The following is a 72,089-nucleotide window of genomic DNA, read 5'->3' as shown; positions in this document are numbered from 1 at the left end:
AATCGATCATGTTTCTCTCTTGTCGAATTCACAAAGTCCGGGAACAAGAAAATATTGTGATTCTTCCAAGAAAGTTTTCTTTTGCTCCTCGCCTGGTGCAACATGAGATCTTTTTCAGATGATCTCAGACATTTGGCCAGAATTGATCAGGGTCTGTCTACCTCAGCAGATCTGCGAGCCAGGACTCTCTGAGCTCGCTCGATTTCCATCTTATGGCCTGTTATGCCTAGCAGACTCAGGAAGAGCTCGTCCAGGAATTTCACCATATCTCTGCCTTCATGCTCAGGAATTCCAACAATCTATATATTGTTCTTTTGGCTCCTATTTTCCAAATCTTCCAGTTTTTCCAAAATTCTTTCCAAGTCTGTTTTGGTCGCGGGTGGATTAGCAGTTAATTCCCTTTCTGATGACTGTAGATAATCGATCCATTTCTCAACATCTGCCTCTCTTGTAACAGCTCGGAGAATTGTTGTTTCCATTGCCATAATCGATCGATTAGTCAGCAACAACCTTCGTCAGCATCACAAACATGTTGGACAGTTGATGCCGATTTTCCCACTCTGACCCTGGTCTGCAGGCCCGTCAGAGATTTAATCTTGAGCATGTCAGTGTCTTTTAATGTCTCCAGAGCCTGAAGATTTTGACTTCTTTTCCATGTTTACTTCAGAGCAAATATGTAAACGGGTGTATCGAATCTCACTGGATTATAACATGAAAATAATAAAAGAATTAGCAAAGTGCGCAGAGCTCGTCTTTACATGTCTGCTCCTCACATGGCATCACATAGGTCTCCCTTCTTCATTGCCTTTAGTTTTAAAAGTGTAATTTCTGTGAATTTTCTGTGAAAAATGTCTAGAATTTTTTAATATAAATGTTCTTTTTAAATAGTTTTTTCAAACACCGCCTCCACCATTTGGTCACTATTGGTCTCTATTGTGCCCATTGTTGTCTTTGCATAACCGATTCCATGCTCTTCCATGTTTTTTTTGTATTTTTGCAGAGACACACAGCTCAGCTCAGAGAGGAACTGCTGAAACTTCCCTGTCCTGAAGGCCTGGAGCCGGACGGGGAGGAGTTTTCCGAAAAGAGCAACTCGCTCATGGTCAAAGAGCTGCCCAGTCAGGACATAGAGAAGCAGACTGAGAGCCAAGACGCCCACTGCAGCGACGGCCAGCTATGATCGTTCCCTCCTGAAGCCCCGCCCACCACCTTAGACTATCCATTGATATTGAAAAGACTGGATGGCTCTCATGATTAAGCCATCTTTTTGTCAATATTTGTATGTAAGAATCTAATTATGTTATAGCATAAAATGAGAGGACAGAAAAAACAAAGAAAATACAAGGAAATGAAACTGCTTACAAACACCCATCAACACAAGATGAACCGCTGAACTTTGCTGCGCCCTAAAGAATACAAAGGTGCTGATAAAGATCTTTTTATTTACCTGTAAAAGAGTATAAACTTTTTTTGTGCTTTTTTCTTTATTTTTCCAAATTGTTAAATAACCACTGATTGATGTTATTAAACTTGTTTATGTAAGCAAGATGAAAGCCGAAATCACAGTATATTTAAGGGAACTGCCTTTAGTGGAGAATGTTTACCAAATGTTAATTTCTCTTTCCTTTTTTTTTTCTTTTATTTGACTGTTAGTGCAAGGACAGTTGTAAGTAAGAATATACTGGTAATTCTTTAAGCAAGCTATTTAAAAGAAAACCTTAACGAACACACCAATATACCCACTTTTGAGTTCCCTCAATCCTCTGGTGACCGCTGACAGTGCTTTGGTTTCTACAAACTTGTGTGTACTTCAGTAATAAAGCCTGACATGGACTTTCAGAAGTGCTCTTATGACTGGATGCTCTTGTTCAGGCTAATCAATAGCACATTTTATTTTTGCCCTCTCTCTGCTTTTAAGTGCAAGTTTAATAAATGCAGCCTGTTTTACTTTTTTGGGAAATATATATTAATATTGGTCTGTGGACAAGATGTGGTGAAGTGTGTGTGTGTGTGTGTGTGTGTCGTGCAGATATACATTTTATCCTCTTATTTTTTTGTGTCTCCATCTTGAGTTAGTCATAATTACAATGTACTCTAGATGACAAGATTAAGTTAAACATTTTAAATGTTTTTTGTTTGTTTTTTTTTACACTTGAAAAACACATTTTAAGTATGTACTGTACCAATATAGTATACCAATATAAGGTCTTTCATTTAGTGTTCTTCAGTGTTGGGTGAACTGCTCTAAAAAAAGGAATCCATTACAGATTACTAATTACTTCTCTCAAAATGTAATCACAAATTACTTTTTTTAGTTTAAAAAAAAAAAAACATTTTAAATTGAAAAGTAAATTTTTCCACTACACAAATTCAAATTAATGTCTACATGCCCTTCCGCTCTCACAGAAATGCAAGTTTTAAATATATCCTACATATTATTTAGAAATATGTAACCCAAGTAGTTTACTTATTGAAAGTCTGTAATCTGATTACAAGAATGTAAAATGTAATATTACCCTACTTTTTGATTATGATTACAGTAACTAATTACTGTAATCCGATTAAACCCAACGCTGGTTCCATGAGTCTGTAAGGGTGATACTCCAATGAATATCTAGGGTGTTTCACCCCCCAAATTAAAAAGGTAGATATTGCATTAAAAAAATATAGATTATTGTGAATTAAGCACATCTACCCACCAAATTTGCATTAATGTAAAGTGAAAATTCTCGATTTAAATTTTTTTAAATCATCCTTTTTGGGGTGAAATTTGACCCTGACATTTCTTGAAAATTTTCAGGACATTTTCAGAAGGACTGCAGAAAAATTACAAGTTAGATCCATTTGAATTTAGTTCTCAACTGTAAATGAGTGTAGAAATACGAGTAGGAATTTCAATGTTAAAAAGGATTCACTTTCCAAACTGAAGCAATTTCAGTTTGGGGTCATTTTAATTTTTTTAAATAAGTGCTGTGGTTTTGATCTCTAAAGACTTTGTGAGACAAAAAAGAATTGAGTAAACAGAGATACATGCTTCTTTGTTCAATCATCTCCACATCTAACTGTTTCTCATCTTGAGAGTGGCTGTTTTAGGAATCTCACTGACAAACATGAAGAAGTATGAATGAAGGTGTGCATACTACCTCTACATTATTGGTCTAGTTTATTTGGGGAATGCAATTGCAATCCTGAGAGCTGAGCATTAATGGCCTGACAAATTTTATTCCCAAACATGTACTGTATGCGCTCAGTGCTTGGATGGATTCTCCCAAGTTGGCTATGATCGCCAAGGTCATGATGTTTTTCTCCAAGCTGTATGTGAGCAGAGGGGGCTGTTTCTGTCCTCTCTATTCGAATTAATCATAAGAATGGTGGACGTATAGCCTTGTTCCAGGATTTTATTGTATCCTGCATTGAAGATCTATAAGTTCGGTTGTCAAATACGTAGATACAACAGAGGAGTTTTTCTCTGGACTCCATGGGTAATATAACAACTCTGACACAGCTTGAACCCTCAATGTTTTCACATAATTTGTGTTTTTGTGTTTTTCAAGTGTATTAGCCATAGTGGTTATGAAGAAATCATAATGGTTTGCAGCATGTTGATGAGTCCAGGCTTAGGGTTAAGCCCTGATGGATGGATTCAGTTACTCAGACAGAACCACAAGTCAAAGAAAGGTTTTATCCATCTTCCTGTTGTTACTCTTCCTCTCTCTCTGTTCTTGACGAAAATGTACCTTTTGACTTATTTGGAGACCAAAGCAAATGTTATTTCTGTGATCCCTTTTGCTCCAATAGCAAAAGTAAAAATCTACTATTACATTTCTTTTACTTTCCAAAAGAGGAAATAAAATATAGCACGGTGGATTACAACAAAGAGAAAGATTGCGAGAAAGATGCCAAATTTAGTGTCAACTTGATTGTTGATACGTTTTACCATTGGCATTACATACACTACATTTACAAGTTGTGGTGGATTACTTAAAAATATTAATCCACTAAAAGTTACTAATCATTTCTCTTCCATTTTAATCAGATTACTTACTTCATTAAAAATAATCACACTACTAATTAAGTTACTTTCTAAAACACTCAGCACCTCACTTTTCTTCTTCACAATGACTCATAAAGGTGCCATTCATGTCTTCTACATAAATAATATATTAGAAATAAGCATAACCCTATAATGTACTTAAAAGTAATTACATTAATTGAAAGTCAGTAACTGTAATCTGATTACAAGAATTTAAAATGCAATGCATTAAACAATTTTTTTGACTTGAAAGTAATTAGGTAATAGTAACTAATAACCTTGTAATTGGATAACACCCAACAATGTTTACAAGCTTTTTGGGCACAATCAATTTGGCCGGTTGAAGCATTTAGCCATGTTTCCATTGATCATGGAAATAAATTAAAATGACATTTTTACTTGATATTTAGGTGTAGGGTTTGTGGTCATAAAATATGCATTCCTGTTGACTGTATGGCATGACTGACTTTACAACTCACTTTTGGCACCACTCGGTGGATTAGTTAAAATTTCTAACCCTAATTATGAACAACTGTAATTATGATGCTCGTGTAGCAAACACCATTTGAAAGAAGAGAATAAAGAAAAATAACAGCTTTAATAGAAGAAAATGCTAATGGACTATAACCCCATCCTACTTCCAGACTTCTATAAACATGGGGCACAGTCACAGATGGCAATCTGAGGGTATAGCAGATTCTTTTACCAACATGCATCTATTCTTCATCACATGGCAGAGACAGCGAGAGAGATAGAGAATAAAAGTGTTGCAGAAAGAACGAGTTTTGTATAATCTTCTATAAAGCATCAATTCTCAACCGCTGCTCTATTTCTTCTTAAGACTGCATGGATGTTCTCTTGATGTTTTTTTTCCTACTGAGCGATTTTCTCTCCACCTTTATCTGTTCATTGTAAGCTATTTCCTCTGCTGCGCTCTCCCTAGGGTGCTGTGTTTGTGTTGGAGTACAGCTCTCTGCACCCTGCTGGTGTTGCCTCTGCTGTGTCAGATTGCCGACACTTCCCTTTGTTCCCCAAACAAGCCACAACAGTCAAAGCTGCGCAACTGAAGACCTTGAAAAAGGCTTCAATCATATGAGAGCCGGTGTGCAGCTGACAGTTCGGTAAATGAGACTCCAGTGGCCAATGAGATAAATCTTTGCGAGTCCTTTGCATACTTTTTTTTATTACTCCAGCAGATACACAGAGTTCTGAGTCTATCGATTCCTAGAATAAATAATTTTTTCGATGTTTAAAGACTTTCTACTATCCCAGTTCAACAACTATAACAAAGCCATCCATAGTTAGATTATCTAAAAATGTGTAAACACTGTGGGGCTTTCAAAACATTGGCCTGTTTTTGTTTGAGCAGCCCAATCAATCCGCCATAGCAACACTGGCTCAACAAATAGCGTGAGTTTGGGCGGCCGGTACTATCATCCACTAGCAGATGGGGGGAGTATTTTGGACCCCATTTGAAAACGGACTATTTTTGCAGTATTTTTGGGCAGCTGGTGGCTCAGAAATGGGAGACTGATGATCTAGGTGTCGTAAAGAGAAAACTATACACTCTGTTCTCATAAAATAAAAGGCTCAGTGCCTTCATGAGGCTGCTGAATCATGAAATTGTGCTTTTCTTTTGTTTTTAATATGAGGCTTAGTCATTGACAGAGTCTACAGGAGCTTTAAACGGTATATAGAACTTTTGGGGAGTTAATATGAGTGAGTTGAGGGTACAAGGTCGTCATTGCTGCTGACCTTCATTATGAGTGATAGGGGACACTGCTAATATTGTTTCTGTTCATAATAGTTCTTCACATCACCAAAGTTTACCCTTAGATGAAGTAAATTAACATGTGTCACTTGAAGGAACATTCTTCATCTGCAGCAAGAAATGAGACCAGACCTTGACCTAATGATTAACATGATAAACCCATTATTTCCAATCCCATGACTCCTCCTTCTCCCAAACATTTCCTGACCGCTGGACTGTGTCGATCAATATATTAAAAAAACTGTGAAAATGAACCCCATTCTCTTTACATTTGTACTGTCTTTAGTCTTAAACTTGGGCTCAAATCACAGTTTAGGTGTGACTGGGTCTGAGGATAAATACTAATTTAGTACATAAAAACTATTGAATAAATAATCATTATTAATTATTTTCTCCTTAATGTGAATCACTTATGATGTATTCTTCTTCTTTTATAAGTCAAATAATTTAATATAAATGTAATTAAATACCTAATTAATTAAATACAAATAATTTATTATAACTAATAATAATAATACATTGAATAGTAGAATAAAAGGTAACACTTCATTTTACAGTGGCCATGTTACACATGTAGTGCGTTACTATTATCAATAGCCCTTACCCACGATAGTGCCATCTTTTTTAATGGATGCCATCTTTTTTTTCCATTTTTAATGGGAACGAAAAAGAGGCTGTTAGGGATAGACTTACCATTTATTCAATGGCACGCATGGTATAAAGCTCCTAGATAGCATCTGATTTTTCACAACTCATGCTTTCTGGAGTTTTTTTGTCTACTGATTGTTCTTGAAAGTTGTTTTTCAAACAGTACAAACCATTGAAGAGACTAGACTGCATATTCAGAAAGCTGTTTTGAAAACTACATTTATTTGAGCAATTTCGCTTGGTGGTGCAGAAATGACATACATCAGCTTTAAGACCAAAGTTTACTTCGGTTGTCTGTGTTGCTGATTGCTTCAGGCACAGTATGAATAATGCAAATTTTGTCATTAGCACAGTCTGCGGCCCAGATTTTATTGACCGTTGGACGCAGTACTCTGTGCACATTGTTGGCGCATGTGCTGGCTATTGACCGTACTAAAACAGTTTCACAAAGCATTTGTAGTGGGCATGCGTTGAACACATTCATATTCGTTTGCGGTCAGAAAAATATACTTTAAAACTAAAGGCAACATGGTTGGCTGGGCGCAATACGATCCAGAATGCAGAAAAACTAAGTATACCCGGGCCTTTATTCTTACCTTAACCATGGGTGTTAATGCTGCACCCTTTTGTAGTGGGCCCCACCCCCTTTTGGCGTAACCCCACCCCTTTCTAGATTTCCCCTGCCCATTTTTGGAGTATTCAGCCCCATTTGGACATTTTTGGGCCGCAGCAATACCTACTTGGAAATTTTTGGTGTTTGGGAACTTTTACAAGTAACATTACATTTGTTGTAATACATGTAACTAAATATTACAATGTTACTTTTTTATTTAAAGAAACGTTTTTGATTCTTTTACATTAAAAAGTGTTGGTACACTGTTTAAGAAAAATAGTAGCTCTGCGCATCATTTGAAGTGGATAACAGCCAACGGTCTGAGGAAGCTGTTAAAATGCAAGCACAAAATTATTTATATTCCACTTTTTACACAGGTTGCCCATTTATCATTAATGCCACATTAGAGTTGTAATATTTTAACTTTCAGTGTTTTTACAATGCTCCAGCTTCATATCTTTGTCATTAAATACCCTGTTTGTGCTCGGGTTGAGGTAATAAGCAGCAGGTAACTAACTTTGAGGTAAATTTAGACCATTCACCATGTTGGAACAGTTTTAGTTATATTAAATAGGCACATTCAACATAGGCAACTTCACTCTGATCACTATCATATTTTCCAAACTTTAACAGGATTTTGTTCAACTGCCGCTGGAGTGAGCCTGTGGAAGGTGCGGTGCCACATAAATGATTGAATCAAAAATATCTATCCTCACCAAAAAATATTGATTCTTACGTTTTTTAAACAAGGGATTCTTTTGTTACCATGAACCATACACTGCATGCCCAATTATTAGGCAAATTGTATTCCTCAGGATTAATTTAATTGTTGAACAAACACAATGCTCTCATTCAATTAAAAATGTTATTGAACCTCAAACCTGAATGTTTAATAAAGAAAAATTGAGTTTTGTCTTTCTCAGTGGTATATATTAGTGTGGACCATTATTAGGCAACTAAATTACAAAAATAATTTCTCCCAACTCAATTATTTATTCTCAATTTTTAGAGTAGCTACAACAAACATGTAACACAAAATAACAATTAAATAAATATTTTGGCCTTTCAAAAATATTCAGTGACCAATAAAGCAACCCTTCTTTTCAACAACTGCCATGAGCCGTCCATCCATGGAGTTTTTAGATCTGTTCACAATCAACTGAAGCAGCAACCACAGCCTCCCAAATGCTGTTCAAAGAGATGTATTGTCTTCCCTCACTGTAAATCTCACATTTGAGAAGGTCCCACAATTTCTCAGTAGGATTTGAGTCAGGTGAGGAAGGGGGGCCAAGTTATTATTTGGGCATCTTTGAGGCCCTTGCTGGCTAGCCAATTAGTGGAGTACTTGGATGCATGTGATGGAGCATCGTCCTGCATAAAGATCACGGCCTTCTTGAATGCTGAGGACTTATTCTTGAGCCACTGCTTGAATAAAGTACTTTCCAGAAACTGACAGTAGGTTTGAGAGTTGAGTTTCAGTCCATCTTCAACTCAAAAAGGTCCAACTACCTCATCCTTAAATGATAACAGCCCATACCAGTCAGTATCCCTCCTCCACCTTGCTGGCACCTGACTGGAAGTGGTGCCCTGTGTCCATTAGTGGTCCAGCCACAGGCCCATCCATCTGGTCCATCAAGAATCACTCTCATTTCATCAGTCCATAAAACATTTGAAAAAATCTGATTCATGTATTTCTTTGCCCAATCTTGACACTTCAACTTGTGATTATATTCAATGGTGGTTGTGTTTCAGCCTTCTTGACCTTGGCCATGTCTCTGAGCACTTGACACCTTGTACTTCTGGACACTCCAGGTAGGTTGTATGGTAGCATTGGAGGATAATGGGTTCCTTGTAGCTTCACGTTTAATTCTTCTCAAGTCTTTTGCAGTTAATTTGCGTCTTTTTTCTCCATGAGTTTTTTTACACCCCAGTTGACTATTCGCAACAAAACATTTAATTGTTAGGTGGTCACACCTCAATAGTTTAGCTATTTCAATAGTGTTGCATCCGTCTGAAAGGCATTTTACAATATTTGACTTGTCAGTGTCAGTTAAATCTCTTTTTTGGCATTTTTTACCTGAGTTTATGATGATGCCTAATAATTATGCACACCTTGATATAAAGTGTTCGTCACTTTCACCACACCCTCACACATTAAACAATACATACCACCTGAAAACTATTGAATCCAATAAGCATTCAAGTTTATATGGTTTTGAGTTGGAAAATGTGCATGGAAATAATAAGATCAGAATACTGACTTGCCTAATAATTGGGCACGCCGTGTAATCATGAGCTTCAAAGTTAAATAAAAATAATTAGGCTATATTAGCAAATAGCAGGATGGGAAATATTTCTTCTTCCGCTCATCTTATCATGCATAAATGCATGTTATGCAGAAGTGCTTATACCATCACAAGACTTGTTCAAACAAGAGGCTGCACCTTGCTGAGGTAATGAGAGAACAACAGGGAAACTGCTTCTTCACTAAACTCACACAATAATATATATAAAGGTCACATTTATTATACATAGTTTGTGTGACATTTAATACAAATTTATTTAAATTAAATGTTATTAGAACTCCCTGTGATGGACTGGCGACCTGTCCAGGGTGTCCCCCGCCTTTCGCCCAATGTTAGCTGGGATAGGCTCCAGCCCCCCGCGACCCTGTACACAGGATAAGCGGTTGACGATGGATGGATGGATGGATGGTTATTAGAACTTTGATAATGTTATGTAATTGTTGTTAATACATAATGATAAATACAAACTCAAAGTAACCATGGTTTTACAAAAGTAATATTGTAGTAGTAACCATGGTTAATTTTGTGGTAACTATGGTTTAACTAAATACCATTCTTAAACTATGGTTACTGTAGTAAACATGGTTAATTTTTGTAAGGGTAAACACAGCAGATGTCTAATCATTTTTTGTTAATGCTCATAAATGTAAAAATAAATAATATCAACTACTTATAACTGAAGTAATATTTAAAATGACCCATTTCAACAAAAAAAGTCAAGAAAAAAAAAATTGGTATCGGTATCGACGATATTAGACTTGATATTATTGGTATCAGATGGAAAAGTAATTAAGCGGTATCACCCAACCCTACTGGTAGTAAAACAGCCATCTTTGGAGTCACCAACCCCAACATTGCTTTAGAAAATATATTACATTTATTTTAGCAGTCAATGGTTTTCGTCAAGAAATATGGTCAATTTACATAAGAGGTAATGAATAGTATATTGACAGTTTTTCATTTTAAAGCAGTTGTTTTAAACTCTGTTAGATTTGGCTTATGTTTTTTTATTTCAGTTTTGCTTTTATTTCAATTGTATTTTGCGTTAACCTGCGCGTCTGGTCAGATCCTGACGCTCCCTGTGCTGCATCATTAAGTTACCCATAATACAGCGGTCTTCTGTCATGGCCGCTTACTGATGAATCTTACAGCACATGGACAAAAGTCTAACCCATAACTACAAACAGTGAACGGCAGCCGGTATAACAGCGGAGCACACGAGCTCTTCACATTTCACATTCACAACTGGAGCCGCTCTTGAGCGACGTGATGCGTGTTTTTCTTCTTTACTGAGTGTTGATGATGATGATGCTCGAGCTGGAGGCGGCGTTTCTGAGCGGACTGAGTCCGGACTGGAAACAGAGCAGCTTCAGCACCACAGTAAGAGACGAGAAACACTGGCGCCGACACACGGCAATGTCTTTGGGCTGAGGCGTGCGTTAGAGCTCTTTGGTTGGAAATTTGAGCTGCAATGCTTTTAAAATACTGAAGGTTTAAGATGGTTATGATAATATTAGCTGATATTAACGACTGTTAATGATCTGTCGTGAGCTGTATTTACTCGGCTCGGTTGCTAGTCTGAAAATATTGCTCGTTGGATCTTGGTCAGTGTTTGCTGAATACCTCTGATCGCAACAGTTGCACAGTACGCCGCACCGACACACTGAACAATCAAACAACGTCCAGGTGGACGTTAATACCCGTTGATTGAAACGAGCGGCTTTTGACAGCGTTCTGACATCATGACTACATGAGGCCGATGTGGTCCGCTTTAACGCATCGGAGAACAGCGGCAGCTCACGAGACGCGTTTGCGTCTGTTGATATACAGGTGAGCGCGTGTGTGTGTGATGAAGCGTTGTTAGGGGCCGTTCTGATCGAACTTTTTACTGCGCTAAAATGCTAGACGAATAGAGCAGAAGGCTCTCAAAACGCGTTTTTGACAGCTGAAGTTGTTTTGAACTTGAAACGGCGTCTAAAAACGCGCCACTCCTGCACGAAACGCTGGAAAAACGGCGAGAGGCAGCGTCAAAGACGTCCGTTTAGCAAATGTTTACATAGGAAACGAACGAAAAGCAGCGCAGACGCCTGAAAAATAACGCATTCTGAATGAACGGCTCCTTGCACATGTCCACTCTGCGTTCATACATTATTGGGTGTTTTAGGACGGGACGTGTTCTTGCGCCCTGTCTGCGCAATTCTTATTGTGGTCATTGTACACATTGTACCTTTTTTTTTTGCTGTTGTGTTTTTAAAGACTGTGTGTCAAGTTCAGAGAAGTTCAACTACTTGAGATTCCTGCGTTCTGTTACATTTCGAGCGCTCCGTCTACTGTTTTTCAACGCAAGAATTGTGGACGCTACGGTTCGTTGGACGATCATAGCTGCAGGACAAACTGTTAAACATTAAAGCAAAGAGAATTAAGCAAGCAAAGTGCAACGGCTTACTTGTTTTTAAAATGCTATATTGCATGCCTCTTATTTAATGCATTATTCATGTCACTGTAATGTGCTGTTAGTGGCATGACAAACAGTTGTACATTTGTATATTGTAATTGTGCATTTATATACATACTATATTGCATATTGCAATCCTCCCCCTTGCATCCTCAGATCTGTCTTGCTGTCTCTCTACAGCTACCCCTTGCTCTGAACATTAAGCTCAGATGTGATTCATGTGTAATTAACATGGTAGTTTCTGAGATGTGTCGATCTGATCTTAAGGAAAGCTATTTCTGTCCGTCCCCATTCAGTCACATTTCTTTACACCACTTTCTTCTTAGAAGAGATTGGCGTCTGAGTGCTTTCTGGAAACAAAGTGTTCTTCTAGAAATAGTGCATCTCTCTTCACTCGAATCAGAGGTGGCACTCTTTTGTATCTGCAAAGTGATGTAACTAATTCAAGATGTAATCTGAAATGCAATTTATTCTCTAAAATAAGAATCCCTTTAATTCAGTGTAGCTCTCCATGTGTACAATTTCCTCATGATTTCATTATTGTCAGGCATAGCAAGGCTAAATATGTATTTGCTTTTAACCCGTTGTTACATTTGTCATGTGTTTTAGGGTCAAGTAATGTACAGTTGAGGTCGACCGATAGTGGGTTTACGATAGGTGTGTGGTAAATGATAACTTTCTACTCTATGTAAAATATTGCTGAACATTATAACAAAATTAATCGTGCTCACGTTTTGTCTTTTGAAGTGATAAACTGAGCAAAAGCACAAACTCAGGCAGTATTTTCAAAAAAGTTGGTATTAAAATGAAATTATGATTTACTACTGATTATTAACTTATTTACCTACTTGGCAACAAAACCTCTTCGGAGCACTCATGATCTGACTGGAACAAATTGGACGCCAACCGCCCGTAAATAAACTCATGAGATATGCACAAAGTCATAAGAATTTGTTTTATTATTATTGAAAACGGCAAATTAACAGGAAAGATAAGCAGATTCAATCCTTCGCTTTGTAACATTGTTCTAATCATACAAAAAGCTAATGTTAGCATCCTCTCCATCTTGTCGGCAATGCAGTTCTCCAGTGCAGCAATTAGTTAAAAATGAATTATCGAATCACCTACTATTACATTTTGGTTGTCTTAAATTATGTATTATACCTTGACTATCTGTAATAATGTGTTCTATATACATACCATGGCTTTTCTCTGTCAATGATTTAAATCCACTTCTGAAGTGTCCGTCTCTCTGCATAGCCTAGTCACGTGACATAACAAACCTCTAAAGGGCGCAATTTTACTGTAAAATTTAGGAGATCCAGTCATAGAACCCTCCAACGACAACCACGGAGGAATTTTTAAAAGAAAAAAAAAGATACTATCGGCACCGATTCATCTGTAAAATAATATCGGTCGACCTCTAATGTGCAGTGGAGTGTTTTGGGAGACCTCAGCACAGACCCTTACAAAAATTTAAATAGATTTTTGGCAATATTCTGGCAAATATTGCTGCAAATTTGCTTCAAATAAAGAGATAATGTGATTTATAATAGTAATTTTGTTGTGTTCTTGGTGTTGGGGAAGCTAATTTGATACTGTAGTTTGGAAGGCTACACGCTACTTAACATTTAAAGTAATTAAACTACAGTTACATTGGCTTTTGAAGCTATTTAAGAGGGGGTGTCTCTTTAAATATAGAGCTATCCTTTGAAATAAGTTATAAGGCCACTTCTACGCTAATAGTTTTTGGTTGACAAGGCTTCAGTTTTGTTTTGTTTCCGGCTCTCATCCTCACTAGAACTGTGTTTTCCTGCATTAAGAACCAAAAATTTCGTTTTCAAACTAAAATGTATTAATGTGGATGTGGCTTAATTTGACACAAATCAAAGTTTTTTTTTGAATGAATGAATTCAATAATGAAAATAGCTTACAGCGGTTAAACTTAAACAAATGTAAACACAATACAACTAAAAACGAAATGCTGTGTTGTGCATGAATCATCCAAACGAACCTGCTCTGTCTTCAATTTTAAAATATCTGGGTATGGCACGAGACTCATCTTCTTGGTGGTAGCTCCTGAAAGGAACAGTGGCACGCTCCTTCCCTCCGTAGTGCTAGGGTCTTCTCCTTGGGCAAGAGAGAACAACCCTTGAGCAACCCCTCATGAGGGTTACAACATTCTTGTTTCCCTGTATTTCAGAGAGTAAATGTTTACTCATGCCAAATAGTGAAGAGTGGACATGGTTTATAATTCTCGAAGCGGTATCACCAGATTTGCCAATCACTAAACGTTCTCTATTTGCTATACACAAGGGTATCACAGCAATAGCAAGAACAGTGAATGAAGTGAAAAAGTTATGATCTCGACAAATTCTAGTGGAATGCTGTAAAAGGCCAATGCAGAGAATTTACTACGAACCACACACCTCGCTGGGGTTCAAATAAAGACATCACCTCATCCAACATTAAACTACAGCAAAGGAGTGATCCGCACCAAAGAATTGGATGATGTAGATGAAGATGAAATTACCTGTGAGCTCAAACCCCAAGGAGTAGTTCATGTGAAAAGAATAATAATCAAAAGAGAGGACAGAGTTATCAAAACTGGTATGTACATCCTCACTTTTAAAAAGCCTCTTCCCACAGAAAGAATTCAAATCGGATATCTGAGTGTCGCAGTGGATTTATTCATGCCCAATCCATTACAATGTTTTAAATGTCAAAAATATGGACATGGGTCAAACAGTTGCAAAAATAAAAACATCTGTTGCAAGTTGCAAAGCTGTCAAAAATGAACAAAATGCTGTAATTGTGCAGGAGACCATTCGGCTGCATCAAAAGATTGATCAAGGAGAAGGAAATGCAGAGAATCAGATGCACAAAGAAGATCAGCTACCCCGAGTAAAGGAAAATAGAAGATGCTGTCCCTTCTCAATCTCCACTGAGTAAAATACATGCTTCTGTTGTCAAGAAACTTGTGAAGACCATGGAATACCAAACAGGCTTCACCTGGATGCACAAAGATAAACCTCAACATGTAAACAGCAATAAATCTCTACCAAGGACCAAGAATACAGGAACCCAAAGTGAATCTATCTCAATCAATACTGTCTAATCAGAACTCAATAGAAAATCAAACTCATAGAAATACAAGAGGAGCGAGTTGTTCGCAAGCAAAAGAAGTCGAAATGAAAGTAAGGGATCGTCAGAGTAGAAGTCCATCCCCAAAAAGAAAAATTAGTGCAAATATTCCTATTTTTCCTACGTGAGAATGGAAAATATTTTTATCCAGTGGAACTTTGCAGAGTTGCAACGCCTAGCTACAATTCTCAACGCCCTACTAATAGACAGACCTCTGGTGGTACAGCCATTTTAATCAGAAACAATGTTATTCATAGTTGTATCAATGTGAACAGTCATTTACAGGTAACAGCAGTGTGTTTAACCCTGCTTAGAACCGTTAAAGTATGATCCATAAACATTCCACCAAATCTTACTGTAACACACAAGGACCTGGATGGCCTAGTAGCCCAACTCCCTTCTCCATATATACTCCTGGGAGACTTTAATAGTCACAACACTATGGGGAAATACACATTGTGACACCAAGGGTAAGAGGATGGAAGAATTCCTAGACAATCATGCCTTATGTCTCCTAAATGTTGGATCAAAATCAAGACATTGCAAAACCCATCAGGTCTGGTATCCATTACAATATGTAGATGACATTGTTATTTGCTACAGAAGCAAATCCATGAATAACATTGAACAGAAAATCCAGCTGACAATTAACAGAATGCAGTCCTGGTCAGTATACAATGTTTTTAAATTTTCAAAGATTAAAAGTGTTTGTATAAATTTTTGCCAGCTACGCTCTCTAAATCTTGACCCAGAGATATTCATGGATGGTGAACACATCAGAGTTGTTAAGGAAACCAAATTCCTTGGAGTAACTCTTGACAGTAAACTGAATTTTATCCCTCACATAAAGATTTTAAAAGCTAAATGTCTTAAAGCCTCAAACATTTTAATAGTTTTAGCTAAAACCAAATGGGTTTGAAGTGCAGAAAGTTCAGTTCTTTTAAATCTCTACAGAGCACTAATTCGATCATGCCTGGATTATGGAAGTATAGTGTATGGATCAGCTAAGAAATCATTTATCCGACTCTTGGACAGTACATCAAGGCAGACGTCTGGCATTAGGGGCCTTTAGCACATCACCAACTCAAAGTTTGTATGTAGAAGCAAATTAACTTTCTCTGGAGAACAGACACCTCAAACTAACCCTACAGTATACAACAAAGCTGAAAACAAACAAAGAAAACCCAGCCTACCATCCTGTTTTCTCACCCCTTCTTCAAGCCTGTGTGAACAAAAACCAATACATATCCATCCTTTTGGACTACGAATCAAACCACATTTACAAAATCTCAAAGCAGATCTGAGCATACTGGAACAGACACACTTCAGTAAAATTCCCCCCTGAAACTTTAAAAAACAAAAAATAATCTTAGATTTAACAAGAAACAAAACATCACCCAAATGACTTTCAACAACAACTCCTTTTCATAAGAGAAATGTTTCCATCACATATCCCTATATATACAGATGGATCAAAATCTGAAGACTATCTCATTTTTGATCAACCATAAAAAAAGGAATATCCATCCCCAGTCACAGCTCAATTTTTACAGCAGAGGCAAACGCTATCTTAGCACTGGACTTCATAAAGTCTATGCAACAGAGAAACTTTCTGATAATTTCAGATTCAAAATCATGTCTTCAAGCAGTGTCATCTTTAAAAAATGATCACCCAATGCTTGTAAATATTCTATGCAAACTGCTGGATTTGGAGGCCCAACATTTCAAAATCCGCTTCTGCTGGGAACCTGGACACTGTGGAATCCCAGGTAATGAGGAAGCAGACACTGCTGCAAAAGAGGCTTTATCAGCAGATTTAAAAAAAAATGTCCAATACCTCCCACTGACCTAAAACCTATAATAAATTAATATATTAACAACAAATGGCAAACTGAGTGGGATCAATAAACAATGAACAAACTCCATGAAATCAGCCCTATTTTTGGCAAAAGTAGTTCCTCTCTGTTTTCAAGATCATCTACACCCGCTGTCGAATAGGTCACTCCAGGATGACACACAAGTTTGTAATATTAGGAGAAGATTCACCAACATGTACCTTCGGCAGAAGAATCCATTATCCCTGAAACATGTTTTATTAGACTGTACTGGTCTTAACCCCATGAGAAACCTTTTTTTATTCAGTCAGCATTCTGAGATTTATAAAGTAAATCCAAATGGAATTTGAGAGTTTTTAGGACAAATATGTTTTAAAAGCCTTTTATAGAATTCCTTACACATTTCTCACCATGGAAATAGCCGTAGAAGCTGGTATGGCATTAAAAACAAACAACAAAATGTTAAAATATAAAAATTAGGTGAGAATTATGTTTGTCTGTTGAAGGCACTCGCACAGCATTTTTGCTAAAAAATGTGAACTTATGGGAACAAACATATTGTGTCCGAGTTTATGTTCAGCCAGTCTGATCTGTGTTTGTTCAGATGGAGGGGTGCTGTTGCAGTTGGTGTTTGAAGGAGATTTTGAGGCTGTGCAGCAGCTGTTGGGAGATGTTCTTGAAGAGGGTGACAGCATCGAGGCCTATTTGGAGAGCCTGGTGCTCTCTTACCTGAGCAGTGCCACAGAAGACCAAAGGAGTGATAGGTGAGGACTTTGATGGATTTTTCTTTGATCCCTCTTTGGATTGTACTTGTATACAGAATGTTTAGCTGTGATGTTCTGTACTATTATAGCTCATAAACCCAGCAAAATGTAACTACTATGAGAAATAATAAATAAGAAAAAATCTGTCTTTTATCTGCATTGGTGTTTTCACTGGAATTATTTGATGTTTATTAAGTATTTGCATGAATTCGTTTTTACATTTATTTAGCATTTATTAATGCTGCAGGCTAATTTTTGGGTGATTTAATTAAGAAAATTATTTAATCAATTTCATTGGAATATAAATGCAAGTGAAGACAAATTCAGTTTGGGACACTGAAGATTGTGTAAAAATCTGTATAATAACAGAACTCTGTATAATAACAGAACTAATAATATTTATGTGAGTTAAACTACTGCTTAAAGATGTCCTCAGTTATATTCAGTCATTGTGCCAATTACATCAGGGAGATTTGGTTTTATTGTAGTACATTTACTGTTAAATATCTTTTTAAATGACTTCTGTTGTGCAGACTGAAATGTCTTATTTATTGTGATTAATGGTTGTATTTGTCTCCTATAATCTGCTATGAATCAGCTGCTCTGTGTTTTATGGAAACCTGGCTGAGTGAAGCCATGCCGGATGGCACGTTTCATCTGCCAGGCTTCCAGCTGTTTAGAGCGGATCGTGTTGCGGAATCATTGGGGAAAATGAGAGGTGGCAGGATATGCTTTTACATCAATAAAAGTTGGTTTACAGATGTATCTGTGTTGAAGAAGATGTGCTGTCCTAATTTAGAAGCTCTCATCATCAACCTTAATCCTTTCTACTCACCGTGGGAGATTTCCTCATTCATTCTGGCGAGTGTTTATATCCCGCCACAAGTATGCGTGAACGCAGCGCTGCAACAGCTGGATGATTACGTCAGACATGCAGTAACAACACCCGAACTCACTTAGTATGGGTGGATTTTAACAAAGCAAACCTCACACATGAACTGCCCAAATACAAACAACACATCACATGTCCCACCAAAGAGAGAAATATACTGGACCACTGCTACACCAATTTAAAGGATGCATATCGATCTGTCCCACCTGCAGCTTTAGGACTGTCTGGTTCATCATCTCCCGACCTACAAGCAGAAACTAAAATCAGCTAAACCTGTAGTAAGGATGTAAAGAGAGGACCAATGAAGCAGAGCTGGAACTACAAGCCTACTTTGAATACACTGATTGGAGTGTTTTTGAAGCTGCAGCCACAGACCCGGACAAGCTCACTATGACATCATATATCAGTTTCTGTGAGGATTTGTGCATCCCTACAAGGACTTTTTTTTTTATCATTCAGTAATGATAAACCATGGTTTTCAGCCACCACAGCATGCTGAACAGCACTGTGGCAGTGGTGGAGTTATTCGGTTTCCTGGGCTCTACCATCTCTCAATGCCTGAAGTGGGACACCCACATAGACTCCATTGTGAAGAATGCTCAGAAGAGGTTGTACTTCCTTTGTCAGCTGAGGAAGTTCAACCTGCCACAGGAGCTGCTGACACAGTTCTACTCGGCCATCATTGAGCCATTTGTACATCTATAACTGTCTGATTTGGTTCAGCCACCAAATTAGACAGAAGGAAACTACAACGGACAGTCAGGATTGTTGAGAAGATTATTGGTGCCCCCCTGCCCACCCTCCAAGACCTGTGCGTCTCCAGAGTGAGGAAACATGCAGGTAGAATCACTCTGGACTCCACCCTGCCCACTTCCTCTTTGAACTATTACAAAGCACTGAGCGCCAGGACATCCTGGCACAAGAACAGTTTTTCCACATGAACAATTAAACTGCCTCCAGGACTCCCCATAGTGCAATAATGTAAATAAATATCTCTTGTACATATGTGAATTCACTAATATTTAATTCAATAACTCTGCATACCCGTACCTTGCACATATATTACCACTTGCACATATACTTACGCCATTCTATGTTATAGGTCCTATTTGTATGTCTATTTATACGTTTACCTTATTTTATATTCTGTGTCTCACTGTAATGTTCTGTGTGCACTTGTTTCTACTGTCACCAAAAATAAATTCCTTGTGGACGTGAGAACACTTGGCAATAAAGCTCATTATAATTTTGATTATGAAAGATTTAAGTGAGTTTAGTTGATTTCTTCCACTGAGATTCTTTTGGACATATGTGTATCGTGAATGGAACATTTTATGGAAAATTTATTTTTGGGAGATTGCATAAATAGGATTTACATCATCATGTCATTAAAAGCATTGTTTCTCTGAGATTGTAATATATTATTATAAAATGGATATTTCTGACTCTATGGTTGGATGAACCATGTTTGAAACTATTGTACAATCGCTAATGTTTCCGCACATCAATTGAATTCTATTTTAATGCATTTGGTTACCGTAAACGGTCTACAGTTGGTTTATTGATCTATATTACTTGGAAGAATTTATTATTGTGATTTTATTACTATTACTTGTGAATATTTTTGGATTGCTGCTGTTGTGTTTTTATATTTCTGTTGCTGCCCTTAATAAAATAAATAAGCCATGAGAGGCTGTGCGTTGTGCTCAGCTACCCTGTGTGACAAGGAGGAGGGCAGAGCGAGGCCGTGACTATGCACGCCCGACCCCCAGTTTGGAAAATCAGCCGAGGATAGGGTTAAGTGCAGTGGGATGCGGCAGTTCCAGAGTGAGAGAGAGAGAAACGGACGACAGCCTCTCTTCCCGGGTGGACCGGAGCAAGTCCTCCGACCCCTGGTGGACGGAATGCCCCTCCATGTTTTGGTGGCCGGCAGGGATCCCCTCCGCCCCTGGCAACGGCTCCAACTCTCCAAGCGGCCGTCAGCAGTGACTCCATCCCCTGGCGGATAGCCGCGGCTGCTCCTTCTGGAAGATTGCAGTGGCGAAGACTCCACAACAGTGCATCCCTCCTCCTCCTCCTCCTCAGGCTTCAGCACCAATGTAATGTACCAATGTTTTAACAAAGTTAAAAATGGGAAAGGAGGTGGCTGGAACCGGCTGAACATTCAAAGTAATATTTAATAAAACAAAAATACACACCACAAACGCACACATGGCAGCTGCTTGTGGCGCTATCTCTCTCTCTCTCGAACTGCCCCATCCTGCTGCACTTCCCTCTCCTCGGCTGATTAGGGGGCTGTGTGGTCACGGAATGAATGTGTGTTGATGCCTTGCATTAGGAGTTTTAGCAGTCGATTGCTGCAGCTCACTGGAGATTTTTATTGTGTAGAGAATGAACAAAACGTACTTAAGGGTTCCAAAACCCTCCCCACCCTTACAGCCATGAATTATTAACTTTATCTCCAGAGAAAAGAATGAGTTGAGGGAAGGTAGTGTTGTGGTGCACTCTTCTGCCATGCCTCTTTTCTTATCTCTCCTTTTCTCCATCACTCTTTCTCTCCTTTTATTTTTCTTTCTATAGACCTCCTCTCATTGTGAGCTCTCTCAGTGGTTCTAGATGAGTGTAATGGTTGAATAGTGAGCAATGTTGTCTGTTGAGAGAATTAGATGCAGGTAAATTGATGATTGTATGCTATGAAATGTGGGAGATGTATTTAAATCTTTCTTTGTCTCCGTCTCTGTACTGTTGTGCATTCTCATTTCTCCATCCTGTATTATTTTAAAGGCGAGAAAACTACACAATGAGATTCATGACTTTCACTGGTTTCTTTCTCCTGTGAGAATTCATCATGTTGTAAATCGTAGTGAAACATGAATTTGAACAGCTATGTGTGTGCATGAGAGGGATTTAATGTACTTTTGCACTGGCATCAGGTGACTGACTCAACTATATAGAGCAGAATTACAATCTCTGTTTGGCATGTTGGTAGCAGCTATTTCATCCAGTCGAGTCTTTACATTTGCATCAGAGTTGTGCAGTCCTAAACCATGGATGCATGGAGAATTTCAAAAAATAAACATACCTTATGCTTTGGTGGTCTTCAACCTCTGGTGTTTTCAGCTCATTAATCAGGTTTTACAATTTTACTGCATGGGCACAGTTATGAGTGAGTTTCACAGAGGTTTTCAAACTTTTTAATGCCAAGGTCATTTTCATCCCTTTGCAAGGGACCACCTTCCTAAAACATAAAGGCAGTTATACATTGTCACTTATATAAAAAAAGATATATGGAAAAAAACATGATCATGGTAATATGAAGACAATGTAGGGCCAGTTCTTTACGTGAGAATTCATGCCTTGAACTTGATGCAAGCAAACTTCGACAGCCAGTGCGGTGAGAAGAAAGGTGTGAGGTTTGATTTGATATGTCCTACCAGAAGAGCTTTGCAGTAGTCTAGTCTCAATTGAACAAGTGCCTGGGAAAGGAGTTGTGTAGCATCCTTTAGATAGGAAAGGTCTGATCTTTCTAAAGTTGTACAATGTAAATCTGCATGATCGTGCTGTCTTTGCGTTGTGGTCCGTTAAGTTCAACTGATCGTCAAACACTACCCCAAGGTTTCTGACTCTCCTAGATGGTATTGTCTCTTATATTTACCGTACATGGACAGCCCTAAAAATACATTTTGTAATTGTTTTGTAAAAAGTTTTGTAAAAAAAAAAATGTATTAAACTAAAAGAAATCCTTTGTTTATATTTTCAGAGAAATCCACAACGCCTCTCCCAATACTCCCAAAAATATAAAAGGATTTTTAGTATCCAGGGAAGCATTCTGACCACATTAAAGCAGAAATATACTTTATAGGACACTTAGATTCTTACAAGCATTTTTGGCTCACAGAGAACTGAAGTGTGCTCGCATACTTTATTAAACAATGAGATTGGATTTCATCTGAAGCTTTTGTGTGTTTGCCAATAAATCCAGATAGTACTGTTTCTATCAGTCCAAGATATCACGTTGAAGACTAGTCCAATTTTATCTTACAAATCCAGAGGCTGTACTGAGATCAGCTTGTAAACATGCTTGATATTAAACCAGAATCTCATCTGTTTTAGAAAAACTGTTCTGCTGTGTCTGAACCTTTTCGCCCAGAGTAATTGGACCGGCCCGCCAGTTGAGCTCAATGTCTCTGATTTCCTTCCTGAGGCTTTTCTACAGATAATTCTCACAGGAACGGTTCCATGTTGCACCTGTGATCACATTCACAACCAGGCTCAGGTGCTGAATAAAACGTGACCTGTTCTTCTATGTTTCATATGCCTTTACTTGCATCCTGACCAGATCCAGATGTATTGATAATTGTCTGAAACCCACCAATTGTTGATGTGGACTGACTGGTGTAGATTTCGTTTCAATACTGAAAAAGTAATGGGTTTTCATTTTCTCCTTACAAACATTATTGTGGCAGTACTATGGTACAGTAATTATGACAAAGTATCATGGTGTTATCTTCTGAATTAAAGTACACCAGAACTTGAAAAATTACTCAAATCATTTACTATGGAATTTACATACTACTCCAAGGTACTTGCAAGGTAGAATACCATGGGATTACTGTCTTACAAATAAAACAACATTGTAATACCATGGTACTTTTTGGTTTACTGGATGTTATTCTTATCATAGTTAACTGTTTGTACGCTAGAACATAGATGGCCTCAAAGCTAACAGACATGGAATAAAAAACAACTCTTGTTTAAACATGTTTAAGGGGCTTTAAAGTCTTTATAAAGTGCTACCAATATATATATATTTTTCATGCTACATTGATGATGACTGGATTTACCTGGATTGGTAATTAGTTTGTTGAGTTCTAGTCGATTCGAGGGTTGAAGGGGTCACTTTTTGTCTGTGTGCGCATTCTTTGTCTTAATCCTTGTGTTATGCAGTACTTTTTAAATTCAGTAAAAAAATGTATGTGTGAGAGACTGAGAATAAGACTATATGCTTGTGTGAAATTGAGCAAGATGTATGTGTGTGTGTGATGGATGTAATTTAAGGAGATGTCGACCCCGGGCAGGCCAGTGCTCTGTATAATGAGGGCGTGTTGAGGGCTGTAGGGCTGCTAATGAAACCTCTTAGGGGTCCTAATTATGCAGAGGTGAAGAGATTCTTCTCCCTAATGCCCCACTGAGCCCACGTAGATCCCTGGAGAGACACTGTGTGTGTATGTGAGAGACTTTCTGCTGTCTCACACCTTTCTAAAGCTGCTGATTTATCAGCCTTGTCTTAGAGAGCACAGGTCCTCTAAATTACACCAAGAGGAACGCACATGGGGAGAAAGTGGGAGAGAGATTGATGTACCGGAAGCTGCGCGGAAGATTACAAAGGCATCAAGATAATTTGTTGCAGTCTGACATTTTTATCATCTAAAGAAATGCAATCTTCAGATAAAAAGAGAAAAATCAAGTCTTGAATATTGTGTGCCAGTGGATGGGCATTTGGGGGTTTTAGATTGTTGTTGTAAGTACTGAATGCCCTTATAAAATGTTAGCATGTTAACCAGTTTCTGTAGTTATTGTTACTCCTGTAAAATAATTATAAGTTAGTATGGATGCTCATTCTATAAAAAACCTTCAGAATATGCTTAATATATATTTAGTTAAATTTTTGCTGACAGTGGCAGCTAATACTGTATCAAGTTTCCATGGGTCACCTTTGAAAAAGAGTTTTTGAAAAATTACACACACATTTGTTCACCCTTTCTGTGCTTTAATAACATGGCATGTTTTTTCATTTGTTTTGCCAAACCAGTGCAAACCAATGTGCATAAATTGAGAAAAAGAGAAAATATACAGAGTAAAATAGTTTTTACAGAAGAAATATTTAGAGAAATTAAGGTAACAAGACAAATGACTTTCAAGTTTTGACTTTTCATTTATTGTAATGATAAAAAACTCTTGTATTGCCAATGTTTTTTCAGCATACACTGTCAAATCTAAGTTGACCTTAGATTTTTTTAAGGCAGTCAGTTTGCATGCTTTTTTTAAGTAAATTTAATTATTTGGCTCAAGTAAACTGAATTAATTTTTTAAGTAAACTTAACCAGAGACTATTTAGCGACTTCTATTAAAATGAATGGGAGAAATTGGAATGCCCAATGGTCAACAGATATAGAAAGTAAGCCCCGCCTTACAGTTAAAAGAGCTAATCCCCTTTAAGATACAGACATCAGTCAACTCGAGAATATGCATGCGCATTTGCATAATCTGAGGGAAAGTACAATTTATGATCCCAGTGTTGTTAGATTTTATTGCCGATTTGAAACACTGTATGTCCTTTAATCGCAATCTTAACCAACCACTTTTGAGGTTTCAGTTTTTTCCTATTCGGGTAGATAGGAACTGCTCTGTCATGACTGGAAATAGCCTTCCAAGAGCATTCCAAAGATGGCTGACAGACTTCAGACTTTGATTTAACTCATCTGTTATTGAAGTATCATTGTTTTTATTTAATTATTTAAATTGAGTTATAACACATCAAAAACAGTATAAATTGAAATTATAATACACAAATATACAAATGAAATTCTAACTGGAATCTCTGTTACCAATTGACTACTTAGTGCACATAAATCTGCACTTTTGTAAAATGGAATTGAGCAAAGATGAATGGATAAAATTTAACAGACTCAAAGTTCACCAGAGGTAACACTATTCACCCTAATGGTGACTACACACATCTACTATCAACCAGCTACAACAAAACAACATATATAGTCATTAGAATAAAAACTGTATACAGTTTTAAATAACAGTTTTTATTTTTCTATGTAAGTTCTCGTTTTGACCAAACATACATCATTTATTCAAGCGCAAGGGCTTGTGGATATTCCACACTGCCTCAAATTTTTACATGATAATTTTGAGTTCGTAGTACTCCAAGCCAAAGTTTAAGATTCTAAAATGTGACATTTGAAGTACGATTTAATTAGGACTTCTTAAATGTTTCTATTAATGAGAATTTTATGGTTTAGAGAGTACTGGTAACTTAATTAAAATGTTTAAGAATAATAAACAATTAAGCTTAAGTGGAGAATTTTTTTACAAATTTAACTATTAGTATTTATAGTGTAGCTTAATACAATGCGAAATTGTGCCAAATAAGTTATTATTAATTAATTTTAAATAAAGAAAAGTTTAGTAGAACAATAGTGAAAAACTGGACTAAACAAGTAATCTCTCTCTCATTCATTGTGTGTGCAGCCTGCAGCTCTGAACTCTGCTGTGATGTCCAGTCTTCAGCTGGACGGAGAGTCCGTCTAAAGTCTTGTGTCCAATCCCCTCCTACTGCTGCTGAACAGCCAATCTGGAGACCCTTCAGGTTAGATTCAGCTTTCTGCGTGTGTGTGTGTGTGTGTGTGTGTGTGTGTGTGTGTCGGTAATGAGGAGCAATCTGTTTAGCCAAGGATAGGTAAAGTTCACATAACATTTTTAATTCTTGCATCATTTACTCACACTTATGTTGTTTTAAAATCCTTATACATTTTTCAAGTTAACACCAATTATGCTGAATACTGGGACTGACAACTTCATTGACAATTTATTAATGTTTTTTTATTCAATGAAAGTGAGTGAAGTGAGGCTTTCCATGCCTAAAATTCTGCCTAATATATAAAAAATAAAAAAACATAAAAAAAATAATGGAATAAAAAGTAAGTGATATGGGCTTGGAACGACATGAGTAAATAATGATGGAATTTTCATTTTCTAATCCCTTACTCATATTTATGTGGTTGTTACTCTACGCTCTTGTGTGCATTACTGTGACAGGAAATGAAGAATAATAACAAGGCTGTCGAAAATATGATTTAATTTATGACTGTGGTTTCCTTTTTGTCTTGGTGTGTTTGTGTCAAGGCCTCAGCCATAACTTACAGTGCACTGGATCATTAGAATGGATTGTTTGTGTGCTTAATGTTTGTTTACTCGAGAGTCCCATATTGATCCATATTCCTGTGACTGAACATGCATGGTGCATGGTCATGGTCATGGATTTGATTTCGAGGGAATACCCAAATTGATAAATGTGTACTTTGAATGCACTGTAAGTCACTTTGGATAGAAGTGTCTACCAAATTCATTACTGTAAATTTTAAGTCCTGCATTCACCATTTAAAAACCATCCATTCTCGCAAAACGCTTGAAGGTGAAGTGTGTCATTGCTGCACCATTAGTGGCACCAAACGGGATTGCAAATGTGATGTTAGGTTTCTAAACACTCCACAAACTCACACTGTTGGCTGAGACAGAAGTTGATATGTTGGACTGCTAAAACAGATAAGACAAAGTTTTGAAAGCCCCACAGTTCACACGAATGGATTACTTATACTTGACTCGTCACATTAAGATGGATTAGGAAAGTATTTTAACAAGGTGAAAATTATGTTTTGTGAATCTCTGATGCTTTGTTCTGTGGGACTGCAGCAAACACTTTCTTTTTTGTATGTTTATTCCCAATGCGCTCCAAGTCCTCATGGTTGCGTAGTGACTCACCTCAATCCAGGTGGTGGAGGACAAATCTCAGTTGCCTTCATGTCCAAGACATCAATCCGCTCATCTTCTCTCGTGGCTTGTTGAGCGCGTTACTGCAGAGACATGGCGCATTTGGCAGCTTCATGCTATTCTCCGAGGCTTCCATGCACAACTCGCCATTTTGTCCCACCAAGAGCGAGAACCACATTATAGGAACCACGATGAGGTTACACCATGTGACTCTACCCTACCTAGCAACCGGGCCAATTTGGTTGCTTAGGAGATCTGGCTGGAGTCACTCAGCACGCCCTGGATTCAAGCTCATGACTCCAGGGGTGATAGTCAGCGTCTTTACTCGCTGAGCTATCCAGGCCCTGTAACAAACGTTTTTTGTTTTGTTTTGTTTTTCAGACTAATTTCATGGCATAACAGGAAATGGTGATCATGATTATGTTCTGTTTAATTCAATTTTATTTGTATAGTGTTTTTTTGCAATAGGCCTACATATTGTTACAATGGTTAATGTGGTTCTGGTTAGCTAAAATGGAGGGGTAATGAGTGCTGATCCATAAACACTGTGGCTTCACTGTTGTCCCATTTGTGCTAGCCACTAAAACTCAGGTTGCTTTAGGGAAACTATCCCTGTATTTAAACATGCTGATGTCGCATGTAAGCTGCTGAAACAAGTTCTCCTCATTTGGCCATAAATAAAGGTTCTGTTGTGTTTTAAAGCCCCTGATAGCTCAAGTGTAATCGAGCTTGATATCATAATCATGCCTAGAGACTGCACTGACAAGATGTACAGTGAAAAATTAGTTATGTCTTGGTCTATTCTTACTCAAAGCCAACTGGATCGCTTCAGAAGACGTTGATTTAACCACTGGAGTCTTATGGATTACTTTTATGCTGATTTAATCTCCTTTTTGGAGCTTTTGAAGTTCTGGTCACCATTTACTTGCATTGTATGGACCTACAAAGCAGAAATATTTTTCTAAAAATCTTTGTGTTCTGCAGAAAGAATGTCACATCTGGGATGGAATGAGAGTTTGTAAATGATGAGAGAATTTTCATGTTTGGGTGAACTATCCCTTTAATAAATCTGTATCCAGCTTTAGGGAGAGTTATGAGGGACAAAACCTACATTGGGAAGTACTGGATTGTTCACTGGAAGGGGTCAATTTCTACTCGATCAAATCAGTGCTTAAATATGTGACAGTGGGCATCCAAACACATTTATTGTCGCTAAAATGCAATTCAAGACCGTTGTGCAGCCTTTCTACCATATACTTCACCATTGTCTTTGATTGTGCTCTGCACTAATACAATTATTTAATCTCAAAACAATGTTTGATTCTTTGGTAACGTGTAATGAGCACAGTTTGCTCCGCGTTTGAGTCCTCATCATGGTTGAAGTGGCTGACTCTACATTACCTTACATATCAAACAAACACAAACAGATTAAACTGTAGTATTAAATTCATTTTTCACCAGCATTACGGTCATGTTGATGTAGTTGGCGCACTACTCCATCTTTCAAAATAAGTTTCTTTGCAAAATTTGACTCATAATGCTTTTAATTTGCTGAACACAGATTTGTCCTCGTTCCCCATGTTGGGATCCTTCAGAAGGCAATGCAGAGGTGCAGTTTTTCCACACCCAGGAACACAACAATCTGTGGACCTTATTCCACATTTTAATATTTTTGTTGGTTAAAAGCAATCTACAATAACAAGTCAATCTCTATGAATTCACTTTAATTATGTATATTGTGGAGGCGGGACTGTTCAAATGAGCCCCATTCTTACGTTACTATGGGGCCGATTTTAAAATGTTGTTTTTGTAGGGTAATAAAAAAAATATTATTTGCACTGGACAGGAAGTTTTGAGTTCTGAAATGAACAGTATGTTTTATAGTACAATTACCTCATTATATTTAAAAATATGAAGGAAAATGTAGATTCCTCATTACCTGACCCCTTTAAGGTTTGTGTGTGTTGTGTGCAAGACTTCTAAATGCTGATGATCTGTTCTCACTATCATTTTTGACTATATAACCTTGTCTGTGAGTGAAAGTGGGCGATGTTTACTCTCCATGATATATAAATGCTGCTTGTACTGTAAGGGCTAATGGTATTATAATGTTCTGAAATTACCTTTACCAACTCCAATATAATTGATCAAACACTGCTATTTTAATGCTACTGTGCTTCTATACTCTTTTGTACTTCTATAAAATTTACTTACCATATACTTTCATATGTGTAATGTGTGTTTTTTTTGGATCTGATAAGGTTTTATTCTTGTTCATAACTAAAGTTAGCTTTCTTCCATATGTGCTGAAGCAACCACAACATAGAGTACTTAGTAATTTGCATTAATGAGTGCGTGCATACCCACAAAAATATACTTGACATTTTATGGACATTGGATGGTGTTTTTAATAGAACTGTCTTCCTGTCTCTCTCTTTCAATGTGCGTGTCTGAATAGTTGGTGCCCTGGTGGATGCTGAGATATGTCACTCTACATCAGTAGATACTGGAGGAAAGATCCACACAGCTCTTCATCCTGGCACTCCGCTGCATAGAGAAAGGCAAGGGATCATGCTTACAAACAGTTGTGTAGTCAACACGACATTTCCTGAATGAAATATTGGAAATACTCTGATTTCAAATATTACAATGACATCACAAGAACAACATTATCAGTAAATGAAAGTTTTAAAAGCTTTAAAATCTATAGTGAAATTCTTTACAAAACATTCAAAGGATAATAACTGTCATTACACAACCTCATGATGTTTCAGACCTGCGTGACTGAATGACAGCCACATTCACTTTCACAGCATCTTTATGGAGCTGACAAAATTTATAAAAAGCTTGTAGGGAAATAAAAAAAAGAATTGGGGATTTCAAACCAGTACTGTAAATAATGGAGTGTCAAATGTGTTATTTTATTTATATCTTTTTCGGTTGGCATAGTATTTTTTTGGTTCTAAGCCACCTTGAGTTGAAAAAGAACAAACAACAAAAGTTACATTTTTAAAGGTGTTTTTCAGTTCTCTCTGGACATGTATTGTCTTCGTTTTGTTGGAATATAATGTTTAAACTGGTTGACCTCAGATTTAGGGTGTGGGCTGTTTTTTTGGAAACAAATCACAGTGCAGTTTCAGATTTCTTCATAGCCTGATGTCACTTCAGCCACTGAAGACACATGCCAGCGACATGAGCCGCTCTTTAGTGGAGATGACTTGGCTGTCAGCTCTTATTAAGTGGGTCATCTTTAAGGAAGATCAACGCTTAGCGGTCGAGGGTGTTGTGGAGATTCAGGCTTTGATGTGTGTGTGTGTGTGTGTGTGTGTTTATTTTTCTGTGGTGGCAGCTGTACTGTCAGTATGAGCTGATGATGTCAGCACTTCATGTTTGTGTGTGAAATAGAGACAGATAGTGACACGTCAAAGCTTGAATGACTTTATGAGGTTTCACAGTGCCTGTGATTTGCAGATTCAGTACATTTGTGTTGGGTCAGGTTTGTTATCTTTTGCAGACCAAAGCAAATACTGTGTTATTACTGGGTAATGTAACATTGACCTCATTCACTTCCATTGTAAGCATCTCACTAACCTAGTTTCCATCCACTTTTCAACACTATTTTGTTATCGATAAAGTGAAAATGCGTAACAAAAATTTTAGGAAATGTGCCTGTTTCCATTCAAATGGCAAATTTATCGATAAAAATGGTATACGTGAGGTCATGCCTAAAAAACACTTTGTCTTATAAGTATCTGATTATCGCAAAATAAATCTGCCCTTAAGCTGTTTCCATACAGAAATTTTGTATTTCGCTAATTGTGCACCTTTCGCCTCCCAGATGTCCCTAATTGTTTTCATGATGTAAGGTACTTTGGATGTGGTACCATGGTAATACAATTTTTTGGAGGGTTTTGTCATGATATTTCTATGTTGTTCTGTGATCTTCTTTGAATTAACTTACTAACCATGTAATTCCATGGTATGTGAATATGGTAATCGTTCAATGCTCGGTATGATTGATGATATATATCACAGTACCATGTTATTACCCAACTGATACCACCACTGTACCATTGCACCACAACATTATTTTGTAGTTGGTCAGGAAAATGAAAATGTCTTCCAGTGCCTTTGGAACAAAATCGGAGTAGGCTTTATGACACTGATAGGCTGCTCTGTTTATGTTGATGCATACATGGACATGAAAGGAAATACTTCAGTAAGAATATGCAATGAAGAGTGTATCAAACAATGCAACATCTCAATGCAATTAAAAGGTCTCACCCTTGAACATGAGGCAGCAATTTCTTGCTAATTCTTTGTGTGAAGTGAAGCAGAGAATTCATTGCAGATGCCCTTGAAATGGTGTCAGAGGAATAGAGAAAAAGAGTCAAAGATTGCATTGCTCTTGTGGCAGGATATAGACTAATTCCTCTAAATACTTTGAATGTTAATGTGGATTCACCAGGGAATCGTGAACCAAATGATGAGTTCTGCAGCAAAGCAGCATCTTAATTGGGTTCCTGTGCCTTCAGAATGAGTTTCCTGGGCGGCCTTTTAACCAGACGTCCCCAATATAGATAATCAATAAAGAATGGAAGAATGTTAAGAAGCGATATTTATAAGAATATAGAGGTAATAATTCTGCCTTCATTCTTTCGCTATTAGTCTGTTGATGAGTGGATCTGCTTTAAAAGAACTGGCGTGTTCCCTTGGCATGCTTGGTTTTTTTTTGCTGAATGGTGTTTGTATTTGTGAAGCTCTCAAAGCAGTGTCAATTCCAGTACTGACTTCCAAAAGCTATCCACTGCCATTCACTGGGAATTGTGGGGATGTAAGGAGATCGCCAGGGACTCCCTTCAACTGACACTTTGACTGCTTAGCCTTAAAGGAGTAGTTTACTAAAAACTCATTTTTATCATCTCAAACTATTATGACTGTAAGGGTCTACTGCTATGAATATGAGACTAATGTACCAGTCACAATTGTTTTTCAAAATAACGTGACGCTCTCCTAACACTAATGACAAAATGTTATTCCTAATGGTTTTTTAAAGGGTTTTTATGAGGCAGACAATAAATCATCCTTGTCTAATTTGAGTTTTGACAGGTCCTGGGACTAAACAAAAGCCACTTGTTAGTGACGCTAACTGGGAAAAACAACAACTTCAATTTGCTAGGGAGCATAAAGTTTGGACTGTGGAGCAATGGAAAAATGTCATGTGGTCTAATGAGTACAGATTTACCCTACTCCAAAGTGATGGGCGCATCAGGGTAAGAAGGGAAGCGCATTAAATGATGCACCCACCATCCCAAGTGCCCACTGTACAAGCCTCTGGAGGTAGTGTTATGATCTGGGGTTGCTACAGTTGGTCAGGACTAGGGTTGCAACAATATGAGATTTTCACGGTATTATAACTGTCTCAGAAAATATCACGGTTTCACGGTATACGGTATTACACAATTACAATTATCAGTGAAAACAGAAGGGTTATTTTATTAATTAATTTATTTTTGAATAATTGAAACTTGAAACCATTTATTTTATTGAAGTATGTGTAAAAAAGTCTCCCTTTTGAAAATAAAATAAGTAGAAAAAATAAGAAAGCTAACAGAATTATAATAAACAGAATTATAAACATGATAAAAAAAATATAATGTTATATAACTAAAGCATGTTCGTTTACATGTTAAATGAACTACTAAATGAAAAATAACATCAGCTGTGTGAGCTTTTAAAGTAATGTCCTATGATTATTAACAGTTAACATATACTGTAGGTGCGCGACAGTGAGGTCAGACTGCTCCTGTCAGTACCTTTAACTCAGTGGTTCTCAACTGGTTTTGCTTCAGGACAGATTTTACATTGGACATCAAGTGTCGACCTACAATAGATTAAACATAACCTGTATTGAATGTATCCTGGGTTGCATTTCCTTTTATGTTGTATAGTTTTGTTCATGGTTTTCCAGTACAAGGACATGCATAAAGTGGCATTATTTTTGTTGTTGATGTCAACAACAAAATCTATAGGAAGTTTTCTCTCCCCCTTTTAAAAATTGAAGAACATATTTACTTATATGAGCCCATTATTATCCCGTTTATTATCTAATATTAAATATATTTATACACATATTACACAGAAGGAAAAGCTCCTCATTACCATGGTTAGGTCAGTGTGCTAGTCTTAAATAATAGTAATAATAATAATACATTATTTGTATTTATTGTATTTATGAAAAATAAATACTAGCTTGAAACTTTAACTACATCTGCCACTGTTGATATAAAATGAGGTCTAATAGATTCTAACTTTAGATTATTTCATATGAAACTATAACATTGTCAAAATATTTTACTCATGTAAAATCCTGAAACAAATTTGTAAAGATGATGTGTATAATTATTAATATTTTTAACTATTTTGTTTAAGGGGCCACATCGGGCTTTAAGTAGTGCATAGGGGGCCACATTGTATTACTTTTGAGATACAATGTTCTGCATTGATTTGGTTTTTGTAACTTTTAAGCCCAGAAATAGTTGTGTACTCCATATTCTGAAGTGTATCTGTGACTAGTGAGACTATTCTGCAATTGCCTAATGTATTGTATTGCTCTACATATGTAGATACTTTTCTATCAGGCATTAAAAACCAGTGTTGGGCAAGTTACTTCCAAAATGTAATACATTATAGATTACTAGTTACTGTGTACTTAATATTATGTGAAGTGAATTCTCATGGCGCAATTCAATAAGTAACAATCACTGTCAGAATCACAAATGCAGACAAAGCATCAAAGTCTGGTAAATTATGGTAAATATTTATAGTTTAGGCCTATTCATATGAAACACAACAGAGCTAGAACCCACTATTATGTAACATATCACCTAATGACATGACAAGATGCACAATCTTTTTTTTTAAATTTCTATTCTTTTATTCTCTTCACGTTCAAAGCACAAAGTTGGCATGCATTGGACGGACATAGCTTATCCTTTATCAATAATCAAAAAGTGCTCTTGGAGAATTAGGCCTCCAGGAATATGACTCATTTCAGTCCAACTTCTCATTTAACATGTAGGCTAAACATAGCCTACAACTGCTAAGAAACAAAACACAGGCCAAACAGAGGAACCCTGCTATTTGCCAAAACATTACTAAAACATAGGCTACCAAATAAAGGCTGGTAAAATTTAAATCACTTCTAGCTAGACCTATAGTGAGGCTAGCCACATTTTGCAAGAATACAAAAAAATAAAGTAAAAGTGCTTGGGCCTATTACAAATACAGCTCAGTTATTTAAGTCCAACTTCACAAAAAAATGTAAGCTTGGCTAAACACACACACAGGACATTTTAAAATAAAAAGATCAAGTCTAAACAGGAAACCTGTTACTGCCAAATATACAACAGAGGTAGCATGCAGCCAAACAAGGCAGGTAAAATAAATAGAACTATGAAGGCACTTATGACCTAGACCTATATAGCCAACTTATGGTTTTATGGTGGTGGGGCTAGCCTATTCCACTACCCACTTGACAGAAATATCTGTTGAAGCGCATCAGGAGAAGGTGCTGAAAGCGTCCATCACCAAGACGCTTGCGTTTTGGGGTGAGCACAAGACTCCCGAGACTGTAAAGTCTTTCTACTGGTGCACTGGATGGAGTTGGGGTGTTATAGGGTGTTTTTTTTTTTTTAATACTTGGAAACTGGTGCAGGCTTTCCATCACAGGGGCAGAACTGAAATAAGACATTACCTCTGTTTCCACTGACATTGGCGCATCAGTTGTGGCATTGGGCAGTGCGTCAAAGGAAAAAAGTAATCCTTGCTGGAGGCGATAGCAGAAGGTTGAGGGTCATCAGGCATCAGGGCTGCAGGCTCTTCTGTTGTTAGGGAGCAGCACTTCGTCGTGAGGAGGAACTTGATGTGGTCTCTTCTGGCTTCTTTCTTTACCCAGTGCAGCTTGAACTTGGGCAGTGAGACCGTGGCCAATAGCGCATCCTTGGAGTCAATTGTTGCGGCAAATCGAGTTTTAATTGCTCCCACAATAACCTCAGGCAGCCCAGTGGTCATTTGCGATAGACCATTCTTCGTTGCTAAGGTTTTGGCCATTAGAACTTCTAGCGTTGGTTGAAGCGTTCCATAAAACAAGTGACCTCACCCTGTAGGATGTCCAGTGCAACTGTGAAAGGCTTCATAATGGAACAGTATTACTTGAGAAACCGGTATTCCGTGTCGTTCATAAATTTAATCTGAAGCTGTGTGCAGAGGTTATTGATGTCAGTGAGGGGCATTTCTGTGATCCGAGCATAGGCATCATAGTGTTACAGTGGGGACAATCAACTTTCTATCACTGACCTCTTCCAGGCACTCTGATGCGGCCTTTGTCCATAGCGCTGAACATTTGACTGTGGCACTACAATAAACAGCCCTCGATTCTGGATTAGATGCTAGCGATTTATCAACCTAATTGTTCGCAATTAGATTAAGTGTATGGATTGCGCATCTATGGCGTCTAAGTTACTAGTGCTATTTCTAGATGTACAGAGTTCCCTCGGTGTAGCACATAGATTGCACTTGACTATAATGTTCTTATCCTTGTCCCTGACGAACTGAAAATAATGGGAGTATGTCCATCTCGCAAACGTAGAATCAGTCTCTGCAGTCATCATCTCAAACATCGAATTACGGCAACAGGAAATAACGTTACTCTTTTACTCACTGGTTTTTTTCTCTTGTGCCGAAATGTTTTGCGGTGTTGGTTCTAATTCTTAAAAAACAAAACACCACTTAATATCAAGTTAAAATACATTGTAACACGCGTTACTGAGATTGTAACGGGTATAATATTACCAAAATTGTATTAGTAATGTGTTATATTACTGCGTTACTGCAAAAAGCAATACATTATTGTAATTGCGTTACTTTTGTAACATGTTACTCCCAACACTGTTAAAAACTGAATAAAGGCTGAGCTTATAAATTTATTTTACCATCTCTACTTCCCTGTTAATTTATAATAAAATGTAACACTCTCTACATCAGGGGTCTGTTTTAATAAAAAAATTCTAGAACTTTTCAGGTTTGTTGCAAAGCAGACGAGTTTACTTGTTTTTTTTTCTAAAACTTTACCTGTTTACATGCTAAAAGTGTCATGATGCGGGTCTCCTAGATGGTTTCGCATGTCAATGATAACCCCTCTGTGTGTCAATGATGCTGAGATCTACTTTCTGCTGAGAAGGTTTACCTGCAAAGTAGCACCAAACATCACAAGCAGCCACAAGAATGGACACAGAGTAGCCGTTTAACACTTTTCCTTGAGCAGAATATTGCACTACAGGTCGCTAAGTTTGTTCAAAGGAGAAAGCGAGACTTGCATGGTTGCCAGATTGCACAAAATAAGTATAACATTAGGCAGAATATTCCAAATTTGCGCAAGTATAAATCTCAAACTGGGGGTGTTGCGTCTCTTATCTGGCAACCCTGAGCATGTTAAATGTCTGTGGAGAGGTGTTATGTCGTAATGCAAGTTAACTGAAATATCCAATGAAAAAAAAATGCTTTTAAGATTAATGAGCCATGGGCCACATTAAACCATGTGTAGGGCCTGATCCAGCCGTAAATTGCCCATGTCTGCTTTAGCTGTTTGCGAGATTATCATTAAATCTGCCTCGGCAGTCTTAAATAGTCTATCACTTGTGCGGCCGCTGAAATATCTTCAATGGGAGAACCATGGCGTTGTTCTTTCCCTGCTGTCAGTCCAAATAGACCAGTTGAGAAACACTGCTTTAACTCACTCACTCACTCACACACACACACACACACACACACACACACACACACACACACACACACACACACACACACACACACACACACTCATTTCAGATCGCATTGCCTCGCTTCTCTCTGACATTTTCTCCGGTGCCTGTGTATGTCGCAAGTTGATGAGTCTGACAGGCAGACAAGGAATAAAGGAGATGCGCATGTGAGATTCTCCATCCAGTTGCATTTTTTTCTCAATACCGTAGATAAGCAAATGTACATGGTATGATAACCGTCAATTTTCAAACCGTGGTATACCGTTTAACCGGTATACCGCTGCAACCCTAGTCAGGACTAGGCTCAGCAATGTTATGTGGCAATAAAATTAAGTCAGCTGACTACCTGAATGTACTGGATGACCAGGTGTTGGCGGCATGGGTATATTCCAGAACGATGATGCCAAGATTCATCTGGCTCAAATTGTGAAAGAGTGGTTCAGGGAGCATGATTTTCACACATGAATTGGCCACCACAGAGTCCTGACCTAAACCCAATTGAAAGTCTTTGTGCTGGATAAGACTTTATGGAGTGGTTTGTCTCTCCTATCATCAATACAAGATCTTGGCCAAAAATGTATGCAACTCTGGATGGAAATAAATGTGACATTGCATAAGGTTTTTGAAGAAACGCCACAACGAATGCATGCTGTAATGAATGCTCAAGGCGGTCCAACGAAATATTAGAGTATGCAAACTTTTATTTTTGGCTAGTCAGTGTAATGTAATAATGTTCCATTAAATCTAGAGTTTTACAAGACTTAAGCTTTTGCTCTGTGGTTGGTGTTGTCATTGTTCTGTTATTGTATTGTTGCTCGATATACCCATCCTTACCTGACTGTTTTGCCCTTCATGCACACACACACACACGCACACAAACAGTCTTTTGGCCTTGGGTAACAATTTGCTGCAGGAATGGTCACATCTAAACAATCAACACACTTACATCTCAAATCCTATGGACTGTTAAATGTATTGCTCAAACAGCTATACAGGTTTGCTTTGTCCTTAATCTAACTGGCTCAGCTGTGTGGAAGGGGATATCTGAAATGCAGGGCCTTTGTTCTGGTTTGCAATTGCTTTCTGACCAGATGTCGTTATGGAGCTCCTAATGGAAGAAATTGAGACTACCAAGAATGGAAGAACGGCTACAAGATCTTTTGCGGCTTAGCCAGAGAACACTTGAAATTGGGTGTTCAATGGCTGATGCCAATGTCTAAAGAGCATGGTGGTCTTCATAATGTTTTACTTAAATGCATAATGTAGTTAAGTGGCAAATGGCCCTATTGCACCATGGGCATCATGTGAGTCTGGACAGCTACTGCAGATGCTAATATTTTAAAAATGGCCAAATGTCATCTGTTTAATCAGCCTGGCCGGTATTTGTCTACCATTGGTATTTACAGTACATTTCTGCTGCAAAAAAAATTCACAGATGATCTGATATGAGTTGATATACCCACACATTGAGAATGTTCACTCATAGTTCAGAACTCTTTTAGCTTTTGGTTCAGAATTATAATAGGGATAGTGTATGACTTTATTTCTTGTGTGGAACGCTGAAGGGAGTGTTTAGCAGAATTGAAAAGCTTTTTCTCAACTTTCATTGTATGCAAATGAAAGTAGTAGCTTGGACTAGATTTTTGTGTGTGTGTGTGTGTGTGTGTGTGTGTGTGTGTGTGTGTGTGTGTGTGTGTGTGTGTGTGTGTCATACAGGTTTGCAATGATATGAAGATAAATAAATGATGACAGAATTTTCATTTTTCTGTGAACTATCCCTTTAAAGCATGCATACTCTCATGATACTTTCGATTTATCACTGCCATAATTAAAGCATCCAACACCTGGAGTGGTTAGATGTTCATATATGGATTTTTTCACATATCTTACCATGAGAACAAAGCATGTCCATACCCTCATTTACCTTACAAAATATGGAGTTTTAAATTGTGTTTAAGTGGAAACGTTACCCCAGTAGTCACCCACCCATTAACATTGTTTTGAATTTCTAAAAGTTAAATTCTCTGCCCTGTTTCTTGTATTTTTCTTCAAAACGGTACTGTTAAATGGTCTAGCATGAGCCGCAAAAGTCGTATTTCACTTCACAGCTGTGCTCAAGCTTAACATGATGAGATTTCAAATGCTTTTATGTATCAGGCAAATTTGTCCAAGCAGTTTTTCTTATTTATCATCACTGACTTTTAAGTCAATGAAGCATTTTATGAGTTGGTAAATAATAAAGGTGAATTATTTTTTAATCAGCGTTTACATTCAGTGAGTTACATGGGTGAGTGGATGTTGCACCAGCTCTTTCATCACTGTGGTTAGTAAATGTCAAGCCCGCACTGGGATTTCACTGGTCCACTGATGTCTGTGATTTAAACACGAGTTCGAAGGTGACCGCTTTCATAAAAGCATCTGTAGGGAACAGATGTGTAGTGGTGGTTTTAAATATTCAGTGGCATTGGTTTGTATAAAGTATTTAGAGTGGTGTTCTAATTGTAGGTATGAAATACGGTTATCTTCCCAATGAACCATAGCTTTTACTTTCTAGAATAAAACCTCAAAATCTTTTTTCCCCCCTCATCCTGAAGGCAGAAGCATTTGTTCTTTAATGACAAGCTTTCGTAACATTTTATGACATTTGAAGACGTGACATTGACGTGCAGGCTGCATTTATGGTGATTTCAGAAAGGATTTAAGCTATTTTAGTCACCGAATCCTGGAGGCTCTGCTGTATTTTTATGACCGTCATTTCAAAAGCAGTAAGACCGTTTATTTTTGTTAACATGTGGTGATCACTGTTTGTCACATCTCTTTGTAAAGTAAAAAAATAAAATAACCTTCAATTCTCTCTACACAATGCTTGATGTGCTTGTCAATGTTTTGGAGCACTGTTTGCATATGCAGTGAAAGGTGTTGATTTCACACTAAATTAGCTTAAATCTGAACAGCATGGACGTCATTGGACAACGTTCAGATCTTCATACAGAACATGCTGAAGGTCACTGCAATTGTTCAAGCTGAGCCAAATTTATGAAGGGCCTTTAGCACAAAATTTTGCATGCATGTATTATTGGAGACAGTGGATATGCAGCTGGACTGATAAATAATTAAAAATGGTAGAAAGACCCTTTATTCCTCATCATTACTTTTTATTCAGTGGTTTAGATTTATTTAACCTCTCATTGAAAATTAACTGTGTCCTAGCAGGTAACTTTGTCCGATTAGCCTTCTGTGCTATGCTTCTACCCCAATTCAGGTGCGTTCTGTATGCACTATAGAAATGGGGTAAGCGGCCTGCTCATGTAAAGTGTATTTGCCTGCTAGAAGCCAGTAAAGTTCAAGGTAGTCAAATCAGTCACAATATAAAATGTCACTGATATGTGTCCAATGATATGAATAATTTATTACCAACAATCATACCTCTATTATTGTATTATAAAAATCATACTTTTTTAATTAAACATACTGTACTGTCCATATACAGGATATAGGTAACAGTAACAGCTGAAGTAATTGTGGTGTTTTTATTTAGTTGTCCTGATGCAGATGTTGCCTCTAATGTCCTGGTCCACTCACTGTTTCTACAGTGTATAAGTGCGAGGAGCTCTTCACCAACATCACACACCGGAACTTGACCATTCAGTTCCACTTGGAGTGCAGTTATACCCGCCTGACCAACTATGAGTACTGCAGGGCCAAAGAACACCTGCAGAAAGCCTGTGATCTATCAGGACTGGATGTTAACATGACAGGCAAGCAATATAACATGAAGAAAAATTATGTTCTGTGCATTTGATTGAATGATTGATAAATAGCAATGCAGTGATGGAAGTTATTGGAAGAATGAACAAACGAAGGAGAGGATGGATTACCCAGTCATACACATAAGGAAAGAATTTATCGAATATATGTATGATTCAATTAATGTTGAGTCTCTCTCTTACAGGGGCACTTGGGAAGAGAAATCGTTTTCAGGAGAACTTCCTTGCTCAAATCATCTTGGATGTGAAAAGGAAGGAAGATGCAACCATTCCAAATTCTAAGAGTCCCTCCCTTGCACCAACACCTAAAGAACTCTTACCAAAGGTACATGCAGTGTCCAGAATTAAAATCCATCATCATTCACTCATGCTCATGTTGTTCCAAACCTGTATGGATTTCTTTCTTCCATGGAACACAAATGCAGCCTCAGTCCTCACTTACTTTTAATACAAGAAAAAATTGCAGTGTCAACTTGAAAATATCTGCTCTTGTGTTCCAAGGAAGAAAACAAGTCATACAAAAATGTCATTACTAGGCGAACTTACCTTTTAATTTTGTTAATTATTTTGATGTTTTTAGGTTAGCCAATTTCTACTCTCATTAAGCACTAGCAGCAAGTGGTAATTTAGGTGCAACGGTGAATGAATGCCCTTATAATCCATGTAGGGGGCAAACATTTTGCATTACTTATCCCATCCATCAGGGGGCGATGTTTATATTTGAGTTTACAGCAGACGTGAAATTGATCTTGAGTGAAGGTCGTGAAAAATATATCTTTCCATCTATCCCTTTTTTCTTGTCTCCCTCTCTGTTTCTCCTCACCCTGAGGCTGTGCTTTAGTTTTATTGGACATTTTTGGATGGCGGTTGAGTTTTTTCTGCTGTTTGGCTGATCTGTTGCAGTGCAAATGCTGTGTCTGTTATTATCTGCTTTGGGTTTGATTATGACAAATCAGGGACAGACAAAGATTTTATGGAAAATTCCGGACGTTATTTTTGTCAATCCTTAGCTGGCCTCATTTTATGTGTTTGTTTAACGTGGCCCTCAAAAATATACATTTATTTTTTCGAGAACAGCTTCAGATTTTGGATTAAATGTGATAACATCAGTATTGGTTGCGAATTCTGATAGGTATTGGTTGTCAGTTGTTAGTATTAATGTATGTGTATGAAGGTGTTTCAGGTAGAGGATACCAGCTCTATTTGGATTATACATGTTTGAGAGCTCAGACTTCATTTAATGACTCTAATTTGAACATTTAAAAAATACATAGGCTGTATAACAAATTTGGTTTTAGATGGACTAGAAGAAAATTTTCACATGTATGTGTTTGAGAGAGCGATCAGAGGAAGGGCTATGTTTCTAGGAATAGGTCACATGTTGTTCTTCTTACCCCCTTGTGAGGTTAGACATTGTATAGGGAGTGTAGGATGATGATGCCACAGGGGTCAGAGTGATGAAAAGAGAAGCCAAAATTCACATGCTGCAGTTTATAACACACGTGACCCTTGGGTTGGGCTCACAGTAGGGCTGCATGATTTGGGGAAAATGTCATATTGTGATTATTGAAGTTAATATTGCAATATGCCTTTGCGATATAATAAACAAATGGTATCACGAGTCAACTTGCTTGGTTATCAAGGAAAATGCACAAATAGATTACTGATAATGTTGAAATGTGTATTTTGCAACATCAACAACTATAAATTCACAGTCTTTTCAAATTAAAATAATATTTTTACAAAATTAAATAATATCTTTGCATCACTGCAAACTTGTTAATATTACACCTAAATAAATTAGAACAATAAATAAGAACATACACATTTTAAGGAAGTTTCTACATAGTTTTTGCATAGTTCTGCATAGATTTGAGAAACGATAACAATCTTAATAATATAGTTGAAAGCATTATGGTTCCATTTCCACTCTGTGGCTTTTAGAAAACAATGTGCGATGGACACAGCAACAAGTCATCATTAATGTAAACTTTGACCCTCATCATTCAATATCTAATAGCTATATGCCACCATTCCAGTTTGACTACAACTTCATGTAATGTAATCTGTTGCCATGAAAACATTATTAAAGCTATCAAGCATCCCTACAAAATTTTCCATTAGCAGTGTCTAAACGATTTTGAAGCAATTTGGGTAAATGTAACTTCCTTCTACCAGTTGGTGGCGCTATGACCGTGACCCACAATAGCAACGTCCATGTGATTAGCCCCCAAGAATAATATGATCTAATATGCTACTATGAGCACAGAAGTCATTTAGGCTTGTAATTTTGTTGCAATTCTGTGGCACTAGGTTTTAATTTCTGTTATTGTTGCATTTGTTTTCTCTGTTCACTGACTAAATAAATGAAGTACATTAACTTTGAGTCTGCATTCATTATTCATATGCACAACTGTTTAAATATCCTCTAAATTAATGTTAAAGGAGGACATAAACTAGGTTTGAATACTGCATGTCTGTCATAGGATTGTTATTAAAAGTTACCAACTGTTTACCAACAAACAACTATTGATCCACGACATAGCCACAACATCATCGTGATGGACTGGCACCATTCCAAAGTTATGTTGTTGGAACGAATCCAGGAATTTCACTTTTCCAGTTGTCACAACGTAATCAATTACATTGCCACAATGAAAGTTTGGTCATCAAATTACAGTGCAGTTAGGAAATGGTGACATAATTTGGCTAGCTGGAAATACAAAATGACTGAATTTGCTGCGACATTTCTCAAATTTTGCCATGAAATTTTCTGCATGTTTTACAGTGACAACTCACAAATCATAATTTTATACCTCTGTAATTGTATTAATTACATTTTAATTGCAATTAAATGTAAATATTTTTGTGCATAATAACTGAATATGGATTTAGCAACCAAAAAAAGCACACAAAATACTATACAATTAGGTGAAACCTGTGGGTATTGAAAGACCCTTAATTATTTTTGTATTAAAATGTTCTGCCTCAGAGAATGCAAGAAAACTAGAAGAAAATAGTTAAAATAGCCAATAAATATGTAAACTAAAAACACAAATGAGGATTCAATAATTAGGCCTGTTGCCATTTATTAGATTGTCTGATATTTATATCTGGTATATGGCTATAATCGAACAAATACAATTAGAGTTCATATATTTGATCATTTATATACTTTTTTAAATTCCACGTGTTTAAAATAAAATACACAATTTGTAAAAAAAATCATTTAAAAAAATACAATTTTTATATCAGTAAATCATTCATGAACATTTACTTTCAGCATACAAGTGTTTAGCATACATTGCCATTTTCAGATTTGTAGCCTAATGTATTAATAGCACTTAAAATTATACTTCATATTATTACTCAACTAATGGGGATTTTAAGCGAAAGTTAGGGAGTCTTTGTCTAAACGCAGGTTTTTATGTCTCTTTCGCTGAATGCAGGGTGAAGATTAAATGCTAGCTGTGATGTGTGCATTCTGCAGTCCCACGAAAAATCCCTTCAAATCTAGAAGGATTTTGATAGTTAACGCACAACGTGGACACGATTACACTGTTACTCTGGAGATGATACAAATGGCAGCTGTGCATTTGGATATACTGTGACTGCTTCAGGCTTTTCAAGCGTTTGTTTTGCCACTGTAAAACATGAAGAAAAGCGATGGGATTCCCTCAGATTTTTTTTTTTTGTTGAAATTGGCAGGAATTATAAAAAATGGCAAACTACTGTGAACAATGCAGAGATTGGTTGCATTTGCAAGATCACAAAATCAGTCATGTCTAGAAGGGAACCCTCTTTCGTCAACTTCTCGCATATGCACAGTCTGTATTGAATAATCTAAGTATGTTTAACTGCATTCATCTGTTAACTATGTATATCAAAAGAATGGCATATAAAGTTAAAGATCAGTTTAAGGGGGGAGTCGGATGGTGCCATACGAGGTTCTGAGATGTAAACGGTGAGCTCTGCGCTCTTTGCTAGTTTTAATACTTTTTGTGTCATAAACCAGATAGATTCATTACACACTGATTCTTTACTGTCCTAGGAAGACAATATATCAAAGAATTCAAACTCCTCAGGATCTGGAGACATTTAAAACACACTTGCTCATGCTGAAGCTCCCAAGCAGCAGGCCGAAAGTGAAAGAAATTCGGCGAGAATTTATGAACATGTTGGCAATGCTGAAGGTCATTGCTGACTTGGAGGAAAATATTTGGTACCTGTAACATGAAATTCCTAGGAGGAGTATGTAAAATTCCAGTGCATGCATTTTTCAAACAATCCAAAATGGCCGACTTCCTGTTGGGTGGAGCTTATGACTGTCCACATGACAGTTGTCTGGCTTGATGAGATCTATATGTGTACAGATTTGTTGACGGTAGCTCAAAAAGGATGTGCTACAGCCCAGCCCTAATGACCGACGACTCTGATGTGTGTGCAAACTTTCAAGAGTTTTCATGCATGTTAAGTACCCCAAAAGAACCGAAACCTTGAAAATAAGAAGAATAATCTTTAGAAGAACAATGGGTTCTCTGCACTTTCAGTGCTTGGGCCCTAATTATATACTTTGTAGTTGTCAATAATATATACACTACACTCACTGAGCACTTTATTAGGAACACCTGTATACCTACTTATGCGATTTATCTAATCAGCCAATAGTGTGGCAGCAGTGCAATGCATAAAATCATGCAGATATGGGTCAGTAGCTTTTGTTAATGTTCACATCAACCATCTGAATGAAAATGTGATCTCAGTGATTTCAACCATGAAATGATTGTTGGTGCCAGTCAGGCTGGTTTGAATATTTCTGTAACTGCTGATCTTCTGGGATTTTCACGCAAAACAGTCACTAAAGTTTACTCTAAATGGTGCCAAAAACAAAAAATATCCAATGAGCGGCAGTTCTGCGGACGTAAATGCCTTCTTGATTATGGTCAACGGAGAATGGCCAGACTGGTTTGAGCTGGCAGAAAGGCTACGTTAACTCAGATAAGCACTCTGTACTGTTGTAGTGAACAGAATAGCATCTCAGATGGCACAACTTGTCAAACCTTGAGGCGGATGGGCTACAGCAGAATTTTATTATGATCACAGTGTTCCATATAAAGTGCTCAGTGAAATGTATATGAAGTACTGTACATCAATTTAAAAATGGATTGTCCTGTGAGTTCTTGGAGGAAAAAGCATAAAATTTGTATTTCATTCAGTTACAGTGATTCATTGTGATGTGCACAAAGATAATTTGCACCATAGGTGCACGTTTTGTGTATGTGTACCTGTGCATGAAGGGGACTCATAAAGCTGTCTGAACGTTTTAATGTAAACACTGCAGGAGTAATTTCATGCTTGCCAGAATGTAGCTCTGCAGTATGTTACTGGCACGCACACACGTCACTGCTGAATGATGACAACTCGCACATGCTCCAGCACAGCAGAGAATGAACTGAAGAAATGCAGGCATGGTTTAGGAGTCCACTGGTGTCCTCACTGACCCTCACACTTATGACTGTCAGATAGGTGTTTGTTAAGCTATTTTCTGAATGATAAACTCTCCAGGTGTGACAGAAGTGTGTTTGGGTAGTTGATATTGCAAGCAGTGCCAGCTGTGTTTTACAATCATATATGGTGTTTTGGTACCTCATATTCAGACTACATAAATTTGTACTTTAAAAATATAAGTTATTTTATATTTGTCACCACAGGACTACAGTATATAATTGAACTGCAAAAGGTTGATTTAAAAATGGTGAAAAATCTTTCTATTCAATTTAGTTTGTTACTTTTTAGTTATTTTCTTTCAGTAATTTATTTTTATTTTAGTTTATTGTAGTTTTAGGGCCGCCAAATCATTGTGTAAACAGAAATCACTTTGATTTGTTTAAAGCATTTAAGGGATAGTTCACCCAAAAATTGAATTGTTTACTCACCCTCATGCCACCCCAGATGTGTATGACTTTCTTTCTTCAGCAGAACATTAAGATTTTTAGAAGAATATCTCTGCTCTCTAGGTCCATTCAAAGCAAGTGAATGGTGGCCAGAACTTTGAAACTCCAAAAATCACAAAGTCAGCATAAAAGTAATCCATAAGACTTCAGTGGTTAAATCCAGGTCTTCAGCAGCGATATGGTATATGTGGATGAAAAACAGATCCATATTTAAATCCTTTTTAACTATACATCTCCAACTTTAACCAGTCCTGACCATTAGATGGTGATATGCACGAAGAATGCTAGTTGCTAAAAAATCTAAAGACGAATGTGGAAGTGAAAGTGGAGATTTAAAGTAAAAAAGGAGTTAAATTCTGATCTGTTTCTCACCCACACATAATATCGCTTCAGAAGACATTGATTAAACCACATAAAACTGTATTTTATTTTTTCCAAATGATGGTTGTATTTTTAAGTAAACAAATGTTTTATTATTTATATTAATACATTTGAACATATAATATTTTGTGTAAACTACCCTTTTGTGTTTTTGGAGAGATTGAACCTTGATTAATTAGTTTGCTGCCTCTCACCTCTGAAGATCTGGAGTATGATCTGTAATTTGTCATGCTTGCAGCATTTCTAATGTCTATTGGGATTTGCTCTGGTTCTCATTATTGTGGGGGATCATCAGCTGAGTGATGATACTGTCCTGAACCAGATTAACCTGGCAGACCCCTCTGAACATGAACTCCCAGTGCTCACTGCTGAGGAACAGGCCCTTATACTGGCAATATGGTGAGTGTATTTGTATCAGTGCATCAGATAAATATAAATCTGTCCTATTTGAATAGTGACTGTAAAACAGCAACTGATGAGTGCTCCACTTTATTTTAGGGATTATAGAGGTCATAAACAGCACTTGTCATTTAGAATCACCATTTCTGCAATTTTAAACCATCACTTTTATATCATGACAAACTGAAGAAGCTAGTAATTTTTATTCTAATACGCATTTGATTTGGCGGGTTGGAAAGAAATGTCTGTGAAGGAAAAAATTAGTTTAAGGGTTGGTTTCAAAACATAGTGAGCTGTCTCCTACCTACATAAGCTGGTCTTCTATGGCATCTTCCTAAATAAAATGGAGCCTCTTGGAAGAGACAGATTTGGAAAAGTCTTCATAGGTAGGAACTCCACGCGTCATTCAAATAGTGCTCTTCATGCGCAGCACACAGGAAACTTGACTTGCAACTGATTTTAATATAGGTGACACGAGAAGAGAGACGTGATACTCTAATGAGCATAAATACACACAGCACAGACACATTTTGGGTACAATATTACATTTTAAATCATATTAAATTAGTATTTGTTTATAATCAAAATTTCTCTCGCTTCATCCAGCATCTTGGATTATTTTTTCACTGATCTCATCACGATGCATTCTGGGATTGCCTACATATAGGATTCGTACGATGATACCTTTGTGCTTATGTCTTCAGGTGCTGTCTCCGGAGGCAGCTCAATAGGTTTTGGAACAGGCCCTAAGTTTTACTTTTATGGAAGTTTTAAATATCGCAGAGGAATTAAATATTCTTTGACTGCTAAAAAAGTATTTTTCAGGCTGTTTCTGCTGCCTTTTTGACACTTTAATACAGACTTTTTTAAGAGTCTACCTAGTGCATGTGTTATTAAACATACCTCTGAAAATCATGTTCTTAAAGCACATAGCCAAACGTTTTATGAATATGTTTTTAACAGGTCCAATTGTGGAGTTGTGCTTATAAATGAATGCACACAAATATCCTGGGCAAAATTGTCTCCTCTTTGTCTCATAATCCTTGAGATTAGTTTTAGTCACTCTAGTATTTTAGTTGCTGACTTTTAATGCTGCATTCAGCGCAGCTTGACATTAATCATGTCAGGATGTGTAAATCATTGTTATTGCAGAGAGTTTTTTCTTTCTGGAGTTTGATCTTGTCAACTTGGCTTTGAAGTGTTGTGCCAGGCCTCTGTCTCTCCCTTTACAATAACTGCAAGCTGCTGATACTGTTTTTGTGTCCAAGTGCACAAGGGTAGTTGCCTTCTCCTTCCTGAATGAAAAGTGGATGGTCATCCACCCCCATCTCAGTCCCTTGAGTAGGCATAAGGTTCTCCAACGCTGCACTCTAATTAGCTTTGTACCAGCCTGCTCGCCCTGTTTGTTGTTGAAAGGTCGTCATCCTGCCCGGCTGGCTGCTAGGAGACAAAATTGCAGGCGTGGAATAATTAGCACGGTATAATTATGCAGGCCAGGAATCTTAATTGGTCTGAGTGATGGTTGAAGGTGAAATATGAGCCGTCGGTTGGTGCAGTCGAGCATGTACGGTTTAATGGCGTCCTATTGGAATGCGAACAGCCTGCTGTACATTTATTAGCCCTGGCTGTCATAAAGAATAGTGATGCAAATTAAAAAGTAAGTGTCAGTTCCAGCTTCGGAATTGAACGTGAATGCACTTAGAATATTTAGCTAAATATTCCAATAATGGACTATTGAAATGTTGAGTGAGGGTTTAGCTGGCAACCTGGTATTTTCTCCTTGACTGCTCTTTTTGTCTCCAAAAAGTAAGATCATTGTCCCCATGTGCAAACTGTAGTCTGGCTTTTTTAAGGCAGTTTTGGAGCAGTAGCTTCTTCCTTGCTGAGCAGCCTTTCAGGTTATGTCGATATAGATACTTGTCTACCTGTTTCTTCCAGCATCTTCACAAGGTCCTTTGCTGTTGTTCTGGGATTGATTTGCACTTTTTGCACCAAACTACGCACGTTTCTTTCCTGACCGGTATGATGGATGCGTGGTGTTTATTCTTGCATAGTATTGTTTGTACAGATGAATGTGGTACCTTCAGGCATTTAGACATTTCTCCCAAGGATGAACCAGACTTGTGGGGGTCCACAATTTTTTTTCTGAGGTCTTAGGTTATATCTTTTTATTTTCCCATGATGTCAAGTAAAGAGGCACAGAGTTGGAAGGTAGGCCTTAAAATACATCCACAAGTACACCTTCAATTAATTATACCTCCTATCAGAAGCTAATTGTCTAAAGGCTTGACATCATTTCCTGGAATTTTCCAAACTGCTTAAAGGCGCATTTAACTTAGAGTATGTAAACTTCTGACCCACTGGAATTGTAATATAGTCAATAAAAAGTTAAACAATCTGTCTGTAAACAATTGTGAAAAATTACTTTTCATGCGCAAAGTAGATGTCGTAAACCACTTGCCAAAACTATAGTTTGCTAATATTAAACCTGTTGAGTGTTTAAATTTGTTTTAATGACTTCAACCTAAGTGTATGTAAATTTCTGACTTCAACTGTGTGTGTGTGTATGTATGTATCTATGTATGTATGTAATTTATATATATATATATATATATATACACACACACACACACACACACACACACACTACCTGTCACGATTCTTTGTTGTCTGTCCCGTGTTTCACTTGTCAACTGTCATTAACTACACTTCCCATAATTCCCTGTCCTCATCACTGCCCATGCACTTCTTTGTTCTCACCTGCATGTCGTTTAGTCATCATTGTGTTTGTGTATTTAAACCCTGTTTGTTCTCCAGTCATGGTTGGTCGTTCTGTTACGAAGGCAGACAAGGGGTGAGGATCTAAATGCGGTTTTTTTTTATTGAAACTGATGAAGACAAATAAACAAGACAGGAACAAATGAAACGTCCACGATGGGAAAACAAAACCAAAACACGAAAACATTCAAGGGGTACACAGGCTGGTGAAACATCCACTGAGGCCAAAGGTAATGATAAAAAACACATCCAAGAATCTACATTCAAACATCCACATTCAACGACCAACAATGACTGGAGAACAAACAGGGTTTAAATACACAAACACAATGATGACTAAACGACATGCAGGTGAGAACAGTGAAGTGCATGGGCAGTGATGAGGGCAGTGAATTATGGGAAGTGTAGTTAATGTCAGTTGACAAGTGAAACACGGGGCAGACAACAGGGGATCATGACACTACCGCTCAAAAGTTTTGAAAAACTTACTCATTCTTTATTATATATTATAATTTTATTTCACATTTTAGAATAATAGTAAAGTCATCAAAACTATGGAATAACTAATGGAACAATGTAAATTATTCCAAAAAACTAATCCAAAATAAATCAAAACTGTGTTATATTTTAGCATCTTCAAATTAGTCACCCTTTGCCTAGAATTTGCAGACATGAATTCTTGACATTTTCTCAACCAACTTCTTGAGGAATCACCATGGGATGCATTTTAAACAGTATTGAGGGGGTTCCCATCTATGTTGGGCACTAATTGGCTGCTTTACTTTATTATTTGGAATTTGGTATATACAGTCACCTAAAGGATTATTAGGAACACCTGTTCAATTTCTCATTAATGCAATTATCTAATCAACCAATCACATGGCAGTTGCTTCAATGCATTTAGGGGTGTGGTCCTGGTCAAGACAATCTCCTGAACTCCAAACTGAATGTCAGAATGGGAAAGAAAGGTGATTTAAGCAATTTTGAGCGTGGCATGGTTGTTGGTGCCAAACAGGCCGGTCTGAGTATTTCACAATCTGCTCAGTTACTGGGATTTTCACGCACAACCATTTCTAGGGTTTACAAAGAATGGTGTGAAAAGGGAAAAACATCCAGTATGCGGCAGTCCTGTGGGCGAAAATGCCTTGTTGATGCTAGAGGTCAGAGGAGAATGGGCCGACTGATTCAAGCTGATAGAAGAGCAACTTTTCCTCAAATAACCACTCGTTACAACCGAGGTATGCAGCAAAGCATTTGTGAAGCCACAACACGCATGACCTTGAGGCGGATGGGCTACAACAGCAGAAGACCCCACCGGGTACCACTCATCTCCACTACAAATAGGAAAAAGAGGCTACAATTTGCAAGAGCTCACCAAAATTGGACAGTTGAAGACTGGAAAAATGTTGCCTGGTCTGATGAGTCTCGATTTCTGTTGAGACATTCAGATGGTAGAGTCAGAATTTGGCGTAAACAGAATGAGAACATGGATCCATCATGCTTTGTTACTACAGTGCAGGCTGGTGGTGGTGGTGTAATGGTGTGGGGGATGTTTTCTTGGCACACTTTAGGCCCCTTAGTGCCAATTGGGCATCGTTTAAATGCCACGGCCTACCTGAGCATTGTTTCTGACCATGTCCATCCCTTTATGGCCACCATGTACCCATCCTCTGATGGCTACTTCCAGCAGGATAATGCACCATGTCACAAAGCTTGAATCATTTCAAATTGGTTTCTTGAACATGACAATGAGTTCACTGTACTAAAATGGCCCCCACAGTCACCAGATCTCAACCCAATAGAGCATCTTTGGGATGTGGTGGAATGGGAGCTTCGTGCCCTGGATGTGCATCCCACAAATCTCCATCAACTGCAAGATTCTATCCTATCAATATGGGCCAACTTTTCTAAAGAATTCTTTCAGCACCTTGTTGAATCAATGCCACGTAGAATTAAGGCAGTTCTGAAGGCGAAAGGGGGTCAAACACAGTATTAGTATGGTGTTCCTAATAAACCTTTAGGTGAGTGTAAGTATTCACAGCGCTTCACTTTTTCCAAATTTTGTTATGTTACAGCCTTATTCCAAAATTAATTACATTAATTATTTTCCTCAAAATTCTACAAACGATACCCCATAATGACAATGTGAAAGTAGTTTGTTTGAAATCGTGGAAAATTTATTAAAAATAAAAAACAAAAAAATTACATGTACATAAGTAGTCACAGCCTTTGCCATGACACTCAAAATTGAGCTCAGGTGCATCCTGTTTCCACTGATCAACCTTGAGATGTTTCTACAACTTGATTGGAGTCCACCTGTGGTAAATTCAGTTGATTGGACATGATTTGGAAAGGCACACACCTGTCTATATAATGTCCCACAGTTAACAGTGCATGTCAGAGCACAAACTGAGCCATGAAGTCCAAGGAATTGTCTGTTGACCTCCGAGACAGGATTGTATCGAGGCACAGATTTGGGGAAGGGTACAGAAAAATGTCTGCAGCATTGAAGGTCCCAATGAGCACAGTGGCCTCCATCATCCGTAAATGGAAGAAGTTTGGAACCACCAGGACTCTTCCTAGAGCTGGCCGCCCGGCCAAACTGAGCGATTGGGGAAGAAGGGTCTTAGTCATGGAGGTGACCAAGAACCCAATGGTCACTCTGACAGAGCTCAAGCATTTCTCTGTGGCGAGAGGAGAACCTTCCAGTAGAACAACCATCTCTGTAGCACTCCACCAATCAGGCCTGTATGTAGAGTGGCCAGACGGAAGCCACTCCTCACTCCTTTTTCAGCGGCAGGAACTGGGAGACTAGTCGGGATCGAGGGAAAGATGAATGCAGCAATATACAGATACATCCTTGATGAAAAACTGCTCCAGAGCACTCTGGACCTCAGACTGGGGTGAAGGTTCATCTTCCAACAGGACAACAACCCTAAGCACACAGCCAAGATAACAAAGGAGTGGCTACATGACAACTCTGTGAATGTCCTTGAGTGGCCCAGCCAGAGCCCAGACTTGAACCCGATTGAACATCTCTGGAGAGATCTGAAATTGGCTGTGCACTGACACTCCCCATCCAACTTGATGGAGCTTTAGAGGTCCTGCAAAGAAGAATGGGACAAACTGCCCAATAATAGGTATGCCAAGCTTGTAGCATCATATTCAAAAAGACTTGAGGCTGTAATTGTGCCAATGGTGCTTCAACAAAGTATTGAGCAAAGGCTGTGAATACTTATGTACATGTGATTTTCTTTTTTGATTATTGTTTTTTAATACATTTGCAAAGATTTCACATTGTCATTATGGTGTATTGTTTGCAGAATTTTGAGGGAAATAATGAATTTAATCAATTTTGGAATAAGGCTGTAACATAACAAATAGTGGAAAAAGTGAAGTGCTGAAATACTTTCCGGATGCACTGTACAGGTCCTTCTCAAAAAATTAGCATATTGTGATAAAGTTCATTATTTTCCATAATGTAATGATAAAAATGAAACTTTCATATATTTTAGATTCATTGCACACCAACTGAAATATTTCAGGTCTTTTATTGTTTTAATACTGATGATTTTGGCATACAGCTCATGAAAACCCAAAATTCCTATCTCAAAAAATTAGCATATTTCATCCGACCAATAAAAGAAGTGTTCTTAATACAAAAAAAGTCAACCTTCAAATAATTATGTTCAGTTATGCACTCAATACTTGGTCGGGAATCCTTTTGCAGAAATGACTGCTTCAATGCGGCGTGGCATGGAGGCAATCAGCCTGTGGCACTGCTGAGGTGTTATGGAGGCCCAGGATGCTTCGATAGCAGTCTTAAGCTCATTCAGATTGTTGGGTCTTGCGTCTCTCAACTTTCTGTTCACAATATCCCACAGATTCTCTATGGGGTTCAGGTCAGGAGAGTTGGCAGGCCAGTTGAGCACAGTAATACCATGGTCAGTAAACCATTTACCAGTGGTTTTGGCACTGTGAGCAGGTGCCAGGTCGTGCTGAAAAATTAAATCTTCATCTCCATAAAGCTTTTCAGCAGATGGAAGCATGAAGTGCTCCAAAATCTCCTGATAGCTAGCTGCATTGACTCTGCCATTGATAAAACACAGTGGACCAACACCAGCAGCTGACATGGCACCCCAGACCATCACTGACTGTGGGTACTTGACACTGGACTTCAGGCATTTTGGCATTTCCTTCTCCCCAGTCTTCCTCCAGACTCTGGCACCTTGATTTCTGAATGACATGCAAAATTTGCTTTCATCCGAAAAAAGTACTTTGGACCACTGAGCAACAGTCCAGTGCTGCTTCTCTGTAGCCCAGGTCAGGTGCTTCTGCCGCTGTTTCTGGTGCCTGTGCTCAGTGGCTCTGGATGTTTCTACTCCAGACTCAGTCCACTGCTTCCGCAGGTCCCCCAAGGTCTGGAATCGGTCCTTCTCCACAATCTTCCTCAGGGTCCGGTCGCCTCTTCTCGTTGTGCAGCGTTTTTTGCCACACTTTTTCCTTCCCACAGACTTCCCACTGAGGTGCCTTGATACAGCACTCTGGGAACAGCCTATTTGTTCAGAAATTTCTTTCTGTGTCTTACCCTCTTGCTTGAGGGTGTCAATGATGGCCTTCTGGACAGCAGTCAGGTCGGCAGTCTTACCCCTGATTGCGGTTTTGAGTAATGAAACAGGCTGGGAGTTTTTAAAAGCCTCAGGAATCTTTTGCAGGTGTTTAGAGTTAATTAGTTGATTCAGATGATTAGGTTAATAGCTCGTTTAGAGACCCTTTTCATGATATGCTTATTTTTTGAGATAGGAATTTTGGGTTTTCATGAGCTGTATGCCAAAATCATCAGTATTAAAACAATAAAAGACCTGAAATATTTCAGTTGGTGTGCAATGAATTTAAAATATATGAAAGTTTAATTTTTATCATTACATTATGGAAAATAATGAACTTTATCACAATATGCTAATTTTTTGAGAAGAACCTGTATATACACCAATCAGCCACAACATTAAAACCACCTGCCTTATATCGTGTGTAGATCCCCCTCATGCCACCAAACAGCTCTGACCCGTTAAGGCATGGACTCCATAAGACCTCTGAAGGTGTCCTTTGGAATATGGCACCAAGACATTAGCAGCAGATCCTTTAAATCCAGTAAGTTGCAAGAGGGGGCCTTCATGGATCAGACTTGTTGGTCCAGCACATCCCATAGATGCTCAATCGGAATGAGATCTGTGGAATCCGGAGGCCAAGTCAACACCTTGAAATTTGTCATCTTCCTCCAACAATTCCTGATACATTTTTGCAGTGTGGCAAGGCTCATTATCCTGTTGAAAGAGGCCACTACCATCAGGGAATACTGTTGCCATGAAGGAGTATATGTGGTCTGCAACAATCTTTAGGTAGGCGGTATTTGTCATGGAAACATCCATGAAAGCCAGGACCCAAGGTTACCCAGCAGAACATTGTACAGATCATCACACTGCCTCCGCTGGCCTGCCTTCTTCACATGGTTCATCCTGCTGCCATCTCTTCCCAAGGTAAACGACACACGCACCCAGCTGTCCTCATTATCTAAAAGAAAACATGATTCATCAGATAAGGCCACCTTCTTCCATTGCTTCATGGTCCATTCTCACACTCACGTGTCCATTGTAGGCGCATTTGGCGGTGGACAGGAGTCAGCGTGGGCACTCTGACCGGTCTGTGGCTACGCAGCGCCATACACAGCAAACTGCAATGCACTGTGTCTTCTGACATCTTTCCATCATGGCCAGCATTATGTTTTTCAGTAATTTGTGCTACAGTAGCTCTTCTGTGGGAATGAAGCAGATGGGCTAGCCTTCGCTCACCATGCGCATCATTGAGCCTTGGGCACCCATGACTCTGTCGCCGGTTCACTGGTTGTCCTTCCTTGGACCAATTCTGGTAGGTACTAACCACTGCATATGGAGATGCTCTGGCCCAGTCATTAAACCATCACAATTTGCCCCTTGTCGATGTCACTCAGATCCTTACACTTGCCCATTTTTCCTTCTTCCAACACATGATATTCAAGAACTGACTGGTCATTTGCTGCCTAATATATCCCACCCCTTGACAGGTGCCATTATAACGAGATTCACGAGTTATTCACTTTACCTGTCAGTGGTTTTAATGTGATGGCATTATCGATACATTTTATATATTATGATAGAACATCATATAGTGCATATTTAGCATGCTTTTTCTGCTGATTTATTTTGGTAGGTATTTCTTGATATTAAACACATAATAAAAATGATTGCCAAAATCATTCAGTGCAATTTATGTAATTAATTATAAGTAAACCATCTGTTTTTTATATTGACATTTTCATACTTTTAGCTGATGATTTAACCTTGGTCAATAATTGGCCAAAAAATATTGGTGGCCAATACGTCTGAATCCCAGTTATTTTCTGTTAAATTTAGTTTGCAGAGATCATTTTGTGGCCTTGACCTATGACCCAAAGGAAACATAGAAACACACACATTTGTAAGTTTTTGTGGTTTGTTGCTTTGCAGCATTGAATTTCATTAGAATAATCCAGTTCACAAACTAAATGATGAGGAACTCTTGGCCTTCACAACGATAAGAAAATGTAATGCTTTATTTTTCTCTGATTTTCTCACAGCCACAGCTAACATTTATTTCTGCATTCAGTGTTGTACTTTCAGTCTAACAAATGGAGTGCATATAAACATATTTCTTTTTGTCACAGTTTAGCACTTAAAATGTGTCAGTCTACACTATCAAATGCAAACAAATGGTGAAAAGGTCCGTTCTTGCTTCTATCTCTCTGCTGGGTACCATAAAGTTAGGGAATGAGGTGCTGTGCTTTGGCCATTTGTTACTCTGATCAAATCCAGCATGCATTATCTCTATCCATTTCTAACATCTCTGTGCTTTTAAAGATTTGACTTCCAGACTTTGGAATGTCAGAGAGAGAGAAATTATTTTGACATGTCTTTATATTTTCAAATGTAGCAGTACTCTGACAGCCTGTGCGAGAATGATGGACAGGTTGAAAACTCCCTGTTTCCTTTCAGCTCATTCATTCAAAACTTGTATTAGAGGAGAGAGTAAAGCCATCAGAAACCTAAACACACAGTTCACAGGTACAAGAAAACCAAAACTCAGTCACTAAAACTGAACCGATAAACAGCTTTCTGCCAGCAGGTCTTATTGTCTTCCTCTGAACATTTTAAGCCACTTCCTGTTATTTTAATTGGTCACACTTTAACAGACACAGCCACACACATAAACAATTCTTTCCGAATAACAAAAACCCTTAACTGTAACATTAATATGTTCTACTTTAACATGTGTCAGTGCACTGCAAATGAAGCCCTGTAGCATAGGCATGCCTGTAAGAGCAGTCAGGAGCTGAACGCAGCACTGTCTACATGCCACAATCTGCTGTGAACATAGTTTTTAACAACCAGCAAATTAGCATACAAAGAGTTTTTAAATCAGCAACCTGAGCCCCCCTAACAGCTTAAATTATTCATTGGCTTTTATTACAGAGGACAGTTGAGTATGATTTATATCTGTTGGCAAGTCTCTTTGACTAGAAAATAATCCACTTGCAAATCAACCACTTACGTGCCTATGGACCTTATTTAGAGTAGCGGCATTACTTTTTTATGGGGATCATAATTATGCGGCGATCGTTTAGCTCATGACACACTCACAAAATAAAAATTCAATAAAATGTCAGTAGATAAAAACTTGTTTTTAAAATTAGATATGATCTACAGTATGACCTTTTTACAGCTTTATACAGTGCATGCCATTAGAGACTTTAAGTTAATTCCCATCAAAAATTAAATAGGGTTCCGCTGTGGTGGTGATCACATGGTACTTTATTGTACGAGTAGTTGATGTCCATGTGCTACTTTTTAATGTCAAGATTTTAGGTTAGTTTAATTAAATATATTAAGCAAGTGTAATTTAATTGGTGTGACTGTTACCATTTTTAAAAAGTCATTCCACCATTTTCAATCACCTTTTCGTATTCTAGTTTATTTTAAATGTTCCACAATTAATATGCAGTCATAAAACTGCATGCGGTCACACTTTATTTGATAGAATTAATGGTACTGGGTATTTACATAGGTAATTACTGAGTAATACTAATGAACTACATGTAATTGCTGTGTAACTATTTTATAGAGCATATTGTTATTACTCTAGTAATTAATTATAGTAACGTACGCAGACGCTGTAAAATAAAGTGTTACCTTGCATGCACATTAATTATAAAAGAATTAGAGAAATACTGTACAACATATTTAGATGGAGTATATCATGTCACACAGCTGAACTATACCATGGTACTGAAGGATTACCTTACATACCTTGGTATTTGCTTGATAATCCATGGTATTTCAAAGAATATTATGGTATTGCTATGAAACAAGTTTTTTTTGGCTTCTCTCAATACCTCTGCTGCCACATTTTATTTATTTATATACACACGCACGCACACACACACACACACACACACACACACACACACACACACACACCCTGTATTTTGTATTATGTGAGTCTGGTTGCTCTCGCTGTCTATAGATCTACGGTTACCTGTTCTATGAGCAGCTTGTGGAGCTGTGACTAATGCTCTTTAGCAGCACTTTAAGGTTAATTTTCGTGGGTGATGTTTCAACTTCTCCTCCTGCGTTGTTTTCTTCTTTTCTAATTTATACTTGGGTTACAGCCCTGCCGGTCTTTACGGAGTCTGAATCCATATGCATTCATTAGAAGTTCCCTTTTGCTTGCTCTGAGGAATAGGGCTTCTCTGCCTCGCCTCTCTTTTCAAAGCTTGATATCTTTATTTTCACAAGCAATGAAGTGAGTCCACCGCTGTCGTGTATTTGGCTGTGTGCACTCTACTCTGAAACTCTCTCATGTCTTGGAATGCTTTCCTGGTTCTTTTGGATTGTTTTTGTGTTATGGCCAAGTGCAATTTTCCCCATAGTATTAAGTGACTTTCCCTGACAACTTTAAACTTCAGAGGATATGTTCATATGTTTTGACAAATACACACACCTGTTCTCATGGACACGGCGCTGAGATGTTGGTGGTCTCTCCTTGATATTTAACCCTCCTAATCAACACTTCAAGATCACACTTTTAAGAACCTAATTAGGTCTGGTACTCTGCACTATAGGTTTCCATCTGTGGAAGGTTTGACGGGGTCTGACGACTTTTGGCAAACAATTCAAAGCCATTTTGGAAGAGACCTATCAAGGTTTGTTTGCATGAGTAAGGAGGTTATGATGAAGAGAGCAAAGCAGTGTGACAAATTGGGAATGAAAAGCAAAAAGTAAGAAGGAAAAATGTGTCTCTATAATCTGACCAAGGGGTTTGCATCATATTCAGCAAAAGCTGTTAGAGGCAGGACCTTTTGGAAAAAGCTATCTACGCATTAAGCAAGGAGCTGTGAGTTCAAACACCAGTTTCCTGTCAACGATGAGTCACTGGAGTTGCTGGATGGGTCTAGATTTTAAGCAGGTTGAAAACAAAACTAGGGAGCAAAATGAAGCATGATTCTGTTTGGGATTAGGAATGAGTCACAATTGTTGACTATATTGATAGTGACCATTCTTTAATTAGTGTGCTGTGCTTTAGCTTTAAGGCAGTTTGCATAGTAAAACCTAAATTTCCAGAATCAGAATCGGCTTTACTGCCAAGTAGGTTTATACATACTAGGAATTTGTCTTGGTGACGGGAGCTTCCAGTTCACAACAATACAAAAACAGCAGCAAGACATAGATAATAAAAAAAAAAAGAATAATACAAATAAATAATTATACATATACTTGCATACACCCAGACACACACCTACATACATACATACATACACACACGTAGTACAAATCTAATACAAATCCGTTATATAAAGAACAAAAATACAGTATATTATGTACAGTGCAATGTATGTAATGGCAGAAGTGGATATGTTGGATAATATAAATAGACTTAACTGTGTATTGAACATAATTATTGCTCAATGGGGCAATTTTAACTGTTCATGAGATGGATCGCCTCAGGGAAAAAACTGTTCCTGTGCCTGACGGTTCTGGTGCTCACGTCGGCCAGAAGGCAACAGTTCAAAAAGTGTAATGGGCTGGGTGAGTGGGATCCAGAGTGATTTTTACAGACTTTTTCCTCACTCTGGAAGTGTGTAGTTCTTGAAGTGGGGGCAGGCGGCAACCAATAATCCTCTCAGCAGTCCGAACTGTCCTCTGTATTCTTCTGATGTCCGATTTCGTAGCTGCACCAAACCAGACAGTTATTGAAGTGCAGAGGACAGACTCAATGATTGCTGAGTAGGACCGGTGGCAGGTTGAACTTCCTCAGCTGGCGAAGGAAGTACAACCTCTGCTGGGCCTTTTTCACAATGGAGTCAATGTGTGTCTCCCACTTCAGGTCCTGTGAGATGGTAGTGCCCAGGAACCTGAATGACTCCACTGCTGCCACAGTGCTGTTTAGAATGGTGAGGGGGACAATGTTGGGGTGTTCCTCCTAAAGTCCACAATCATCTCCACCGTTTTGAGCGTGTTCAGCTCCAGGTTGTTTTGATTGCACCAGTGAGCCAGCCGTTCAACCTCCTTTCTGTATGCACACTCATCATCATCTCGGATGAGGCTGATGACAGTGGTGTCATCTGCAAACTTTAGGAGCTTCACAGAGGGATCCTTGGTGGTGCAGTCATTGGTGTAGAGGGAGAAGAGTAGTGGGGAGAGCACACATCCCTTGGGGGCACCAGTGCTGATGGCACAGGTGCTGGAAAGCTGGTAATCCACTGACAGATAGACATGGGAACAAGGAGTTGGTTTAACTTAGTCCGGAGAATTGCTGGGATGATGGTGTTAAAAGCCAATCTGAACTCCACAAAAAGGATCCTTGCGTATGCCCCCGGGCTGTCCAGATGTTGTAGGACATGATGCAATCCCATGTTGACTGCATCATCCACAGACCTATTTGATCAATAAGCATTTTGAAGGAGATCTAGAAAGGGTCCAGTGATGTCCAGTGACCAACACCAGTCTCTCAAATGACTTCATGACCACAGACGTCAGGGCGACAGGTCTGTAGTCATTAAGTCCTGTGATTTTTGGTTTTTTAAGGACAGGGATAATAATTGAGCGGTTGAAGCAGCATGGGACTTAACACTGCTCCTGTGATCTATTGAAGGATCTGTGTGTAGATGGGGGCCAGTTAGTTAGCACAGGATTAAAGGCACGCTGGTGAGACGCCATCTGGGCCTGAAGCCTTCCTTGACCTTTGCTTCCGAAAGACACAGCACACATCATCTTCACAGATCTTGAGTGCAGGTTGAGTAGCAGGATGGGGGTTGCAGGAGGCGTTAATGTCTGTGTGAAGTGAAGGTCCAAGTGTGTGTGGTGTGTGAGATTGGGCCTTTCGAATCTGCGGTAGATCACATTCAGGTCATCAGCCAGTCGTTGGTCCACCACAGGGTTGGGGGTAGGAGTCCTGTAATTGGTAAGTTGTTTTAGGCCACTCCACACTGATGCAGGGTCGTTAGCTGAAAACTTGTTTTTCAGCTTCTCAGAGTAACTTCTTTAAAAATAATGCAGCGGCCACTCCGGATCCAAAATGGTGCTATTTTTGTTACAAAAGCCCGACTTTAGTGGCACATGGACATCGGAGCTACCGGTGTTCGTGTCTACCATCGCCAGACATTATTAGTCACATGTCTGTGAAACTTGTTCTGTTTATGTCTTAGTTGTTTAAACTTTTCATGTTCATACAAATATTTACACATGTTAATTTTGCTGAAAATAAAAGCAGTTGGAAGTGAGAGGACGTTTATTTTTTTGCTGAGTTTAGATATCAACAGGAGAAGCTTAAACCTCCAGCACTTAATTAAAAGCAGCAATAGTTCTCTTTTGGCTTCTGGGTAACCAAAGGTCCAAAACAACAAACAAAACCCACTTAAAAAGAAAGACAGATAAATATATTACCTAACAAATGAAAAGAAAAATACCAGTACATACCAGTTAACCTAACTACACTGACAATAAACAAAGTCAAGAGTTCTCAAAAGAAAAGGACAGGTTACAACTAAAGGTTGCTGCAATAAACTAAAGACATAAACAAATTAACACAAGAAAACAACATAACACAATTCGCTGTGGCTCTTGTTGATATGCTGGTTTGTCATGGGGATAAGTGACTAACCCGAAGTCACAACACTTTGCAATGAATACTGCAATATCAGCATGAGCCGCACACATGCCTCACTCTAACTGAAGCAGTGAAAGCACAGTATAACTTAAAACGCAGCCTTTTGCAGTTTAGTAATCGTTCAACACCATGTTGCAATTTCTGTTTTAATGTATATCATACCAATGTCTCAGAGGTCAAAATCAGTAGGTTTTACTGTAAATGGTTTCCCTTCATCTTGTAAGTGCATGTATGTAGTACATGGAGCACCAGAGGGGAACTTTTACAGAGGTTTATGATAGTACTATATTAAACTACTATACATTTGCTGAATATAATGTAGGCCTGTAATAATGTTAAGGGGGAATATTTCTTGGATCTAAAAATGCCAAATGTAATGTCTAATTTTACCAGTAAATTTAAGTAATGCCTGCTTTTTTTACTGGACATACATACACTGCCATTAAAAATACAGTATTTTTTTGAAAATAATATTTTAGAAGTATGTAATCACTGACGATACTATTTAAAAAAATAACAATATTATGTAAAATTCTTACAATGTTTGTAATCATTGACCATGTGTATGCATATATATCTAACATAATTCTGTATTTTCAGATAAGCAGAATTAAGAATATTTTTATTCTGATGTTACCATTGACCAGAGCTGAGCAGATTTGTAGTCCCAGTCTATCCCTGATGGATCATTACGCACTTGATGAACAGTGCTTTTAGTTTTTGGAAGGAACTCTTTTGCATATGTCTTAAAAGTTATAATAGTACTAATAATAAGCATTTTAATCTTAACTCGTCTTGATTCAGGCTTTGTTTATAGTGAGTATCAAACCTTTAATTCAGTATCTTTAACCGAATCTTGATATGAGTGAATCGTAACACCACTATTATTTTAAACACCCCTGTTTGGGATGATGAAATCCTTTGTCCAGGTAACACTTAAATGTAAACCAAAAGGAATTAGTAGGGCGTATAAAGTGAAAAATCTATGGTCAGACAGTCATTATCAAAAAATAAACCATGACAGAATGGTCAGGCCTCCTAAGTGGATGCATTCTACAGGACTACTTAACAATTGAATAATTAATTTATTCTGCTTATTACAAGACTATGGGCATGAAATATTGATTTGGGTTAAATGATTTTATTAGCTTGTAGAGATCACAGAGTGATACGAGAAATAAAAACAGATGATCGCATAACCCGCATGACCAGTGAAATATCTCTGGTTTATCCCCGTTTGTACGGTACGGTATTAAGAAATATCAATTAACAATTGTAGATTATGAATTATATCATAGAACCATAGAATGTGACGAAAGGGTGATTTTTAAGGTGAGGTCCTTCATTGTGATTTTAAAAAATTTACTAATTTCAACACCATGCTGACAAATAAAGCTTACAGATTCTTGCCTCATCAGTAGGCTGTGCATGCTGGGCTCTTTTTCTTTTTAACTCAGTCCTATAAACCCCTAAATATAGTTTCTGGATGTTACATTTTACCAAGTTTCATGTTTAAATGCATGAGCTATATAAGGTTTCCTATTTAACCTGCCTTCTAGTACTGGAGCCACCCAAGAATAACCAGAGAGATGGGGCGTAACGAGGGTTTGGGACTATCATTTATATGGCAGGATTATTTATTTTGTTCTTCAAAATAAAGTATTTTCAGAGGCATGGAAGGGGACGTGCTTGTGGCTGAGTTGGCACTTCTGTGGAAACAGTAGGAAGTACTTTCATAGCCTAGCCATTTAACACTGCAAACGCTCTTTTCTCTCTTATTTAATCATTTCTTGGGGAGGGAGAATTATTGTAATGTGTGCATTGTGGACGCAGCGGAAATACCCTTTCTCAACGATGGATTACTTTTGGTGGTGAATTCCTTCCCTGCAGTTTTAATGATACAGAAACATCCATTGACCTCAAATACAATTGCATGTGCACGTACAGCCAATAATTATTGTACTGAATGAAGCAATCCTATCGATGAGATGGCAACCTATAAATCATTTAGAACCTATTTGTCATTGCACATTACCACGATCTGTTGGCCATCAATAGGCAGTTGCTGGATCATACACTGTCCCATATTGACTTTAATGTTTATATGCTTCCTAAAATCAATCTGATGCCACTTTTGGCTGCATTCCCAAATGCATATTAAGGCTTAGTGCTGGATTACACTGTAATTGGCAAATCATGAAACCCTTTGTAGTGACTAGAATGTTTAATAAGCTTCCAGGAAAACTTGCTCTTTTAAAGAAGAGGTTTTGTAGAGATACTATTACACACCGCAGGTCTTTATCATCCTTATTTTTAGGCTTTTTTATGACTTTGAGATGTCAAGTAATTTGCTTCAAACTGAAAGAGTCAGGCCGGGAGAGTCACGTGACACCACGCGAGGTTTGGACGTGTGAACGGCGAGCTCTGCGCACTTTGCTAGTTTTAACACTTTTAATAACATAAACTGGTGAGATTCAATACACTCTGTTCCATAACTGTTCTAGGAGGACAATCTGTCAAAGAATTCAAAATCCTCTGGCTCTGGAGACATTAAAAGACACTTACGTGCTAAAGCTGATACCCCCTTATGTGCTAAAGCTGGCCCCTAGCCTGGAAGTTGATTTAGCCGGAGAGATGCGGGAAATGTGACGAGAGATGTTGAACATGTCGGCAATGCTGACTTGGAGGATCTTGCTGTGATACGTTGATCAATCACTGCCATGGAATAATGTCCATATTGTCGTATTCCTGAGACCGAAGAGGGTCAGGATGTGGTGAAATTCCTAGATGGGCTCCTTCTGAATCTGCTTGACAAAACAGGCCATAAGCTGGAAAGGTTTTCGAGTGATGTGTATTCCAAAATTCATCTACCTGCTACAATCTCTCCCTATAGATGACCCCCTCTCTTATTTCAAGCAATTTGGTTGCATAGCGAAGTCTTTCATTTGGTAAATGTCCCAGATTACATTTCCTTAATTTACATAGGCTGATTGACAAAGGTAGGCTAGGCCTACCCAAGCATTTGTTTTATTATTATGCATTCGGTCTGACATCTGGCTCATTGGTCGCTCCCACCTTAGAGAGCCCTCCCTGGTACTTGCCCCTATTTCATCATTACAAAGCCTTTCTATCAAACTAACCGGAGAAGTTAAATTACACCCTGTTATCTTGCATTTGCTCTCGGTATGGATAAAGGTGTCCAGAGTGTTTAATTCGGACATTTATTTAAATGTAGCCTCGAGCATATGGCTGAACCCAAAATTATGTATTAATAAGTCCCCTTTCTGCTGGACAGAGTGGATCGTGAGGGAGGTTAATATCCACCCTCTGACTTATATGAGAGTGGAGTGTTGAGATCCTTTGAAAATATGGTTCAACATTTTGGGATTCCCAGGTCTATGTTATTTTTTTTTGGGGGATTTTCTCCCTTTTTCATCCCAATTTGGCATGCCCAAATCCCAATGTGCTCTAAGTCCTCATGGTGGTGGAGGATGAATCTCAGTTGCCTCCTCGTCTGAGAGACTCAATCCATGCATCTTATCACGTGGCTTGTTGAGCATGTTACCATTATTTTATATAATTTGATTCCACATTTTCTGTTATGTTTAAGTTGTTTTATGGAATCAATAAAAATGCATAATTACAAAAAAAAGAAAGATTCAGGCTTATTTTATTCACATTTTTTTAAGAGTTATTCAGACCTAAATGTTTAGTGGCTGTTTCTGTTTATTTTTGCTAATACTTGGAGTTAAATTACCTAACCCGAAGTATTAAACTTTGGCACATATCTCATCCCACATCGTTTGTGCTACAGACATCGGGAAGAGAATATCATTGACTTGTGTGTGGGATCCTTGATTTGGGCAAGTAAGCAACCGTATAGCAATGTCCTAGGCAACCACCCACAACACCCAAAATCGTAGAGGTGTTTTTATTTTATTTTTTTGGACGGCATGCACTGCTCACATTTTTTTCATAAAATCTAAAAAACAAGTTCATATGACTTTGCTACAAGGATGTATTTCTCTTCTTGATCCTTCCTGGACGCTGCTGTTCTTGGCAACACGAGGAGTAACATCATTCACATAAAAATCCCCCCTCATATGTGCCAAACTTGCTACAGTTTCAAAGAGCTGTCCATCCAAGATGAATCACAGGGTTTTAAGGCTGTTCTGGTCCGATCCCTGATTCTTATGATGTCACGTGGTGGTATCTTTCCCAGATCCCATTAACCCAAATGCCCAGAAATTGGCAAAACCACCTGGTCAGTCTGTACTTCCTCTATTCCAGAGTTCTTTGTTGTCAGAGCTTTCCCATCTGCTCTTTAAGCCACTTAGCCACAAGCTGTCACTTCCAGGTTGTGGCTTTGGAGCTACTTGCTTGCGTCAGTGGTTTATTTTCTGATGATCATTGAACCCCCATCATTTCCCTCTGGGTAGGGATTTCAATCCTCCTACACCAGGCAATGAATAGATTGCATTATGTTGTAATATGAGCTTGTGTTTGTTTGGTTGGATTGGGCCATTTCCTTGCTATGATACTCTTGAGTCCAATATTTCTGTTGATCTCACCAGTGATCTCTGTCCAAGGGCATTGAACTATTGGATGCATCGTAGGCCTAAGTGCATAGCAGGCAATTGGAAGCTCTTTTAGGGTCCTGTCAAATATAATGTTAAAGGAAAAGTTCACCCACAAATGAATGTACTTGCCCTCATGTTGAACCAAACCCATATGACTTTCTTCCTTGGAACAGTAAAGGAGATGTTAGGCAGTGTGTTAGTCTCTGTCATCATTCAATTTCATTACATCTTTTTTCCATTGAATGAAAGTAAATCACGACTGCTTCTGTCATTCAACCTAACATCTCATTTTGTGTTTCTACTCAAAGTTTTAGCCTACTCATTTGGAACAATATGGGAGTGAGTAAATGTTGACAGAATTAAAACATTTTGGGGGTTAACTGTCGAGGTTCACTCATAAATCCTTTGCCCAATTGTTTGCTCAGTGGAAAATGCCAGGTTTGCACATCCTGAAAGTATTTCAATCAGCAGACTAATTTGAGCCTGGACCTCATAGGGTGGCGTGGCCTTCTGATCATGATGTCATTTGTTCAGATTTGGGTTGGAATAAAATCTCTCATCATATCCTGGTTCTCGCTGAGGGTTCCTCCTCTCCAGCCCTGTCAAAACGAGAGAACATCCAGTTTTTCACCCACTCTGTGCGAAGAGCATAGTGGTGTCAACTATGTGCTTTATAAGAACCGCAAACCACTGTCGATTTTATTTGTGGAACAGAAGCCAATTAAAAAGTTTAATGTATGATTCTCATAAGCTTAGCAAGCTGTATTTTTGTCTAGCTAAATTATCCATAAAAATATCCAGATGTAGTTTGTGTGGTTTTAGTGAGCAGTTATGTTTTTTTTATATTATTTTTTTTATAGAAGATGGCTTACTGGCTGGGTGAGATGAGCTAAAGTAATATGAAAACCATCACCCAGATCTCTGGGTAACTTTTCTCTGCTGACCTTTCAGATTTAATGGTGGGAGAATTAGACATTAATGAGATATTTCCTCATTCACTGTTGAAGTATGCACCTGGCTGGGACCTAATTCGTTTTTTCCTCCCTTTATATCTCTGAGAAAAATATATTTATGAGAAAACAGGGACATGTCATCAAGTTTATTCTTACTGCATCAGGATACATTTAACTCATTCTTATGGTTATCAACTGATAATCTGCTTTCATCATATTTTCCCTTAAATGTTCACCAAAAATTTTCATAATTTGCTCACCCTAATGTTGTTCCAAACTTGTATGACTGACTATCTTACTTGGAACATAAAAAGAAATGTTAGGCAGAAAGACCGCCTCAGTCACCATTCACTTTCATTGGTTACAGAATTAAAATATTTGTTAAAAGTGATGTCCATTTGTTTAGAGATGTTAAACATGTTTTTGTAAAACATTTTAAACTACGATTTTAGGGCTTGTCCATGTGTTTTCCTGAAGATCAAAAGGCCAGCTATGACAATTCAAGCAGAGCAACAAACCCTTTCCTTCCACTTTAGATGTTTAAATACTACATGACTGATTAATTGCACCAAATTCACAGTTTGGTTTAACACCTATGTGCTTGCAGCTAATTTTTCTCCAACCTGTCCAATGTTATTTTGAATTCTTGATATTATTTGCCACCAACTTTACCATCTTCTACTGATCTGCAGTCTGCTATCGCTGGTCACCACTGGCTGGTTGTGTGTGCAGGCATCTTTCCAGTCTACATGTGGATTCAGGGATCTGCAGGCTGGTTAGATGGTTGTCATGTGCCCAGCTAAGATCACAGTATATTTTGGCCACCTTATGTTTCAGAATTTGCATCAAGTGAAGCATGAAGTTTTCTTAACTTTTGTTTTTGTTATGCTAAACTACATATGCTCCTTTTGACATTTTTGAACTTCCACAAATGCTGCTTTTGTATGTCATGTGATGGAATTTCATTTCAGTCAAGCACACTCTTCGCAGTAATGCAGAACTGCCAACCTGTACGCATTTAACAAAGCGGGTACGCATTTTGACCTCAAGGTACGCTGGTACAATTTGTCACTCTAAATTACGCAAAAACCTGCTGATGCCTCTGTGTACTCTCGGTACTCAAATCAAGCAACAGCAAAAGAAGAAGAGTTCAACCAATCATAGCGCTGGGTTCATTCCCCAAATAGCAAGCGGGAATGATTGACAAATGCGCCTATCATTAAAAAGAGACGGCAAAGCGACAGCAACACAATATCCCGCTCGATCCCCCTTCCACTCCCGCCGTCTTACTGATTTCTTAAGCGAGGACAGTACAGTAGTCACGGTACTTCTAACTCGATCCCCCTTCCACTCTTTTGTAAGTCGCTTTGGATAAAAGCGTCTGCCAAATGAATAAATGTAAATGTAACTTCCTAAGGTAAACGGGTTGGGGTGTATGTGGAACTTTGAAATATTGAATTAAGTTAACTTAATCTTCTGGAGTCGGCGTGATCACATGGATTAACTTAAAATACTCTGTCATTCATGGTCACTCAGATAAGAGGAAGACAACATTCAACAATGCAAATTATAAAATGCTCAAGTAATGCTGAACATTAAATCTAAATAAAATTGAAATCGCTATAATGCTTAGTGATGAAGAAAGTGCTGTGATTTGAATAAATATTTTGATGCGCGGTGTGTTCCAGAGTGAAGAGTTCCAGAATTGTTCAGGCACGTGGTCTGTGCTCACACACGCTGTGTTTTTCCATCTCAGAGTAGCTCATTTCACTGCTGCTCCACACAAACTCATTTGGTGTGAGTTTGTGCCAATTATAACGTGCACTTGACTGCAAGATGCGCAAACATTTCTCCTGATTTGTAATGAGAATAGGTTATAAATCAGCTCTTACGAAAATTTACCATGGTTTTACCATGTACTGTACTGTACTGTAGTAAGTGTTTTTTGGCAGAATGAGGAAATTAAAGACAGACATGCAGTAAATATGAGTATTGCCCTAGTTTTGGTTAAATTATGACCAGTGTTTACTCTATAAAACACTGCCTTAACAGGAATAGCACAAAAGTGAGTGCAGACCTGCTAACCTTTGGAAAATATTTAACATTAATATGTCTTTTCATTAAATGGTATTCTGAAAAATATGTGACTGCATTGTTTTCTTCACAACCAATTTATATGTTGAAAAATTTGAGAATATAAACCCTGTTGGTACTCAAAAATAATTTCCAAGTTTGGCAGGTCTGGTAACGTGACATGATTTGTTTGATGATGAATCCCAGAGAAACAACTTTTGGTTTTTGCATCTTTGATTGTTAGGTGTGTTTTCTGTAATGTATCATTTGGGCATGGTGATGGCATAGTGGCTAAAGCACAGGGCTGTTAATCAGAAGGTCACAGGTTCTAACCCCATGGCCACCACCATTGTGTCCTTCCGGGGGGATTGTAATGCCTGTAATACTTGCACTGTAAGTCGCTTTGGATAAAAGCATCTGCCAAATGCATAAATGTATCACCTGACAAGCAATTTAAAAATACTGTAAATGGTTAATGGTCTGCACTTATATAGCACCTTTTTAACCTTAACGGTATTCAAAGCGCTTTACACTGTGACATTCACCCATTCATACACACATTCATACACCAATGGCGGCAGAGCTGCCATGCAAGGCGCCGTGGATGGCCGCCTCGGTGTGGAGCTCTCCAATTCTTTTGTTGTTTTTGTTTGTTTGTCCTGTGTTTAGTAATCTTTTTCCAGTCAGTTTTACCATGGACGAACTGCTGAACATTTGGCAGCATATACCAGACAATCCCATTTTTTTTACTATTCGGACGCTTTGCTGGACATTTTAGTCAGAGGCGCAGATGTGCCGTTCAATTATTCTTGGGGATTTTAACAAAGCAAACCACACACGTGAACTGCCCAAATACAAATATCACATTACATGCCAACCAGAGACAGAAATATAATGGATCATTGCTACACAACAATAAAGGATGCACATCACTCTGTCCTTAGAGCAGCTATGGGACTCTTTGATCATTGTCTGGTTCATCATCTTCCAACCTACAGGCAGAAACTAAAATCTACTAAGCCTGTAGTAAGGACTGTAAAGACCGATCTGCAGGGTTGGAAGGGTTACTTTTGAAATGTATTCCATTACAGAATACAGAATACATGCTGTAAAATGTAATTTGTAACATATTCCGTTGATTACACAAGGTCAGTAACATATTCTAAATACTTTGGATTTCTTCTTCAGCACTGGTAGATTTTTTTCACTTGTTTTGACTATAAAAACTCTGCCAGTACAGTAAGACAAAATACACATGTTAAAAATGCATTATCTGAAAAACCTAAATATCATATGCAGTGTCATTTCTAAAACAAGTTTAATCAAATTGATCTTGTTTTTGCTATTTGTACAGGAAAACAATACAAAATGTATCAAGAATGTAATTTTTGCCTCTGGGTAGGGACTGCCACTGCGTCCTGCTGGATTTTTTCATCATTACAGTGGAAACAACATAAAATACTCAGTCATTTTGGGGCATACAGATAAATGTAAGACTATAAAGTGTCTACTTTTATTTGTACACTCACAATAACAACAAAACTTTTGTAAAATAAAGAAAATAAAAAGAGTGAGCTTTCAGCAGTCTCTGTTTTCACGAGCATATTTCTGAAACACGTCACAAAAATTAACTGAAGCTCTGTGAATACTTATCACACAAACATGAAACATATGTCTAAAGAAAGCTTAAAAATGTCTACTTTTAAATAGAAAATTTTAAATTTAAAACAAATATTCTCCTGCAATGTAATCTGTATGAAACAAAGCAATGTACAGCTTCTCTGGCTCAGCTAATTATCCCTAATTTGATCACACCCACGGGCAGAGGGCGCTATTCATACGGTAATGTGCTGAGGCAATCAATGCAAATGGTAAACGCCCCCGACTGTGCCTTAAAAACATCCAGTTCATTAACTTTTCTGCGCGTTTGGAAGATCGCACGATACACAGGTGAGGAAACTCCTGGATAGTGACGAAGAGTTAAAATTTTCCTCAAAAGAAGAGCGGGACTCCGATGAACGTTTGTGTTTTAAAGAGTGACTTGATCCAGCCGAGGATACAATTTCGGATGAGTAAGTCTTTTAGTTTTACTTACATTAGTTGACATGCTATTTTATATAAAC

At 38.0% G+C, this 72,089-nt stretch overlaps 1 protein-coding gene across 3 annotated transcripts in view; it reads left to right on the top strand.

The window, feature by feature from the left end:
• The window catches only part of LOC127656848 (baculoviral IAP repeat-containing protein 6-like), a 191,222-nt gene extending 189,142 nt beyond the window's left edge, over positions 1-2,080 (top strand). For all 3 annotated transcript variants that reach the window (XM_052145341.1, XM_052145340.1, XM_052145342.1), the window contains exon 74: positions 1,001-2,080. In XM_052145341.1, coding sequence (XP_052001301.1) covers positions 1,001-1,180 — 180 coding nt within the window. In that variant the 3' untranslated portion in view covers positions 1,181-2,080. The remainder of the gene's footprint in view (positions 1-1,000) is intronic.
• Positions 2,081-72,089: the final 70,009 nt, after the last annotated feature.

The sequence above is a fragment of the Xyrauchen texanus genome, chromosome 16 (genome assembly GCF_025860055.1).
Source record: "Xyrauchen texanus isolate HMW12.3.18 chromosome 16, RBS_HiC_50CHRs, whole genome shotgun sequence".
Lineage (NCBI taxonomy): Eukaryota > Metazoa > Chordata > Actinopteri > Cypriniformes > Catostomidae > Xyrauchen > Xyrauchen texanus.
This window is presented reverse-complemented; position numbering and strand designations above follow the sequence as displayed.